We start from the raw sequence: 71,668 nt of genomic DNA on the forward strand, positions 1-71,668 counted from the left end.
TCTCTTGTATTATAATGTTTTGTCTCATCTTAAAAACAAAACAAATAAATTATGGCCCTGATGGGATCGAATTATCTTGGAGCCTGATATTTCATTCGAGTTCACATTAGGGGCCGTGCCTTAGGCCTATATCCGGCCTTATCCCTAAACTCTTTTGCCATTTTTTACTATTTAAAATGTTTCAAATAGCTGATCTATAAGCTCACAACGCTTCGATGTAGATCGGCTGTTTGAAGTATTTCAAACTATCTTTCAAAATAGTAAAAGAAAAAAAGGGAAGGAAGTTTAGGGATCACAAGGGTTAGGCATGGATGGACAAAAATCTGGTTGTTTATTGTTCTTGCTATACGGAAATGGCCTGTTTTAATAGGCTAGATATCCTGCACAGTCCAATTACGACAGGAACAGAGCTCCGTGCATTGGACATCTTGTGTTTTGTTTGGGAAATTGGGCCTATGTGATTCTGTAACTTCACAACGTGGTCAAATGGTTTGCTTGTTCCCACTGTCACATCCTCACGACGAAAGGTGTGCAATTTAGTTGATTTGATACAGAACAGCCCTCTGCTGAAAACGTTCCAATAAACAACAATGCAGGAATTTAATGTGCGCTGTTTAATTGGGTTAATTATAGCCTAATAGGTGTGGGAGGAAGGTTTACAGCTCGTTCTCACGGCAACAGGGTGTTGCAGACGTTCTGTTCTCACTTGTTACCTGTTAGAATTGATACATTGTTTAAACTAGGCACACTGCTTCCCACGCGCACTGGACAATAAAGTGTTCTCACTTGTTAAGGCCCCTTCAAGGTGTCCTGTTAGAATTGATACCTTTAAAGGCACACTGCTTCCCACGCGCATTGGACAGTAAAATGCATGTTAGTTCATTCCATTAGGCTAACTATTTTCTTTCCAATTCTTGAATGCCGTGGCACGGCTTCAGTAGGCCTATTTTACCGCGCATAAAGTAACAGCCTAAAATAATGTAGCCTATAGGCTAATTGATTTTGCACAATGAAACGGGTGCGCATAGCCTAGTTTCCAGTTTCCACAAAAACAAATACACGTTTCCAATGCTGTTTCTGTTTGACTGCAGCCATCCCATATAGGCCTTTATTCCGTAACATTTATGTCTAATACATTCAGAAAACAGAAGAGTCAAGACTATAGTATTATAAGGCCAAACATTGAATAGCTATTGCTCAAAACAGCTTTGATCCTTCCTCTGCCCCCATATGTTAAGCCTGAACATAAAGAACACACACAGGTGTTAACACCAGCACCCATAGGTGTTGATGGCGCACGAGCCACTGCTCAACAGTGAAGAGGCTCGTGTCACGTTGACACCTTTCAGACGCGTGCCAAGACAGTGCGGCTATTACGCATGCCTTTAACGCGTTTAATTACACTATATCCACTACGCCTACTCATTTAAGACACACGTAGAGTAGACCTACGATTCATAGGAGGATACTGTATGCTTCGGTCAAAATTGTATAGGCTACTTACTTGAGTAAATGTACTTAGTTAGCCTATCACATTTTACAGTTGTCCTAAAGCAAATATAGCCACTACTGGACTATTTTGTAGGTTATTGCCAGTATTCAAAATCTTTCACGCGAATAAGCCATAGACAGTTAACGAAATATTTCTTAAACTGGGGGGTTTGAAAGGTTTCTTATTAATATAGTTATAGCCAGGTATCAACGCATATCTAACACCTCTGCGCTAATTTATGTGTGAAAGAAAATAGCTCAACAACAGAGTGTGGGCGACCGCCGACAAACGTTTCCCCAGACACAATCATTTGGCAGTAGGCGCCGCACGGCCGGTGGGAAAGTTCCCTTCCATTTTAATTACTCAACAGTAAAGTTAGAAATGTAAGTATCTAACACACAATAAAGATCATTTGGCCTGCTCGCTCCCGCCATATAACACAGAACGTCTCACCTCACCTATATAGCCTGCTACCATAATACCAATAGAAGCCAGTCTGTGTGCAGCCTTTTCATAGATTGAACTTGTGAAGTGATATTTATTTTCCCCAATTCGGAACAGTATAATGTTAGGCCTATTAGCCTATACCATTATGATTACCAATGATCTTATCACATAGTTTGAAAAGAAAACATGAACTGACCTAATATGCTACTGCAGAATTAGTTTGGTGAAAGACACCATTCACAGTTCAGAGGTATGTTGTTGAGTTGGAATACCAATATGAAATGCTTTGTGCTGGCAGTGTGGAGAGGGAGCTGGGGAGGCAACAAAACCATTTTTAAGCCGGTTGGATGGTGGGCGCACGCACGCACGCAGGCACGCACGCACACACACACACACACACACACACACACACACACACACACACACACACACACACACACACACACACACACACACACACACACAGGTTCTGTGAATTGATAGATGTTTGTGTCATACCAAATCCCCCCAGACCTATGTTAAGAACTGAACATCCAGACTGTTTAATTTCTTGTTATACAATATTGTATTGTATTTATCAGAATGGTTCATCCACAACAATGAACAATATTTTCTGTACAACGTGCATGAGTTGTATAAACTTATATAAAAAACCTATAAACCTATATAAAAAACACAATACAATATGCTGATTATATACCTGTATGTACATTTGGTACCAAAAGATTCACACCATGGGCCCAACCAAAAGTAAATGACCCTGTGATATAATCACGAGGGAAACCGAACAGTTATTCATTTAAGGACTTCCGGCTCCTATAGGGCTGTTTGTGTAGAGTCAGCGGCGTTGTTCAGTCTCTCAGATCTGGGTTTCTGCTCAGAATTAGCGGCCATTGGCTCAGTTCTGACGGCATAGTCACTGTTATCTACAGGTGGTTGGCGCTCTGACTGAGTGGGAGGAGCCTCTGTGGGAGGGCTAACGACAGCTCTTTCTATAGACTCATTAGTAGCTTTATCCGTCACAATAACGTAAGTGGGATCAGGCTGATGGCCGCTGGAGCGACGCTGCAACGCATGCTGTGTGCAGGAGAAGGAGCGCTGCCGGGGAGCCGGCTGGGGAGACAGGAAGTGAGGTGTCGCTGCCCTTAGGACTTCCTGCGGCCTCTCCCGGTCCTCGTCCTCCGAGGTCACTTCCTGTAAGGTGCTTATTGGTCTGGGCGAACGACCCATGATCCTTGGGGGGACCAACGCTGTTGCTGATTGGTTGAGCGGTGGCGGACGCCAGTTCTGAGGGGAGGGGTACTGCTGACCCTGGGCCCTGCCCATTGACCAGTCGCTGAAAAGACAAAATACATATGTTTTTTTTTTACGTACATTGGCTGGAATATTGGTAAGTCTATGACTTTCTAAAATGTGCAAATTAAACCCTCTGAATCACTCATGGTGAACTTTCTCATCATAATTTGAATGTTAACGCTTCTGGTTCTGGGCCCAGACCTTGAACAATGGTGCATATCATCATTGGCAACCTGTATCTCTATATTTCAAAATGTATATGTTTTTCTGGTAAATACATGCCCTACTTCGGGGAAAATCCCGTTTGGCCGGTGTATCGATAGGGCGGTGTAGCGACGGCGAAGTGGACTAACAGGGGCAAATGTACGAACGGGCTCTCCTACCGTAATGATGAGCAATACAATGGTTATATTTCACAGTTATTGTCCACGACATTGCAAGCGGCGCGAAGGCCAGCGGACCTTGGTCCTGCTCTTCGCGCCCGAGCGCCGCAGCCAGCCGTGCGAGTTACGAAGCCGTGGTGAATGCAATCGTTATATTTATGCACAAGGCCTGGGCAAGCGCACGATAAACGTATGAATGGGATGAAGATCGCTTGCTTTACAGTCTGTTGGAAAGGACCGCCCTATCGCTATACACCGGCCAAACGGGACTAGCCCCTACTTCGTTGTACAAGAACGTCACGCAAAAGTAGGAAAAAGATATGCAAGCTCATCGTGGCTTGACTTGTTGTGAGCTTGTAGTTGTAGATGTTTAGCTATAGTTTTATAAAATGTTTAAAAGTTAAGTGTGTGGATACGTCTGTGGTTTTTATAAATATTGAACCAATGAAAAGTATTAACAAGAGCTTGAGTCTAAATCCACCTAAACACAGGTTATTTGCTCCATTTCCTGAAAGGTTTCCACCCACGTCAGCGATGATATCCTGGAGGACATCGAAGGGCTCACTCACCTCTGTGGCGGTGGGGTCATGTCTCGGTGGCCTATGACCCCAGAGAAGGAGGCGCTCCTCCCAGGCAGACCCTGTGATCCCACCCACGAAGAGTACATCAGGGCACGCTCCTCCCACAGCATGTCGTTGGCCGGCTCCACGGGAACGGGCCCTCGCTGGGCTCTGTGGGCCAGCAGCAGCTCCAGGACCTGGTGGTGCATGCTCTCACGGGCCACGTCCAGGGGGCGACGCCCCCTGCGGTCGTGGAGGTCCACGTCGGCACCGTTGAGCAGGAGCAGCCTGGCGGTGTCGTAGCAGCCATGCAGGGCGGAGAGGAACAGGGGAGTCTCGCCCTAAGAGAAGTGGGATCATAACCATAACTTATCCATATGACCATCAAAATGTTCAATGTCGTCGTTGTCGGGTGGAAACCTTGTACGTCCAACACGGTTCGTTTTGTAGTTATCATTTTAAAAACGATCTAAACTAGTGAAAATAGCAGATCTATAAGCACACATGTGTGCTTGTAGATTGGCTATTTTCACTAGTTTTGTGCGACAGACTTGTATGATGAAGCAGGGCTTTACTTTACAAAAAAACGTACACATTTGAAACTTGGAGATACAAGGTTTCTGCTTGACTCTGACGATATTATCTCTATTTGTTGCAAGCCTTCTGTGCATCTCTGAAATGTCAGCAGAGTTGTGATGAAAAGTTTCACACAGTGATGTCACTGGCGTAAAATCCACAGGTGTGTGAGAACTACAACCTATTTTAAAAAAAAATTTATCCCACAATTTTGCAACCCATTTTTCACCCAGTGCCAATTGCCTATGTAATCCTGCCTGGGCTCTGCTCTCCCTCTGCCGCGCCTAACCTATTGCGATCTTGACTTAACAAAGGCGTGATAGTGTCCCTTTAAGCATCCTATGAGTGTTTACATCTTTAGCATTGAAAGCACCAAATGAATTTGAACACTCTACATATTTTTTTTTTTAATATTTTTTATCCCACGGTTTTTGCAACCCATTTTTCTCACCTGGTGACTACCTAACCTGTAGTCCTGGTTTCCGCTCTCCCCCTGCTGCGCGAGGGGACATTGGGGAGCACCCGGCTGGCTAGGGGGAGGTAGTATAGAAACCAGGACTGCTGCATGTTTTTGTGTGAGGGGCTATGCCCAAGGAGACACGGGGAGAACATGCAAACTCACCACAGAAAGGCCCTATCGCCAACCCCACCTAGGGTGTGGGTGCTGATGACGCGAGTGGAGGAACACGCCCCCAGCGCCCACACCTTCCCCCGGCGGGAATCGAACCCAGGACCTTCTAGCTGTGAGGCGAAGTGCTAACCACTGCACCACCGTGCCCCCTGGAACACTCTACATTTACTGTGTAATAGATCATCGATTTACTGTGTATACAAAGGAAGTAATGAATTGCATTATGCTATAAAAAAAAACTAAAGCAGATGCAACCATTGAGTCACATATCTAAAATGTATTGTCCTGCCATAATCCTGTCATAGAAAAACCAACATTAATATAATCATACCTTGTTGTCTTGCAGGTCCACAGACGACCCGTAGCGAATGAGTGTTCGTGTCAGGGAGAGGTGGTTTACTGAGCATGCCCAGTGCAGAGCGGACCTCCCTGGGACAGAGAGAGTGCATTCAGAGTGTGGGGGTGAGGGGGAGGGAGGTAGGGAGGTAGTCAGCCAGTAAACAAACATTACATAACAGAGTCAAAGCCCAGGGGTGAAGAGAGTCAAAGCCCAGGGGTGAATAGAGGGGAGAAAGGAGAGATTTGCTTCAGTCTGAGAGAGAAACAGAAAGAGATGAGAGGAAATGAAGGAGAATATAATAAAAAAACTAAAAACAAATCAAGACAGATAGATGATGTGAGGAAGAGAGAGGTAGCAAGAGGGTAAAACGTCATCAGTGACGAAGATAGTAAGTCAGAGAAAGAACATAAATAAATAAATATGAAGATTGCGAGAGCCCGAAGAAACAACAAGGTTAATGTGTCCATGGACACTAGAACACATTAACTTTGCTCTGAGTCAGAGGGGGGTAGCAGGGGGGCTGGAGAGAGAGACAGAGAGAGAGAGAGAAGAGAGGAGAGGGAGAAGACAGGGAAGAATTGGGGAAATGATCAGAATAGGAGAGAAGGGACACAAAAAGGGACGTGAGAGACATGGGGTAAGTTACACCGGTTTACTCAGCCCCTCTGTGTGCAGGACAAAGTTAATAGGATGATAATAAAGCATTACACCATGACATTGGTTATAAACCACAGAACAAGTGGTTCCCAAACTATTTAGCTGGAGACCCAAAAGAGAAATTAGACACTGCCCGGGACCCAAACTAGTGAAAACAACAGATCTACAAGCTCACAACGTGTCACTTCGCGCCGTTTGTAGATCGGCTATTTTTACTACTTCTTATTAACATTTGTTTTCTAATTTAGAGCATTTCTTAGATGTTTCTTTTGTTTATTAATGAAATTCCTTAGGAAAACCATTGCATTTATTTTTCTGATTCACGAAAATCATAGCTTTTTGAGGAATGATTTTTGAAAATATTTTGAAATAATAATAATCCAAACTAAAGTAATCGACCCATAAAAAATGTGTCTTAGTAAGTAGTACACAGTTGAGCTGCAGTACCCTCTGGTGGACAAATTTGTGGAGTGACTGTCCCTGTCTGTCAACATGCTCAAATATGGAGATGAGACAGACAGAAAGTTCATAGTTTCACACTGGTTGGTTTGTAGCTGCTCAACTAAAAATAATGACAATACTTGCAATGTTAGAGACACAGGTTCTTCATTCCATTTAGCATACAATAAACGTGATCAATGTTTCTATCATTTATCATTATCATCTACAATTCATAATGTTTCTAGTTATTCAGTCGCATTACTTTAAGACAGGGGTCTTCAACGTTTTCAGGCCAAGGACCCCTTAGCTGAGAGGAAGATAAAGCAGGGACCCCCTACTACTTATTGTATGACATTTGTTGCAGATTTTCATCGACTTGTTTGACAGCACTGTCATCAGTCTAAGTTGGATTTGTGGTAATGTGTTTTTCAGACATTTAACCGCTTAAATCGTTGACCGTTTACTTAGTAAATTTGACCTTTCACTCTGTATAGTCTGCTCTTTTTTACCTCTACACCAAAGTTATTTGCCACAAATAGCCCATCTACCAACGTCTCGCGCTGCGAGGCGTTGAGAGCTTGTAGATCTGCTATTTTTGGCTAAAGTTCTCCTCAGAATATAGGGATGCGAGGGTTCAAGTTGTTAATTTAAAAGAATGATACTATCACACAAAGATTTGGCAGCCCCCCTGTTGTAACTCTGAGGACCCCCTAGGGGTCCCGGACCCCCTGTTGACGACCCCTGCTTTAAGATCATTGAATCATTGAGACAGCGAGGTTGTACTGTACCAGTGTGGTCTGTGTTGTTGACTGGCACTCCTGCTCGTAGCAGCTCCAGCACCACTCTGTCCAGCCCGCTACGGACTGCTCGGATCAGAACCACCGACCCGTCAGGGCCGCACCACTGCACCGGGGCCGTCTGTCAACCAAGCACAGCGATAATTAAATCCATGGTTACACTAAATGCATGCACGTCTATCAAAGTAACACTGTCACGTCACATCAAAATTACCGTATTTCATTTGTTCACATAGTGCGGGAAAGAAAGACCACACGGTGAAATCCAGTAAAAACTTAAATTGACTCTGGATTTTAGGTAAAAGAAAAAGGGTACTTCAAAAAATGTAAACTGTCGAGGTATGGGGCTAGATCTTGTGTGTGTTTATTTGCGTGCGACTGTGCTACACCAGGATAGTCACATACAAAATTGAACAACAATTGGCCCATGGTCATGTACACGGATGGGAAGCCAGGAGGGATTGGTGTTCTCTGTCACTGCACTAGCGACTCCTACGGGTTTGTTGGGGCGCCTGTTCAGCAGGAGTGGAACAGGAAGGGATAGCATGTTCCTCTGCACGCGTTTAGCCCTCCCAGTGGAACTCCTCACTGTCAGGTGAAAAGAAGCGGCTGGTGACTCCATGGGGCCTTTTCCACCGGCAAAGAACCGGTTCTGGTTCTTTCTCCCGTCTATGGGATGAACCAGAGGTGAGCTTTTCCACCGAGAACCGGAGTTGTTTCCGAACCGTAAAAGTTGGTTCCGAACGGTAACCACAACATTCTTGGTTCCTCTGGTTCAATCATGGTTCAATCTGGTGGAAACGCAAGCCGGTTCAAAAGAATGAACCAAGGTTCCAAGAAAGTTGAACCGGCACTGGTTCTGGAACCGGTTCTTTGCCAGTGGAAAAAGCCCCCATGTGTATCGCAGGAGACACCCGGTTGTCTACTCTACACCCTCCCCTAGACCAAATATTAGGGGTTGGCAGGGACTATATATATACAGGGGGGGGGGGGGGGGGGGGGGCTAAATAGAGGAGAAAAATGAAAAGGCAAGTTGATAAAAGTGTTAGGCACCTTCACTACAGAGAAGGAGACACAAGTGAAATAAGTTGTGGTTCCTTTGCAAGAAGAGGATGATACCTGCTGTGGAGGACTGAGAAGAGGAGGAGGGACAGCGCTCCTCTCCCATCCTCTTGGTGGAGCTGAGGAAGAACAAAAGTCAGTTAACTCTTACAGTACATTTATATTTGAGTAATATAAGGGTAACATGTCCTTGGTTCGATATCCCTTTGGTCCGACCACATGAACCTAACCTTAACCCTAACCTCAGTTAAACTAACGCTGGTGAATGCTAACCTGGTGAGTAGCTAACCTGCCGATGCTGGTGAATGCTAACCTGGTGAGTAGCGAACCTGCTGACACTGGTGAATGCTAACCTGGTGAATTTTAACCTGTTCGGACCAATGGTAGTTCGAACCATGGGGCAGTCCCCAATTTAAGATGGATCTATTATAAGCCAAGGCAAGTTATAGATATTAATACCAAAAATCCAGGCTTTGTTTATAAAATGACAGACCTGATTGGACAGCTGCTTAATCTTCCCTTGGGACAATACGGCAGCTGGCCAATCAATACAAGCACGCCACTGCGTGCTGAACTGTCATTACATGGGTATCACCCAACAACACAGAAAACCCTGGGGCGTTTCCTTACGTTGTATGGACCTGTGGGGCTGCGAGTGGCCAGATCGGAAGTGCTTCTGATCCTGGATCCTGTGGTCACGGATGGACGCATCCTCCTGACGTCTGGAGCATCGAGCATTGATGTCCTCCATTGAACTCTGCGTGAAGTCTGTGTCACTTCCTATGTCCAGGTCCCTCTTCAGAGGTCTAAAATTGGTGCAAGGTCAAGTCAAAATAGAAGCAGTTGTTAAAAGGGTAGTTTGTCAATGGTTAGGGTTTAGTTTAGCTTAGTTTATTTGATCACTCACATTTATACAAGTCATACATCCACATAGTCATTGTTACAGGTGAAGCTTATGGATGCCTATCCTACATATTCATGGAGTAAAATACATTGATTAGTTATTGCGACCGTAAGGTCGCAGTTTAGTATCAAAACCTCCACCGGCTGTCCGTCACGTCACACGTCACACCTTTGCCCTGCTCATATCTCCGCATCAGTATGACATCACACTGCTGACATCAGTATGACATCTGATGTCAGCAGTGTGATGTGTACACAAACCTTTGTGTACGTTGCTGTGGCAACAGTCTGTTGTTGCTGGTCTGTTAGTGTACGTTAGCAACCACCTTAGCAACCATGGTTTTACCCTAGCAACCAACTGTTTACCATAGCAACCATGTTTTTTTACACTAGCAACCAACTGTTTACCATAGCAACCATTTTTTTTACCCTAGCAACCAACTGTTTACCATAGCAACCATGTTTGTTTTACCTTAGCAACCAACTGTTTACCATAGCAACCATGTTTTTTACCCTAGCAACCAACTGTTTACCCTAGCAACCAGCTGTTTACCATAGCAACCATGTTTTTTACCCTAGCAACCAACTGTTTAACATATGGAGTTATATGTTGTTCGTGTCCAAATATGGGGCTTGTGAGGTCAGACAATGCCGGTCTTGTATAAGGGTCATTTGTGTACGGTGTGATGTCATACTGATGTCAGCAGTGTGTGGAGATAAGCGACCAACGGTCGCTTATCTCCCGATTAGGGAGTCTTACTGGTTTAGTGTATATAACAGTCGTAAGTGAATCACATTAACCCTGGCGTCTCTATTTTTGGCATGATAGGACACAATTGTTCTATTCATTGTACAACAAAGTATCTCAAGGGCCGGAAATGTGTTGATTAATTTGCATCACTAGACTGTCTCTGGGAAAAGCTTAAGCTACTCAGAAAGTTTTTTCTGAAGGAAGGACTGAGTGTCTCAATGTCGACATGAGTAGGTACTACTTGTATTCAGCTGCAGCTACTACTGTAGGTGTGAATATCTGAAACTGTATGAATATGAAAGTCTGCTGAAAACGTCCTTTCCCGGTAAAAAACAAACAAATGTACAATAAAAATAAAAATAGTAACAATCAGAGGGAGCTTTTTTTTTAAGGAAGAACTAACTACAACTCAATAGTTGAAACCATTATAGGCCTGGCTGTGAGTGAGGCATATATCCGTCCCTAATGACATCATTGTTTTAATAGACTAAACATCCTCTCATGTCCTGCAAACAATGGAGGGCTGTTGCAGTATTCAGACATTGGGTACTAATGGAGAAGTGAAGCATATGCCATCTCATCACGGTGGAAACATTGACAGCAGAAGGATACAGAGTTACTGCACCTTCCTATCCGACAAAATAAACCAAAAAGCCACGAGGAAGTTTAAAATAAATTGTCAAATGTGAAAATGGGGGCCATGTGCGCAACAATGATAACGCTCCAATCCTTCCTTTTCTTGTAACTCTTCAAATGTTCTAATTTAGGCGACAACCGATTGTGTTGGAAAAAGTTTCACAACCAACATAACTGTCAAACCTAAAGCTTTACCCACCGCATCCGCATGGCATCCTCCCCCAGCGGCTCCCTGCGTCTCTTCTTCTCCGCCTCCTTGGCTTTCTTCTTTTTCCTCAGGCCATTCCTGTCTTTCTCCCTCCCGCTGCGGACCCGGTGGTCTCGATGGGGCACGTGCTGCGCCCAGGCCTTGCCGCCGCCCTCGCTGTCGGTGACGGTGGACCTGTGTCTCACCCGGTCTCCCCCCTCCTCCCGCTCCGCCCGCTGCCGCCTCACCCTCCTCGCCACCAGGAACACCACCAGGGCCAGGACCAGCGCCAGACCGATCGACACGGCGATCACACCCCACAGCCACGCCGGGGTTGCCTCTGTGGGAACAGGGTTACAAATGTGCCATCAATGGAATATTCATGGCAATCGAATGCTGATTGTACAATACACTTTCACAACGTCCCATTACTCTATATCAGTGTTTCTCAAACTTCAGATTTCAAGGTCTTCCCTTAACTCTGACAAGTGTACAAATGGAACCAAATGAACCTGTTACGGTTCATTTGGTTCCATTTGTACACTGTCAGAGTTACACATTTGTATGGGTCGATTTAGACCCCCTTGAAGGAACCACTTTGAGAACCACTGATAATATATAAGCTGTGAGTCAGTATGTAAATGTCTGCACATTTACATTTTAAATGGATATTTCACCCCCAAAATGACTTTTTCTATCGATTATTCATCCCATGGAGACTTGACTTCATGGATTTTAGTTTTTGTTTTGTTTATGTCACATTCCTAAGCCAATAATTTGAGGGGACTCTTTGAGTCTCTATAGCGAACAAAGCAGGCTCTTGTTGTCTCCATATAGGGAACCACTGCTGGTCATCAAATTATTGTTCTTAGGAAAGCTCTGAAAGTCTGAAAAAACCTGATCACCAAGAACTGAACAAAACCTTAACACTGAGGGCTGAAGTGCATTGAGTAATGTTTGGGTTGGACGGAATTCAACAATTGTGTGTGTGACTGCGCAAGAGTATGGGCTTGTTAATCCACCTATGTGTGCACAAGTACACACACACACACACACACACACACACACACACACACACACACACACACACACACACACACACACACACACACACGCACATGCACGCACGTCGCACGCACACAGGACACCCTTTGTAATGACAGGACATGTTGGCCTACCTTTGGTTTCCTGTTCCACGTTTTCCTCTTCTCTCCCTCCTATTTCCTCCCTCATACCTCTCACAGCAACGATGGCCTTAAGCTCTGTGAAGGAGGGGAACGACGCAGGCTTCAGTGACATCACAGCTCGCAGGAAGCTGGCCGCCTCGTTAGCATGGGGGAAACACGTAGTGGGAAGACGGGAGCACGGCCTGTTGTCCACTTGAAGAAAAAGGAGGGAACTAAAAAAAACAGTATAGTTAGCATTTGTATTGATGGATGGGTGGTACGCAGGCACGTGCACATACCGGTATAGACATGAAAGGGGGCTTGAGCCCCTGCCCTTTTATCCGTCTGTAAAAAGTGCCCTCTCCAGACCATGAATGCAGTTTTCACTATGGTGAAAGAAATACAAATGCCCTCTTTTCATGCCATACCGGTACATGAAGGCAGCATTCAAGAGAATTGCCTGGTTCAAACTCTCCTGAACTTGAATGCATCATCTTATGTTGAAATAATTGCCCTCTCTGTGTAGAAATCCATGCCGTTATGCCATATCTCCAGTATTGCCTTTTTTATGCTTAGTTTTGTGTGGTATCAAGTACTGAAAATAGCCGACCTCCAAGCTCACAACAACTCGACATGTCGCCCGCCCCAAACAGTCGATCTACAAGGTCACAATGTGTCGCGGAGGCCATGCACTTTGAGCTAGTAGATCTGCTATTTTCCATGTGTGACACCGTCGTACAATGGAACATAAATTAGCCACGATTTATTTATCGCGCTTTTTTGTTCGATCTGTGTACAGTATTGCAGTATATATTTTGGTCGTAGTACATGCCTGCTGAAAAGATAATTTTCCCGGTGACACAGACACACACAGTACGAACTCATTCGAACACTCACCCGTTTGAGTCAGTTGAGGACGCCAAGAGGTCGGTGAGCTGCTGGGAATTAAAGGTGAACACGTCCCTGTTGACGGCGAGGGGGGCGGTGCCTCGTAACTTGAGAGGACTCTGGAGGAGGACACTGACGGCCCACAACAGGGAGCTATTGGTGAAGGTGCCACGCTGCAGGGGCACAGCGGTGTGAAGGACCAGGGTGCCTTTAGCCCACACAGTATGCTGGTGCCTGAAGCAGTCACTGCCATCCCAGCCACAGGGAGCACTGTCACAGCCCTGTTCACAGTGGGAGTTGGCGTAGTGATCACGACAATACTGAATATGGCCTGGACTGAAGATGGGAGCCAGGGGAGGGAGGAGGGGGATACAGAGATGTAGAGAAAGAGAGATAGAATGTGTGTAAAAAGTGTGTACAGTAGCGTTTGTTATCATATGACCTGGCTGAGAGTGTTAGATCAGTGGTTCTCAAATGTTTTTATTTCAAGGACCCCCATAACTGTCACAGACCTTAGCTAACCCTAACCCTACCCTTACAGGGTATATTTGGACGGGCCTGGACTACACTTTGAGAACCACTGTATTAGATAATAACTGGATAATAAAGGTGGGGAGCTTTACTTGCAGTGGCCTCTGTCCTTCAGGCAGTCAAAACCATCTCTTAGACACTCTGGGTCCATGCACTCCCTGTCGCAGGACCCGTCGCCGAACTTGCCCTTGCATTGTCTGGTGGTTGGACACTGCCCCCACGGGTCATTTGGTGCAGCTGTGGAATCAATTACATAATCAAAGTACTGGCAATAATAAAGCTGAAGTTACAAATAAAATCCAAATGGTCTTTTGTATGAATATGTGTGTATGGGTGGGTAAAAACGACACAGCACCGCAGACCACTGTAATGATGACTTGACCATGCAATGCTTTAATCTTCAACATTTTTAAATTTTAAATTTTCAAAAATGGCTGATCACAATGCATCACGGTGTCATGCATTGTGACCATGTAGATCTGCATTGCGGTGGGAGGGGTGTTTGCCTAAACTACGTACGCCAGGGTTAAAGCGGTTTAAAAGGAAGTTTGATTTTTAAATCTGACCCATATTTTCAAACTGCATATTGTTTGAGAGTGTTGTCCAGCAATTCATAACAATGAAAGCCAATCCGTTCAAAGGTGGGTGCTAACATGGGCCGTTATGGGAACAGGAAATGGGCCTGACACAAACAGGAAGTTTCTAGATGAGGCGAATAGCAACAGGAAATGGAGTGGGCCGGGTTGATAAAGGTCGAAGGTTATCACCGTGGTGATGTGGAATGTGATGGAATAGGACAATGGGGCTTGGCAGGTGTGTACAAGACCATTAAATCATAACGGAGCCTATGAACAATAGAGCTGAAATTAGATGTGTTTAATAGATATTCAAAAGAAAAGCTTACCTTGCTGCAGGCCATGTCATTACATCTACAGTAATCAAGTAACAGAGCCAAGAACAAAGAGGCCAGATGGATTTTCCCAAATCAATGTCAGCTTTTAGAAATGCAGCCTATCTTTTTTACTGTTATAATTTGCTGAGTGTCTGTCAATAATCAGTTTAACCTGACGAAAGGAGGTCCAACTTGTATTCCTCACAATAATTCAAATAGCTGGCCTGCTACACTTTTAACAGTTAACATGTGCTGTGGGAGTGTAGATAGCTCACCTTGACGAATCCTGCTCAGGCCAAGCAGAACAAGTGTCCTTAAAACCAACATCTTTAGCATCCTGGCCACCTGGAGCTCTCTTCTCTCCTCCAAGCAGTGTCTGTGGTCCAGTACAGGTCTTGGGTTCAACTAAACCTTGGCTCCTCAATCCAAATACGTTGCCGTAATCACTCTGGATTCCCTGTGGTTCTGCGAACTGGCAGGACTTGTGTGTGTCGCTGTTCACAATGGAACTGTGTGAACAGTCTTTGCTGACTGTACCCCCATCCCACCTTCTAATACAACCACCCCGCCCACTGTTCACTCAATTCTTTTTCAGAAGCCCCTGCGGATATCTGGACAACTTCCTGCCACTGTGTACAGAAGAATAGCAGTGGGCCACTTGCCTGTGTGTGTGTGTGTGTGTGTGTGTGTGTGTGTGTGCGCCCAAGAGCATGTGTGTGTGCTGGTTGCTGTGCCTTGTTTAGACTCCACGTCACAGACAAGTGTGCGGTTGATTAGATCAAACACACTATTATTACAACGCAGAAGGTCGTTATAGTTAAGAGAACAGAGTGTGGTTTGAATTTGACCAAATGACCTTTATTAAGATTCCCAAATCTTCTCTTAAATGTCAAATCAAGATAAACATATTTTGGTATGATTTAACAACGAATCATGTTATTTATTTTTCTCATAAACTGAAAATGAAGGCCGAGGAACAATTATTACACCAAGTTAAATTATATAAGGAACGATCTGACAAATAATTGCACTTAATTCAATCCACAAAACAAAATAGCCTTTTGATTACTTATAACATTAGATTGTTTCAAATATTGTTGACTTGTTCCAGGCAGCAATGTATTTTGGTTAACCACAACCAATGCTTAAAAACCTACCAATGACAATCCAATTTAAGATGGTTGATTTGGCAAAACATTTGACCCCAAACAGAACATTACATCAATTCACATATAGTAGGTTCTACCATGCATTTTCACAACAATTAACACATTAATATTACAAATGATGCATTCTTGGCACACAACACAATGTATAACTCAATGTGTAACCATGAAACGTCTGCTCTTAACCATCCCCATGGGGACAGCGGCGTCATGCCCTTGAAACTGAGGGTCCGTGGTTGTTTTTGTTTTAGGGGGGAGTTGGTACTATCATTTTCTTTTTTAATAATAGTAATTATGTCGTTGCTACCTACTATAGTAGTTAGCTATCCCTCAATCCAGTAGCTTACAGTAGAAGGCTAGTGACTGCAAAGCATCCCACTTACAGTAATATTAGTAGAAGAGAGGTTATATATGTATATATATATTTTTTTACCAACACTATCAAAGGTTATAGTTAGCAAACCAGTGAATTCCATTTGATATTTCCAGGTCAAGATGCAAGGAAAATATCTGTATCTGCTAAAAAATACATCAAGGCAGAAGTGCTGCGGTTAAGGGAAGTTACATCACGCAGTGCAGGTCTGTTTACATCCCCCAGACAAACAAACCTAAAGATTGTAGCTATTAACTCGCTCTTAATAGGAGTAACTTTATCAGAATCCATGTTTTTGTTTGGATATTGTTTATTACGAGCGCAACCGAAGGGTCGGGAGAAGTAGAACTGTTTTTTTCCCCAGCAGGGAATACTTTCGAAAAAAACAACAACATCCAGGAAAATACTCACGGCGGAAGTCGCACCGTTCTATGCAATCTCTGCCTCATATTGTAACCAGGCTTTTCTTTACGCAGACGAGTAAGCCTGGCAACGCGAGGCTATGTCGGCAGTCTCATATGTACACGTCCTGATTCCAATGCACTGTTTGAAAATATAACTAACACCTATGGTTTTGTGAATGAGTTAGCATTGCGAATATAGTGTTTGTATGTGAATTTATGCCAACTTAAAATGTTTGGTTGAAGCAGACAAGATTAAGCTTTTTTTTTTTTACATGGCTGCAGAAGCTAGTGAATAATAATAGTTATAATAACAACAACAGCACAAATAAGTGACATTAAAATCTCGAAATATATATACAGTATTTTACCCTAATATAAAGTTGGAGGTTACAGAGCTATTTAGTGAAGTTTTAAAATAATCCACCGAAAGCCTTTGAATATAATATGTCAAACGCCATGCAGATATGAGCAGAAAATTGCAATCATTTTCTTTCTTATTTTTCTGGGGAAAGACCTACATGCCTCCCGCTCCAATTGTGCCCACTCAGAATTAGGGATGGGACGATATGAAATTTTCATATCACGATTATTGTGACAAAAGAAATCGCGATTTACGATATTATCGCAATAATCAAAATCCATTATCCTTGGGCAGAACATTTGCCAAAAAATAGCAGATCTACAAGCTCACAACACGTCGCGTTGTGAGCTTGTAGATCTGCAATTTTTTTGATAGAAAGTGAAAAAAGACTCAAGTACGTATATTATAAGTACCTTTTACCAATTATAGAGGGTTTAACTGGATGCAGCTCGGCAAATAAAAGGTGAATTGATCCCAGTGCATGACAGAGGACGATATCATGATAAATCTCCACGATGCGATTATCGTGAGTGTTTTTTATCATGATAAACGATAATATCGCTTATGGTCCCATCCCTACTCAGAACTGTGGCGTGCATGATGACGCCCCTGCTATTGGACTACAGCTTTCTGTGGATGAGGCCCTCCTGCGGCTTCACTCTCCATGCAGTATTCTTCCCAAAGCTCATTGAACAAGTTCCCTGCAGAGTTATAAGTAGAGCAACTCTGATCCTTCTTGGGATCACACAGGCCCAAATCCATCCTTTTAAACACGACGCAAAACACCTGTCGGGAGAGAGGTTTTGTTTGTTTCTCTATGCAGTGGGTTTGGTAGTGTCGGTACACATCGGCCATGTTGGAGAACACCGGCTCCAGATACAGCTTGCTGATAGAGGAGCTGCCGGGGTACGAGGGCACCTTCGGTAAACTCTCGAGGAACGCCTTCAGGACCGAGTGCTCCGAAGCTTTTGGGGATTTCCTCGGCAACAGTTTCTTCTCCTTTGCCAAGGTTTCAGCTGAGGCTGACTCCTGGTTTGTTGGGCTTTGAGCCCAGTTCAGCACAGACCACTCCCCGACCCCAAAAGTAGAGAGGAACATCTTTTTGCAAACTTGTTTTCTGTCACCCCCAATTTCCAAGTGATAGCGCAGTGACACTGTCCTTCTCGATTGTGTCCACGGTGCACGTGTTCTCTCCACTATATCACGGTCGACGAGTCCTGCGATATGGACTTTTCTTTCGGTCCAGTTCATGCCGTTCCAGAATTTGTCAAAGATTTCCTTCCTCGTGTCGTCGCTGACGTCGTTACAGAAGCGGCTTGATGCTCTCTTGCATGCGTTGGAGGTGCACGTTTGTCCCATTTTCCTCGGCTCCTTAGTCACAGGGCTGCCATCTTTTTTTCTTTTAGTGACATACGATTTGCCCTGCATTCTGAGTTGCTTCTGTTTGTTTTGCTTCCATTGCAGTGGTCTGGCGACTCTGGATTTCTTTTTGTTGGCAGGCCCTGCCCCTTCCTGCTCCGGCTCCAATGACCCCATTGGTTCCAATGGTAAGCTTTCGTCGTGGTCAGAGGAATTGTCGTGTTCTACAATGAGAGGTCAAAGTCATCAATACTGTGAAACACTACCATTTTCATCACTGGCAGGCAGAAACCTTGTGTCAAGTTTCAAATGTGTATGTGTTTTGGTAAATTAAAGCCTACTTCATCATAGAAAAGTAGTGAAAATATAAGATCTACAAGCACACGACGCCTTGCGATGCGAGGCGTTGTGTGCTTGCCTTGTAGATTGGCTATTTTCACTATTTTAAATAGCTTTTAAAATAATTTTAAAAAGGAAGGTTTTGGACATACAAGGTTTCCACCCGACTATATTTACTATAGCCTAATATATACAGAAATATTGTTGAAAATGGTTGATAGTGTGGCCAATATCATATATTATTATTCTTATATCACCATGAGTAAGAGTATGAATACTGACTATGTAAAATATACAGTTTTATTCATATCATGATGGAAAGAAAATCTCCATACTGTTTTTTCATGAACTAAATAAGCATACATTGTGTATATGCTAATTATTAACTTACCTTCCTGGATTCCTTGGCCAGTAGTTGTGGCTACAGCTGAACCAATCTCTTTTGGTGTGCTCTGGGGTGGCGTTGTGGTCTGGTCCTGCTTCTTTTTTATCACCTTCCTTTTCGGGGCCTCTGTCTTTTTGTTAAAATACTTCTTTTGGGCCCAGCTTTGCACAGACCACTCTCCAACGCCCAAGGTAGACAGGAACATGTGCTTACAAACTTGTTTTCTCTTGCCATTGAGTCTCAAATGATAGCGCATTGAGACTGATCTCCGCGAATTTTCTTTTGCTGCCCGCGACCTCTCCACCGAGACCCGGTCAACTAATCCTGCGATAAATATCTTCCTCTGGGTCCAGTTCATGCCCTGCCAGAAGCCCTCAAACATCTTCTCTCTGACGTCTTCCTTAAAGTCATGGCAAAATCGGTTGGAGGCTCTCTTGCATGCATTTGAGCCGCATGGTGCTCCTATTGTCCTCGATTGTTTTGTCACACATTGACCGTCTTTTTTTCGTTTGCTTACATACGCTTTGCCCTCCATCCTCAGTTGTTTCTGCTGGTTTTGCTTCCACTTAGATGGTTCAGCCACTCTGGGTTTGGAGGTTTTCACTTTGGATTTGGCTTTGGATCTCTTCCTGGCAGGTCCTGCCTTCTCTAAACCAGTGCTCCCACTGTTGGCCTGCATATTAAGGCGTGCTGTAAAATAGCAGAATTGTTTAGCAGCAAGTAATTTAGGACAGTCAAATAACCGCCTATTTAGGTCATGTAGTTAAACAAATTCAATAAATGTCAAAGATTTTTCAAAATTAGGGAAAACAGCTATTTTTGCTATTTGTCATATGACGTATATAAGGGATTAACTGGTGATACCTGTGGGCATACAGTATCTCTTGACATTCAGATAATGTCGGAGGTAAATTGATGGCCATACATGCTTGCATTGAATTATTCTCGTATCTTCCTAATTTTAGCATCAACATAAAGTCGGAGATCCATGCCATTCCCATGTGGATCCCGAGATCCATATAATTAGATTTTGATGTATAATTAGATTTTGATACAAAATGTACTGAAACATTTCAAATAATGTGTGGACTCAAACATAAACATTAGAACCTATAGACCAAGAAGGTCTGAGTCTATAGCAAAGTAATGTTCAACGAGGACAACACCTCAGACATCTCTCTCACTTACCATTATCAAGGATGAAAGGAACAGAGTTCTGTCCTGGGCAGACTGGACACTGGCCCATCATCATTTGGTCTGTAATTACAGAGTGACAATGTATTCTGGAAGCGGCATCTTTCTCCAAATGAAAATTCCTGCTTCCATCAGTGAGGTGTAAGTGCCCTGGGGGGGGAAAAACACATAGCACCTGGTTATGATTTGTACGTCGCTCACGTGTGTCACTGAAAAGCACTACAAAACACATGATGAATACTGACCCTGTTGGATGTGGTGGTGCATTCCAGCAGTATCGGTGATTGTAGGTCTATGCATATGAGGGTTATTGGGATTTTTTGGAAGGAGACCAATATCCTCCATTGAAGAAAAGGCTGTAAAAGAGAATAGTTTCTTTAAGCCTACTGCTTCCGACTGCACAAGACAACGTATTCGATGAAGGCTTACAGATTTCAACATATTAATTCATATTATCAAACACCACTGCAGTGTATCCTAATCCAGATGGGATTATGCGTAGCGTTAGTGGTACCATTATCCGTTCTGTCCTGAAGATTTAAGTTTAAAAAAATAAAGTGGCATCATAATAACTCTAGTTGGGGTCATACGTACAGTATAAGCTTACACAATGTTATACGGTTGAAACAGTGTATGAGTTTATTCTCTATCTAACCAACAACTGCAACCAGCGTTATGAAGTGTTACTTCCCACTGGTAACTGCCATGCCTGAGCATGTACTTCCTCATTTTCCCCATCAACATTTTACCTTTATGTAATACAAATCCTTAATGAACTGACACACTCAGACAGAGTTATATTTCAAATAATTTATGGACTCAATAAATAAACATTTTGAACCAGAAGACCAAGCAGGTTCATACAGTAAATCAGGGGTCTTCAACAGGGGTCCTCAGAGTTACTACAGGGGGTCCTCCAAATCTTTGTGTGATAGAAACTTTTTTCTCCTTTTTTAGAGAACTTTAGCCGAAAATATATTTTTGGCAAAGAGGTTTTGTGTTCAAGCGGTTAAATATATGAGAACACAAATTTACTGTCAAACAATGAAACTATGGGATCTATGAATTGGTAAGTGGGGGTCCCTACTTCATCTCTCTCTGAACTAAGGGGTCCTTGGCCTGAAAACATGGAAGACCCCTGCAGTAAATGGTGTGAAGACCTGCAACAACTCTATCACTTACCATTATCAAGGATGCCAGAGTTCTGTGGTGCGCACTGAGCATTGTGGGCGGCATTGTGGGCGGCATTGTGGGCAATCATCAGTGCCTGTGGGTCTGTAATCACAGAGTGACCATGTATTCTGGAAGTGGCATCTTTCTCCAAATGGAAATGCCTACTTGCATCAGTGAGGTGTAAGTGCCCTGGAAAAACAACGCATGGCACCTGGTTATGATTTATAAATCACTGATGGGGGGAAAACATTACAAAACACGCATGAATACTACTGACCCTGTTGGATGTGGTGCATTCCAGCTGTCTCTGTGATTGTAGATCTATGTAGAGGGGGAGCATTGTTGGTGGCCTTTGGATGGAGACCAATATCCCCCAGTGCAGCAAAGGCTATAAAGAGAAATAACAGCTTATATCAGCCTTCTTCTTCATGATGTACAGTATGCCTATATATTTCAAAAGTTATACAGTTGAAAGATCTTGTAGAACCGCCGGTTCCATCCAGACCGAAGCATAAGTTTCCCTCACTGTCAATTATGGATTAACGCATGATATGCAAATTGAGCACATGCCTAGGGCCATGGAGATAATGACCTTCAGACGTATTATTGTAGAAAATGTTGGAGTGAATGGGTTTGGGATCCGGAACCAGTGGAACTGGAGGAATCGGATCCAACATTGAGGAACCGGAATCAGTTCCATCACATCTGGAACTGTTTCCGGTTTATCACACTGTCAGAGCTGGTATTTGGACTTCACGTCTGCTATTCATTACAATACTGGTGGTTCTCAAACTTTTTAATTTCAAGGACAACCATAACTCTGAGAGTGTACAAGTGGACCCTTTTGGGTCCATTTGGTCCCATCTGTACATTCCAGAGTTACAGACCTGTAAGGGTCCATTTGAAACTCCCTATAGGAATCATTAAAAGGGAAACAGTACACGAGATCAGATCCCAACCCTAAATGTAATACATATTGAAATAACTATTGCATTATTTTGAAAATATAGTATCATGAAATAGTTTGAATGCTTTGTAAATTAATTCACGCAATGATGTACGTCTAGAGCGTAGGCACTAGGCAGGTCAAATGTCAATTTCTTTACCTTTTGTCTATATTCAAATTGTATTACACATTTTTTGGCAATTCATTATTTTTACATTTTATATATTTGCATACATTAGTTGCCCGTTTTCTTATTCATTTGTTTGTTTATTATCCATTAGGTGTTCTTACCATTTATTTTACATCCCTCCTTTATTTTTGACAGTGCTATTATTTATACTTTAAACATATGAAATACCGAGATATATTCTTCAACAGATCCACCTTTAATCCACGGTGAGGCCTTTAGGAGGGCCATTCAACTGCAGCAGCTGAATGGAATGTTTGGATTGGGGTCTGGTGCAACGCACAGGTTCTGAACCTGGTGAGAGCAGGAGAGGACCTGGTAAGACGTAGGAGGAGCCCGGCCAGGAGTCAACCCATAGAGCCTAGTTCTTCCACGCGCCAGAATGGCTCCCCAATCCTGGCAGAGTAGTTCCGGTGCTGCACATTGAGTGACCCTGTCTTTCCCTAATAGGACTGATCGTGGATAGCTACTGGGACGTAAGTCGGGACTTGATCAACCCCGGCTGGGTCACCTGGGCGAGGGTGTATGATGTTGCGAGACCCGAAACACCCGTCGACCCCAGGCTACATCACTGATGATACGTCCCAGCTGCATCCTTGTGATGTTTTTTACACTATTAGTTCTATTTATAGTGGCTCATAGGAATAGACTATGTGACAACCAGGAATAGTTTGGTGACCACCGGAGACTCGGTTGACGGCCGGAATTTAGACGGCACCCGGGAGCAGGTTGGGTTAGCGCCCCAGCCTGTGTCTTCCGTGAGGAAGAAGCCCAACAAATCCACGGTGAGGCCTTTAGGAGGGCCATTCAACTGCAGCAGCTGAATGGAATGTTTGGATTGGGGTCTGGTGCAACGCACAGGTTCTGAACCTGGTGAGAGCAGGAGAGGACCTGGTAAGACGTAGGAGGAGCCCGGCCAGGAGTCAACCCATAGAGCCTAGTTCTTCCACGCGCCAGAATGGCTCCCCAATCCTGGCAGAGTAGTTCCGGTGCTGCACATTGAGTGACCCTGTCTTTCCCTAATAGGACTGATCGTGGATAGCTACTGGGACGTAAGTCGGGACTTGATCAACCCCGGCTGGGTCACCTGGGCGAGGGTGTATGATGTTGCGAGACCCGAAACACCCGTCGACCCCAGGCTACATCACTGATGATACGTCCCAGCTGCATCCTTGTGATGTTTTTTACACTATTCCCTCTTTGGTAATAATAGAGAAAGTGTGTGTGCTATAGGCAACACACTATTGTTCTTGGGTTAGGGTTAGGGTTTTTGCCAGCAAAGTGAAACTGCTTTTCGTTAACCTTTGCACAACAGAACAGTGAAACTTTTTGTCATGCTTCACATGGCATCACAATATATAATATTAGAAATGATAAGGCAGAATTCAGTTCCCAGGGGATTCCTCATGACATGCGTCAGTGCAACCACACCTTTCTAGTGTGGCATGACTGGCATCATTGCCACTTATTGCCAGATCTGTATATGCTCAGTGTGTCACTCGTGGGTACAGCTTGGGCCTAGAGATCTGTTGGGTTCTAAGTGGTTAATTACTATAGGAGCTAGGTTACTATAGCTCCTATATCGGTTACTATAGATGAATTACTATAGGAGATATAGCTATAGAGTGTGGCTCTCCCCACTGGTTGAGAATTTAAACACACCCATTGCATAGGGATGGGCATTTTGACCTTTTTGGGTAAATGTTTAACCTTTCAACAGTGGGCCGTGGTTAACCGCCTATGACGCCATAAAAACAAATAAAGTTGCAGTCCTATGTGTGGGCAGTTCAAATACAGCCTAAAACATTGTAACATACATTAGGTCTATATCTCATACATAAGGTTATTTATCTTTTTTACAAATGTTTTTTCTTTATACGATATTGTAAAATATTGAATGAGGAACAATTATAGATTATATTTATAGATGTATTCCATTGATATTCTGTTTAATATTTTATTTATTTATTATTTTATTTTATTTCCTTTAACGGTTAGTGACACACATTCCAATTAAATGGTTAACCGTTTAACGGTCTCATCCCTAATCGGTGACCTGTATAGGTGAAACATTGTCCTCAACATGCACTTAGCGGGTCTGAAAAACGTTAACTCATAACAGAAAATCAAACCTCGGTTCGAAGTGGAGCGGTGAATTTGAGCAGCTGTACCCTATGTGAGTGAGTGAGTGAGTGTAAACTGTGCCTGTGAGTGAGTGGTGAGTGTGCCTGGCCTGCACAAAACAGCGCCCCTCCTTTAACTAGTGTTTTGTGTGTGGCCACTCAAGGTATTGCCAGGCTACGGACACGGCCAGCCAGCCACCCAGCCACCCACCCAGCCAGCCACAGACATACCCACGGACATACCTGTTCATTGGGAGTGCTTTCACCGCTCCAAAAACCTAAAGATGCCACTGCAGTACATATTTCATAATTGTTCACCAAAACGTGTGGAAGGTTTTCACCTATTCATTCTGCCTATTAATTATTCAGATATGAAATCGTTTTATGAGGTGTTGTTCCCAGTTCCCACTTTCAGCTGCCATATCTGAGCATGGCATGCCTTTTCCCACAATTTTGTTTTCACGTAAAACTAATTATTGATGAATGTTATATTTCAAAGTTATATTTCAAACAAATGTGTGAACTAAATCATAAACATTTGGGCCAGTAGACCAAGTAGGTTCTTAGTTAAGTTCAGTGAGGACAAGAGAGCCCTCCAACAACTCTATCACTTACCATTATCAATGGTTAATGGAACATTATGTGATTGGCACTGGGCAAGCATCAGTGCCTGTTGGTCTGTAATTACAGAGTGATGACATTGTTTTCTGCCATCTTTATCCAAATGAAAATTCCTGCTTCCATCGGTGAGGTGTAAGTGCCCTGGAAAAAACAACAACACATCATGGCACCTGGTTATGATTTGTAAATTATAATACATGTCATGGAAAAGTGTCACAAAACACATGATGGATACTGACCGTGTTGGATGTGGTGGTGCATTCCAGCTGAATCCATGATTGAAGGTCTATGCATATTGGGGGGATGAGGATCATTGTTGTTGGCTTTTGGATGACCGAAATCGTCCATTGCAGCAAAGGCTATAAAACAAGAAATAACAACGTATTTAAGCCTACTGCTTCTAGCATAGTGGTTCTCAACCAGTGGTCCTTGAGGGAGTTCCAGGTGGTCCCCAGCTAAATGATGGAGATTTGGTAACCAAATGGACCCTTATATAGATCTTTAATTCTTGAGAGCACTTTAAATTATGGTTGAACATCTGCATTACTTCACAGGTCTACACAATTACAGAATGTAGAATTCTTATTTTTGAATGATCTGTTCTCTCTTATGGTACCAACATCAATACAGCATGGAATTGTGGACAAAATACTCGAAGTTTTGGGTCTGAGAGGCTAAAATCTCATCAAACGGTGGTCCGTGGCTCAAATGCAGAATAAAAAAAGCACCTTGACGTGAAAAGGGTTGAAAACCACTGTTCAATCCGAGCCAAGCACTCACGATTCACAGATTTTAAATGTATGCAGGCCTATAATTCATATTTTCTAACAGCACTGCATCCGAATCCAGATGTGATTATGTGGAACAGTCACGCGCGTAACCACTGTATGCAACAAAAAAAAATCAGGCCTAGGCTACATTATGCGTTCTGCATGGGCCCGAAGCTTTCGAGAACCATAAAACAAAAATAAGGGAATAGAAACAACAATGTAACAACAACGTTGTTACGTTAAGCTACGCAGTTGTGTGCGAACGAAGACGGATTCAATCTCGTTAACTGTCGATGTTTTAGAGCTGACGTGCCAAACATAATGCCTCTCGTCGCGTTGGGCGTATATGCTTACACAATGTTATACAGTTGAAAACGTCTCGTAGACCCGTCGGTTCCATCCAGATCGAGGCTTCTCCACAAAACAACGTTTCCCCCACACACTGTCACTTCACTCCATTGTCACGCCCGACCAGACAGTCGCGGTGCTCTTCAGTCCCCGAAATGCTGCCCCCGTCGATGAGTGATTGTCGTCTTATTTTACCCCAAAATAAAATACCTGGAACTAACGGTATGAATTTGTTGCTTCTTCCCAAAAGGCAGCTGCCATGTCTGGGCATGCGCACTGCGCCGTTGAGGTGGAAAATAACAATGTGTTCCACGTATTAATACAGGCTGATCGTGGCTTACATTTGGCTTTATTACAGCGGTGGCCTTTTAAACCGGCGGGGACACAGCTGCATTTGATGTCCACAGTCTTTACACTCAAATCGTGTCAGAACGATCATTGTATTATCATAGGCCAAGGAAACCGTCAGTTCCTGGTTTTCTGGCTTTGTACAAAATGTCGTCTGCAGCATAGATATAAAGATACGCACAATTCATACGTTTTTGTATGAATTGAGTAAAAAGGGACACCAGTGCAAACACGCCTAACTAACCGCTTTCTTGTGGTCTTTATCTTTTATAGTCGACCTTGTATCAGAGAACTGTGCTGTCCCGTATCCTTTCCTATGCAAACTTCGAATAAAGTGTTCAATCGATCAATCAAAACGACAAATTAAGAATATAATCGGAATTGGGACAGGAGTGCTTTGTCTAATGTGGAAAAGTATGCACGGTGTGCAGAATGAGTCACGGCCACGCGGTGGCGGCATTGCACGCGAAAATGCATTTATTTTCAATCTGAAGTTTGTTGTTTTAAATCATCATTTTTAAACATTACTTATTTGTCGCCGTTTTGTAACGGTTAAAACCTATAGTTTAGGGTCTGGGTTGTTGGGGCAGTCCAACCGCGGTCGACATAATTCGGTCAGGAGTCCATGACTCCATGGCACCCATGGCCATGTCCCTTGTCCCCGCAGACCGTGCATGAACACTGGGGGATTTCCATTGCTGGCTTCTTAAAAATCATACACTTTCACTTTCACTTTTTCCCCCACCCACAGTCGTATAGCAGCAAAAGAGTGCACCGACCGATCGGATGGTTAAATGAACAGAATTAATCTAGATACTATTTGAATTAGTCTGGAGTAAAAACAACATCAACAACAACAAGAGTTAGAAGAAGGCGTCTCTCTGGACGGTCCGTCATTCACGCAAACAACACTGGATGTGAAAAGGAACTCGGTACGTTCCCGTTTCGTATGGAAAAATCTTTAAACTTAGCTTTTTTGTAACTTAATTTAACATATCGCTACATTATTGCTATCATTTTTCTTTACAAGAAAGCCTTTCGGCGACCATGGCAGCCTGGGCTCGTGTGGCGCTGCTGTTCCTTATCTAGAGACATGATATGAGCGCCTGACCGAAATTTGGTTTGTTTTAGGCTAAACACAAAACCGAGGTACATTTTCTTTCAATAATGTTGCAGCTACAAGGTTGTATTTTCGGTTTCGGTTGCACTTAAAAGTAGTAACTTGCAAATGACAGCTATTAATGTACATAGAAGCAGAATAGGCTGTATTTACGACTACACTTACCAGAACCCCTTCGTTCAGTTCGTTGTGGACGCTGAGCATGCGCATTACGCGGATATACAGTCAAATACAAGTTCTTTGGCTGCTATGGAGTGGTTGTGTAGCATTGTCTGCTGAGAAAAACCTATGTGACAGGTAAAACAGTCATTATTTATCTACGGTTTCACAATGTTGAGGTAATAATACAATAAAACAATAATAAAAACGAAACCAGAAAATGTAAATTATTTTCAATAACGGAAATGAATCCAAAAAATTAAAAATACCATTTGCCTAGCACAAAACAAAAGTGAAAGTTACATTAGCCCCTTTAAACCTGTGTGTTTTGAGATATGAGCCTTACAACTCTGAACTGTATTGTATTCCAGTGTAATAACTAAGCTTTTGTATGAATTGAGTACAAAAGAGACCCCAATGTAAACAAGGCTAAAAGCTTTCTTGTGGTCTTTATCCTTTTAGTTGACCTTGTATCAGTGAACTGTACTGTCCTGTACCCTTTCCTATGCAAACTTCTAATAAAGTATTCATTCAATCAATAAATCAATCCTGCCCTGCTGTATCGATTTAGATCACGGATTGTTTTGTGGATGCATGCATTCTAATTCACACCTTTGTACTTACATTACAGAACCTGTATGGCATGGTGGGGAAAATGAGCTGTTTGTTTTATCCACTTTTGCTGTGCCTGGATGCGTGTGTGGTGCTCACAATCGGCGCAGCCCAGTCTTCCCCTCACCTCATCCATCATCCCTTCATCACTTTGTGGGGTGGAGGGCTGGCCAGGGCTGGCCTTCTGCTCTCCCTCATCTTCACCTACCCCGGGAGCCCACCATGGATAAATGGCTTCGAGGGGCTCCAGAGCGTCGGGGTCCTGTGTTTCCTCTGTCCAGTCTACGTCAGCCTTCTCTGGGTGCTGGGTCAGTCCACCTTGGACCAGTTGTGGGGGTGGTACTCCTGGGAAAGGGTGTGTAGTAGTTATTGTGTAATTATACACGTATAATACTTATAATTATATTAACACGGACACACACACACACACACACACACACACACACACACACACACACACACACACACACACACACACGCACACACACACAGAGGCTAAGATGAGTATCTTATCCAGAGCTACAGTATACTTCATTACTTTCAATAGCACTTCACTATCATAAAATGCTTGCTGATGCATATTTCTTGAACTTAACTGAACATAAATGATAAAAGTAAGTATTAGGCCTAATGCTAAAATAAACAAAAATGTCAGTTATCTTCAATAACTGAATTGAAAAGTAGGGATGCCCCGATCAGGGTTTTTGGAGCGGTGAAAGCGCTCCCAATAGACAGGTATGTCCGTGGGTATGTGGGTGGCTGGGTGGCTGGGTGGCTGGCTGGCTGGCTGGCTGGCCGTGTCCGTCCGTAGCCTGGCAATACCTTGAGTGGCCACACACAACACACTAGTTAAAGGAGGGGCGCTGTTTTGTGCAGGCCAGGCACACTCACCACTCACTCACAGGCACAGTTTACACTCACTCACTCACTCACTCACTCACATAGGGTACAGCTGCTCAAATTCACCGCTCCACTTTGAACCGAGGTTCGATTTTTTTGCTCCAGATCCGATACAGATCAAATATTATTGCTTCCGATTCGATCCCGATCTTTCCCGATCCGATCTTTTGGCAAGGCATTAAGAAAAAAAAACCTATTCATTCTATCACTTGTGCAGCACTGAATCAACAAATTAAAAACAAAACTTATGAGTAGTGTATAGTGATATAGGCCTACTAGTGCAGTGTTTCTCAATCATTGTGCAGCGGACCTTTGGTGTGGCCTTTGAAATTTGGCAGTGAAGTCACGATTTAAGGACTTTTAAAACCTGTTTAATACCTCAAAAAATAAAATAAAATAGACCATTACAGCATCAAAAATAATCAACAAACTATATAAAAACTGGTAAAACATTGGCCATTTTTAAAGTTGAAACAAAATAAGTTAAGAACCAATTAACCAGTCTGCTTGAAAAGTATGCAGTAGCAGCTAGTTGACAGTGCAGAGAGACATAATTGCCTTCCTTTGATCCATTAACAAGGGGCCAATTACTACTTATTGGCATCAGCTGCCAGCTGGACACAGAGTCTGACACAATCACCTTCCCTCTGCAGTGCTCTGTCTGTCTCATTTCTCCAAAAGCCCTTGAATATGATTGAAAATTATTAAGGATTACTGTGATTATGGTAAGCTTACATTTCATATCGCATTCACCTTACCTGTAACTTTCAGTACTCCCAGAAAATATTTTTTTGAAAAAAAAAAAAAAAATTCGGCACGTGATCGGATCGGCCGCTGATCGGATCGGCCGCCGATCCGATCACGTGATCGGGCAACACTATTGAAAAGTGTAACCCCTCATGTGTTGTTGTTTTACAGCTATTACAGAACTATGTCATAACCGTAGTGGCTTGGCTCTACTGGAGTGGTTACATCTCGCCTCTTCTCACGAAGATGACCCGTGAGAAACCAAAGGAGACCAGTGGGGCCTCCCTGAAGAGACTGATGGGATACATGCTGCCCTACTCCAATCGCTTTGTTGTTGTGCTTATTCTGGTTGCTCTCTCCTCCTGGGGTACGTGGATCTTCACCTTGGCCTACTCAAAAGTTAATAGTTGATTATTGTTGTGTTAATTGCAATGAATAATTATTTGGTTAGTTGAGTAAACTGAAAGATGAATGATTTATTAGCCAAGGTCTAGCAGAAACATCTGTGCTTGCCCGATCAACCGTGAACGTGAGGAACAGTGCAGACAGTTTTCTTTGCAAGAGATACAGAAGTAGTAATTCAAGCATCAGGTTTTCATAACTAGGAGTTGGTTACTTATCGTTTGTACATCACATGGTATTATGTGTAACTCTTGTTTGCTTGTCACATGAGAGGTCAGAGGACATGGGCAGCAGGATGAGGTTCAGTGTTACAGGATGATGTATCTACAGTGTTAAGAAGAACACTAAAGGACATAGGACAAAGACTGGCTGGGATCAAACCTGTGCATTCTAATTACAAAGCGGTCTAACGCTATAGTCTGTTTCTCCAAATATACAGTATGTCTACTTGAAATGTCTGCACTTTGTCCTCAGGCGAGATGGCTATCCCTCAGTATACTGGCCGTATGGCTGACTGGATCATGAATGAAGAGACTCCTGATGCTTTCACTTCAGCCATTACGGTTATGGCACTGATGACTGTTGCAAGGTAAGCTTTGTGTATGTTGTTGAACCACAAAGACTGCAAAAAGCATTGCTCCCATGACACTAACAGTTTGTTCAAACTTGCTTGTATTGTTTGAGTGGCTTTAGATTATGATTTATTTGGTAGACAAGACGTCTTCATCTCAAGGTTGCTCATTTCATAACTGTTGAAAACACTTGATTTACTATGTATCTATATTTCTTATTACAATAGACTAGCTATAATAGTATATGTTATGGTAGTTACAGTATTTCTAGTAGAAGTACTATTTCATGCTGATCTATTCTACAAGCTCAAGTTGGAAAAAAATATTGAAAGGTTTTGTGTCTCCATTCACTTTTTGCTATCTCCTCCAGTGCTGTGTTTGAGTTTGCGTGCGACCTCATGTATAACATTACCATGAGCCGCATCCATACTTCAGTCCAGGGTATAGTCTTCCAGTCTGTGCTGAAACAGGAGATTGCTTTCTTTGATGCCAGTAATTCAGGCAAGTCAACTTCCCAATACTTTGCATACATAGGGCTAGCCTGGAAACCTAAAATAATAGCAGTTATATTAGTCTGGCCATGCCAGGCTAACATAGGGCTGGCTTCATGGACAGGGTTTGTCAAAACAAAAAATAAACTAAAAAAGTCTTTGAAAGCCTTAAACGTTTATTTAATAAACTGACCATATATTTCAAGTGCTTTATCAGTCCCATATCATTTATCTTTAAACTTAAACTCTATGGTGCTAATACTGTATTTGCTTACTGTTCTAGGTGAAATTGTGTCACGTATTACCAATGACACCAACAAAATGAGTGAATCCTTGAGCGAGGACCTGAGTCTTTTGATGTGGTATTTTGCTCGTGTCAGTTTTGTATTTTTTTACATGGTCTGTCAGTCGTGGAAGCTATCTCTTTTGACTTGCATGGGACTTCCCATCATCTGGGTCATCCCAAAGTTCTCTGGAAGATTCCACCAGGTGAAGTTGTCTCCCCAGTACTCCTCATTCTACCTATATTCCTGTTGATTGAGCTTCATATACATTTTCAGTTGTTTTCACAGTATATCTGAAGGCTGTATAGTGAGCCACACCTCTTTGTTTGGCTTTGTTCACAAACTGCACACATATTAACGTGCTATCGATAGCTAAAGATTGGACAGTGAGGCCAAGACATGATTAGACTCTATTTCTTGTTCATGTACGAACCTTTTTATTTTCAAGTATAATCGTCCATATTTGTAAATACGATATTGCTAAATAATTTCAGTTAGTCAATTAATACTTTTTGTCCATTCTTCAGAAACTTTCAGCAGAGGTTCAAGAATCACTAGCTAAAGCCAACCAAGTGGCCACTGAAGTCTTTTCCAGCATTAAGACAGTGAGGAGCTTTGCCAACGAGGATGGTGAGACAGAGAGGTACCGCAAGCAGCTAGACGATACTTTTGAACTCAATAAAAAGGAAGCAGCAGCCTATGCATGCTCCACCTGGGCCAATAGTGTGAGTATTAAGCTGATATTCTTTTGTTTTAGCCTGTTAAGAGTTTGACAGATGGATGGTTCAGATTGTCATACAAGGCAGAGAGAAAAAATAAATAATACTTTTTGACTCAAATACTTTCTACTGATTATCTTGACTTTTGGACAGTCATTATATTGTTCTTTGTGACAAACCCCACCCATGTTGTATGCTAAGCAGATCGAAACAAGCATTTAAAATTACGTAAGACGCCAAAGAACATTATTTTTTTTTGTCCTCCTAGATGTCCGGTTTGGGCCTGAAGGTCTTTATTCTGTATTATGGAGGTCTGCTGGTGACCAGAGGGACTGTGAGCAGTGGTGCCCTGGTGTCCTTCATCCTTTATGAGCTACAATTTGCCTCTGCTGTGGAGGTGAGACCATTGCCAAAACATTATGGAAAACGTACACATCCCAGTCTGGATATTAAGGGTTTCATTTATCCAAAACATGATGTCCAGATGTTGACAATTAAGAAAGACCACAGGCAACAAATGCAGAGTTGTGTATTAATGCTGCAGCATTAGAAGTACATTAATTTATTATTTGGTACTTTTTGTGGTAATTGTTAGTCATTTCTCCATCTCCGGTGTGGAGATACACAGCTCACAACTCTGATGCTCCAATATTTATTTCGATAATAACAGACACATTTGAATTCCCAGTGGGATCTGCCATAGTCAAAATAAGTCAGGCAAGAGTTGCAAGATGTCTTTGTTATTTGAAAAAGATAACTCATCATTTACCATGAATCTGCATACAGTATGTGTGCTCCCTAATCTGCATCCTCTCTTCTAGTCTGTCATGCGTTGTTATCCGGAGGTGAAAAAGGCAATCGGTGCATCTGAGAAGATCTTTGAGTATTTGGATCGAAAGCCCCAAGTGCCCCCGGAAGGTACTTTGGAGCCTGAACATCTGAATGGACATGTTCAGTTCAAAAATGTCACATTTGCCTATGCTGGCAAAAAAGACCCAATACTAAAGGTATACAAGTAAACAGAAATTAGTATATTGAATGTTATCATATCCTGTCATATTATACACTCTCATACCATAGCGTATTGATATTTGTACAGTGACATGACTTTGTGTTGCCATTTAAATTTGCAATAATGTCAACAAGACAAATTCGTATATGCTTATTGCAAGTGATCACTTACGATGAAAAATATCCATCTACATTCTTCTCATTCTCATTCATCTAACTTCTACTACAGGATGTTTGCCTGGAGATGAAGCCAGGCCAGATCACTGCTCTTGTTGGGCTTAATAGTTCAGGGAAGACCACATGTTTGAGGCTGCTGGAACGGTTCTATCAGCCCCAAACTGGAGAGATCCTACTGGATGGAAAGCCATTGCAGTGCTACAAGGACCAGTACCTCCGCGATAAGGTGGCCAATCAAGAACAGCAATACTCAAATGTCTAATTGCATTTACAGTACATTTCAGAAACCTGATTCCAAAATTACATATCCACCATTTCACAACACACTAACTATTGAGAAAATGATTTCAAACATTTCATCATATTTTTTATTATGTGTCTCTTTACCAATATAAACAACATGTAAAATAGATAATAAAAGGGAAATGTGGGTTAGGCTCACAGCAGGTACGGTATGTGATTCAGGTCAACAGGTGATCATGTTTTGTTCCAGATGCTGTTGCATTCAACACCAACACCTCCACAATGTTCAACTGTGAATGTGGTCATTCAAAAAGCGTCTTTTAAAAAAAATACATCATTTATTTTTTCTTCGTACCCCACCCCAAGGACTGTGCCAATACGGTCTCCATTAACTTTTACTCAAATATATCCATAGTATAATACTGTATATTAAAGAATAGTAAATAACAAAAAATGAGCGGTGCTGATGATGATGATAGACTCACATGATGTTTAGAAATTAAACCATTGAGATTCACCATATTGCGGACATGTAACCAATTTGGAAGATGTGCAGGAAAATATTCTGCATGTAGCAAGATGTTGGTATGAGAACATGTCATAAACTGCAAACAATAATTTGACAGGCAGGCAGCCATTCAATTTTCCTTGTTTTGTTCCTGTTTTTAGATCGCTGTGGTGAGCCAGGAATGTGTGCTGTTTGCACGTTCCGTGAAAGAGAACATCGTGTATGGTTACGAGGATGCCTCTGATGAGAAGATGCGCTCGGCCGCTAAGTTGTCTAGTGCCCATGAGTTCATCTCTCAACTGCCAAATGGATATGATACAGGTCTGGCCTGGCAACTCTAGTTAGGAGAAAAAAACTAAACAAAAGCCCTTTTCCTATTACCAATACAATAGCAATACCTTTTAAGTGACATGCATGCATGTGTTGTATACCGGTACGTCCCTACAGTTAGTTGTGGTCCATAAGTCACAAGGAGGCTGTATGTTAACATATCATTTTGATTTATAGATGCGGGACAGAAGGGAGGCCAGGTCTCAGGAGGCCAGAAGCAGCGTATTGCCATTGCCAGAGCTTTAATCAGACAGCCTAAGATCCTGATACTGGACAATGCCACCAGTGACCTGGACACAGAGACTGAACATAAAGTAAGAAAACCCTGTTATTTATTACCACTAGCCATATGAATTTAACACTCGCATGACTGAGCCTGATTTTGAAATTTTGAGGTGGAATGGGTTTGCTCAAGAAACTCTCAGAAATGTGCCCTTTCTTGACTTTTCCTTAACATACAAGCCAAGTCTTGTTTTCTTTTTTCTACCAGTTGAGACGTTTTGTAAATATGAAATAAATATTTTTGAGTGTTTCCTGAGCAATCTTAATTCCATTTCCAAATCTCAAAAAAGGTCAAAACGACCTGTTCAGTCATGCATGTGTTTTAAAGGTAGGGTGACCAGATCCAAACTGTTCATTTGAGGGACAGAAGTACCACTTGTGTGGAACAATGTGGGACGAGCGGGCGGGGGGTTAAAAGCAAATTATTAATTAAGTTGCTAATAAATGCTTTGATGTCATATTCGACCATAGGCCTAATACTGTCAATTAATTTGTTATTTACCCCCCTATAGGGTATATTTCTCATGTTATTGAGAAGCTTAAAAACATATCTTGCAGGGAAAAGGACAATGAAAGAGATTTACCTTACAATGGAATACTCTGCCCTATAATGTATTCCAGTAGTCCAGTGTGGCCCAGTCTAGCTTGCTGTGAGATCACGTTAAGAGCAACAATCAGCGCACCTACTGTATATCAACACCTGCCAGTCACAATGTGGGACAGAGTCTCAATTTGGGGGACGCCTGAAAAGTCATGGAAATGTGGGACTGTCCCTCGCAAAGGGGGACATCTGGTCACCCTATTTAAAGGTGTATTACTTACTCTATTGTTTCTTTTTTTGTATTATTCTTCAATATTTAACGTTAATTCCCTATTTTACTGAACAGGTTCATGAAGCCTTGTTGAATGACAACAACCAGTGGTCTGTGCTGTTGATATCTCACAAAATGAGTGTGGTACAGAAGGCCAATAATATAATTGTCCTGGATAATGGCATGGTAATGGAGGAGGGGAGTCACGACGAGCTTATGGAGAAAAATGGCTTCTATGCTGATATGGTGCGGAAGCAAAATATAAGCTCTCGGTTTACAGAGGAAGAGGGGGCAAATGAAGCACACTGACACTACCATGATGCCCTCAATGAATGTGGTACTTGAATTTGAAAGAATGTCATCTGTTGGTTTACCAGAGTTCATGCCGCTCACGCTGATATTGCACTTTGTAAGCCGCTCTGGATAAAAGTGTCTGCTGAATGTCTAAAGTAAATTGTCTAAAGAATCAAGGAGAAACACAATACCAATGTTATCAACAGGCCTATTGCTGTCCCATTCTACTTTCTCGGGATAAATAAACCTTGAAATTGCCTGTGAAAAAGAAACATACTCTAAAACTTCCAAGCTTAACTAACTGGTCACACATTTTCAATTAGGTCTATATAAGGTTTTGTAAAGATGACATTTGTGTCATAGTTGTATTTATTTTTCAACATATATTTTAATCTACTTTTTCTACTTTTTTATGTCAACAATACACTGAAATTACCAATTCATGCTTTCACCATTTACTCTGTTTTTAGCTGTTTCTTTAATTCATTTATGTAAATAAATATTACTGATCCAGCAAGTTTGCTTTTGACCAAATATTTTCCATGACAATAAAGACATTAATTCAAGAATATTCTTACTTTATTCCCTGCTATCACTCTTTAATATTGACAAGGGTGTGTGTAGCACAATTTGTGCACTTTGGCATTAGCTGGGCCCTCTTGGCTGAGAATTATTTTCCACTCTGTTTTGGTGCCCGGATTTCCCAGGTGCCTGCTTTGTTTTGGTTACACGGTTTTCCCAGTGCCCAGATTTACCTAGTGCTGCCCACAATGTTTTGGTGCCCACTTTGTTGGAAGTGGCAAGTTCAGTAATTTCGTTGTTAGGTTCACACTATTCACAATTTGCGAATCCATTCACTACATGTTTAGGGCAGTGGTGCTGACATTTTCTGTTGTCTTGAGAGATTACGCTATATCAGTGGTTCTCAAAGTGGGGTCCGGGGACCCCCGGGTCCTTGAGGGAGTTCCAGGGTTTCCCCAGCTAAATCATAGATAGGAACCAAATGGACCCTTAAAGGTCTGTAACTCGGAGTTAAATTAACATTGATAACAGGGTCTCAGAGATAGAAAAATGCCATTAAATGGGGGTCAGTAGCGTAATGCATGTCAAATTGGGTGTCCTTGAAATTAAATTGGTTGATAAATCACTGCTAGAGCCATACAAATCATCTCTTATGGGGGGTCCCCCTGGTCCCTGGCATATCTTTTCAAATGGGGGTCTGCGGGCTAATAAATGTCAATTTGGGGGTCCTTGACATGAAAAAGTTTGAGAACCACTATAGGCTGTCCTACAAATCACAGCCGAGAAGTGGTATTGAGTCTACTATCAACGACAGACCACCTTTGTTTGGTGTTTGGTGTGGGTGGGACTGGGGGAGTGGGACTGTCACCGAAAAAGTACAGGATGTTCCGACGAGGAGACTTTGGGCGTGACAGATGACCGCCTCTGGCCAATGGCGTCGACGGACAGCCACGCACGTGACAGGAAACACGGTCCTGCCACGTGGTAGGTTTATAAAGCGTCAGGCGGAAGCGTTTAGGCGCCATTTCATCGCAGAGTCGCTCTGCTCTGTTCTCCTCCGCCAGTGACATCAAAAACCAACAGTAGGACATTATTAAAAACACAATAACAACCCGGACCCGCCGGTCACCCATCCGCCCCCGATGGAAGCGGCCATTAACCCGCATCGTGACAGGTACCAAGCCGGATAAATAATGTGTCTTGAAGCCCTCTGTGTGATCCGCAGTGATTGGAACAGCCTTTATTTATTTTTTTGCAATGAATATGAATAGTGCAGTGGTTTTCAACCAGTGGTCCGGGGACCACCAGTGGTCCTTGAGGGTAGTCTCAGACGTGGTCCCCTGTTAAATGATGGAGAGTTAGTAACCAAATGGACCCTTATTTTAACTCTTGGGTATTGTTAAACATCTGCATTACTGAATAAATTAGAGAATGTAGCAGAAATGTTATTTTGAGCAACGTTTGCCTCAGTATCTCTCCTGTGCTACCACATCAAAACAGCATGGAATTGTGGACTGAATCTTCACAAAATATGCTACGTTTTGGGTCTGAGAGGCGTAAATCTCATCAAATGGTGGTCCGTGGCTCAAATGCTGAATAAATAACGAGCCTTGATATGAAAAAGGTTGAAAACCACTGCGTTAGAGCGTTAACGCTAGCTTGCAGAGGCGTTTGTCTTCATGACAGACATACTTGAAGGCTGCCGCAGTCAAACGTCACATGCGTCAACATTGGGTTAATATTGTTTTGTTGGGTTTTGTTTTTAGCATGACATGTTGGCAGCAGCTTCAGCTTGCTATGCCTCCCCGAGTCACCCCGGGCAACAAGGCAAATAAGGACGGCTGTCATCTCTCTCCTGTTTACCCGGCACTGCCAGTGCCAAACCGGCTTATTCATTGCATGGATGATGATGTGCTAAATGCTACGTGGATATCTGCTGTGTGTTGAAACAGCAAATATTAATGCCTTCTTGCAGATGTTTTCAGATGCTATGGTTACGTTAGCTAAATATGCAGGATAGCAACTTGCATTATAGACGAACGTTATTGTATTGCCTAAAAATATTGCAGCAGCGTGTTGTTTTTATTGGTTAGCTTTCGGATGTGATTTACATTTTAGCTTTGAGCTTGTCTCCTTTGGTGGGGTAAACGGTTGCGACCAAAAGTCATGCTTGGGACCGGGACGAATCTAAATTATGAATGTGATGAAGGGATTGCAATGCAGTCTGTCTATGACAAACGTTAGACTTGGGCTTTTTGTTAAGCAAATGGTCATTTTCGTAGAATAAGCGTTCTCCTCTGTCAGTGTTTACAAACACGATGAAGGCGGGGCGTTGAAACCACGCGATGGCCAGCTGATGGGATTGTATTGCGAGGTGTCAAAGGAGCTTGCGTTGCGTGGGTGGGTACTGGACATATTATGGTCTTCATTAGCCTTGGGTCAAGATTATTATAGATGTATTATAGTCTGACTTTAACTTTAGTATCGATTGTTGATATGCAAATGTAAAAATCGATAAAACATCTATGATAGTCTTGATCCAAGGCTAGGTATTCATCATGAAGCTTGGGTTTTATAACCAGGGTTTATAAGACAGGCACTGCTCTAATGTGATTGTTAATATAACACATCATTATCTGTAGTTGAACTCATCAGTTTGTAGTAGGCCTATCCATTCATGATTCAGGGGTTGGCATACAGCAATGCTCACTGACACTAGCATGGACCACAGCCTTAATGAACCAAAGTGTACTGTTGATAGAAAGATGATGAAGAATATAATGATGGATAAAGGGTAGACTAATGCCGCATTCACACTACAGATATATAGTTGAACGCTTTGCTTGGTAATTCAATGTAATCTCAATGGAAACCAGCTTTAAAGATGCAGCACACACAAAGAACAAAACTTTGAAAGCTTTAAAGCTGGTTTCCATTGAGATTACATTGAATTACCAAGCAAAACGTTCAACTATATATCTGTAGTGTGAATGAGGCATAAGACGAGAGCATGAGCCCATATTTTGTCTCCAAGCACCAACAAAAACAATGCCCATGCTTACCAATTAATATTGTATATTGAATACTGTACACTGTGTGCCCTGCGGGTGCTAAATCTGGCTGATGCAGAGTTTTGTCTCCATTTTTGTGTCAGTGGGACAGATTTGTGTCCTGGGGCTCGGGGTGAGATGTAGCTAAATTCTATTAAATCTGGACCATGTGCAGTAATGAAAGGGAAGGGAGGACATGATGGTGGGATTGAAACAAAATGGTAATTCTATTCCCTTTCCCAGACACAGCCTGAGAAAACTGTAGCTGTGACGCTCAAACTAGAGTCTGCAGTGTGTGTTTTACATCTGTTATTTGTGATGCCGTTATCAACGCATAACAAAAAATAAGGAATCTACCAGCTGACAAGGTTGAGAACCTCTGAAAATGAAGAGTACTGCAGTATAGACTCCCACTTGAATCTGTACAAAGTTAGACAGCCCTGCAGTCAGTGTAGAATTGAATAGTAATTACTGATGGTGTTATCACTTTCAGTGCCATGTGTCCATCTACAATAAGAGCAAACAAAGGACTGTTATTATTATTATTGTCAGTGGAAGAAACGAAAGAAACCAATTATTACCCAGTTCCAAGTTCTTTCTCAAATCTTTACATTTCATTCATCTATTTTTAGCAGCAGGTTTAAACATGCAATATGGACAAGATATAGAAACTCAATAACTGCCACTGTATTGCTATGTTTATCTTTTACCATGCACATGAAACTGATCTCATACCTGCTGCTACAGTGTTTGTTGTTTTTATACCGTATGCGCTCTCTTTCATTTCTTTAACAATGTCTCTTTAACCGCGCATATAATTCTGCTGCTTTTGTTTGCTTTCCACCTGGGCAAAGAAGTATTTCTGTCTTCCATAGTGCCATTTCTATCTCTATTATTTTTTTAAACGTTGTATATTGTTCTGTTTCTATTCTTTGTCCTTATTCTCAATGTTTCCTGTAACTGCAGTGTTGAGAGCTTGCACTTTTCTCCTTTCTTTTTTTTTCACCCATATAGAATGTAGAATTATTTTTATTTTGAGTGACGTTTTGCCTGTCATCTCTCCTATTGGTACCACAGCTATACAGCATGGAATTGTGGACAAAATCTGTATCCAACGATAACAAAACATTCTAAGGTTTGGGCCCTAAGAGGCTAAATCTCATCAGATGGTGGTCCGTGGCTCAAATGCAGAATAAATAATTGACCTCACCTGTGACGATTATGACAATAAGTACGATGATTCAATACGGAGCTCAGTACTACTAGTACATTCAAGTTTAGAATTTGACTAACAAGGAACCATTGGGGCTGCCGTGACTGTGCCAAAAGTAGCAGCCAATTGATAGAATCCTGGTTGCCTAGGCGATGGAGTAGGCACTAGGCAGAGGGATATTTCCATTGAACATTACAGTACAGTTACCGTGTATCGCCTCTGTCAGGAAGAAACCTTGTACAGTTATTCAAAACTGTTACTTGTTAATACTTTTCATTGGGTCAATATTTAAAAAAAAAAAAGAAAATGTGTCACACTGGGTCGGGAGTCTCAGGATGGGTCCCTTAATTTTTTGTTTCCTACATTATGTTTTTAATTATTATTTCAAAACCTTTTCAAAAATGCAATGATTTTTCTAAATAATTGTAATCACAAATAAATAAAAAAAATGTAAGAAATTCCATAAATTCCTGGTTCCTGTGCGAATGTGTACCAGTAATTTCTCCTTTGGGTCACTGGTTAAAAAGTTTGGGAACCACTGTCTTACCTCATCCTAAAATCCTGTACGTGTGCTCTCCTTCTCCATCTCTCCCCTTCCAGCTCACTGGTAGGGCTGTCCAGTAGCGGGATGGAGCATCATGGTGGGTCTGGGAAGCGCATCCGCAAGCCCTCCTTGCTGTATGAGGACTTTGAGAGCCCTCCACTGCCCGGCACAATGCCTCAGGGACCCCCGGCCGTACCACAGCCTCCAGTGAGGGATCCCAGTCGGCAGAACCGCATGACTAACCAGCTGCAATACCTTCAGAAGGCCCTGATGAAGTCCCTGTGGAGGCACCACTTTGCCTGGCCCTTTCACGAGCCAGTAGATGCCTACAGGCTAAGCCTGCCTGTAAGTATTATTCTATTTAACTCATCTGGTGCCGATCCCGAACTAGTTCGGCTTTATTTCAATCCAATACAATCTTTTTTTTATTAATTCACTTACCCCGAGCTGCTTGTAGAGTCGTGGGTGGTCCTGGCTCGCTAGCCGCTAGCCAGCTAGCCGTTCTACTCTGTCCGACGATATATTCCATTAAAAATGGTTTAAAATACATTTTTGAGCTCCCCAATGTTCACCCGATGTTCGGCGCCGCTTCCGATGAGTACACGAGTGTGCCGATCCCGAAGTAGTTCGGCTTTATTTAATTAAATGAATAAAATGATAAGAGGCCTTCTGAAGCCTGGCCTGAATTTTCTAGCTACTAGCCGAAAGCTAGCAACCTCCCGGCCGGCCGTAATTTGCTAACGCAATCGCCAATCTCCGCCTAATCCAATGAAAGACCGCATCTTTAAAGGCTTATATCTCTTTTTTGTGTTTTAGGGAAGCGGCGCGAGGTTTATTTACGGTGAAATCGCCCAAAAATGATCTTTTAGATGACAAAATGGGAATAGCCATTCTGTTAGCATCTTCATCCGGGACATTTCCATGCCGTGCATGAACGTGAGCACGTCAGGTCCTGGAAGGTGAAGTCCTGGAAGCTAAAGCGCTCGCCTATGAGAGATGCGCTGGCATTCTTTGGCCCCTAGAGGGCGCTGGCACTCAAAGAGTTAAAGGTAACCATGAAATTTCACTTTTCCTATTTTAAAACCTTTTTTTGGGGTCCCACTAGCACCTTATATCCTCACAAAGTCCCATTTCTGACCGTTGTGTCTTTCTCTGGTTTTGGGAAGGCGGAGGTTAAAAGCATCCCACGGGTTCTCAAAACAGGCTGTCCAGATTTGCTGCCGTCGATGACGTCATCGACGGATGTTTTTGACGATTTTTTTTCCCCATTATTATTATTATTTTTTATTTTTTTTTCAAAAATATATACCGGTATGTATTTTTTCAAAAAAATATATATATATATATTTTTTTCAAAAAGATTTTTTTTTGGGGGGGGGGGGGGGCGCAGTTCAGGCCAGAGGTGGTACTGCAGCTGAAAATGCTCCGAGAGCCATTCAAAAATGAGAGGCTCTCTATTCAGGAGTGGTAATTTAGCCTCAAACCTTTTGAAAAACGTTTTTGGGACATAAACAATATGACATAAATACTTTTTAAATGCATGGTGTATCACCTTTAAAAGCCCATTACTTGCTTCTAAGCTTCCCTGTCCACCTACTCCTCTCATCTGTTTCCACTGTAGATATTCTTCTGCTAAGTAACATTTGAACAATTAAAGGGAGCCTCAACACACTCCCTAACCATTCAGCTATGCCGCCCCTAAAAATCACACCTGAACTGAGCGGTGGAAGCTGTGCACCGCTGGGTGAGTGGAACTGGGGTTGAGGTATATGGGTAAAATACATGCATTGCAAGGTTGCTCAACTGTGTGTGTGTGTGTGTGTGTGTGTGTGTGTGTGTGGAAATGCGACCTGCTGACCCCCCCCCCCCCCCCCCCCGCTGTGTGTGTGCGTGTGTGTTAGGGTTACTTGCACACCGATAACCCTGTTAAATAAAAAGAAAACGCATCCGCTGCTCTGCCCTGCCCCGAGGAGCGCGGTAGAGATGTGACGTTCGCCAACGATTCCGCTCTTTTGAACAGCTCTTTTAAATGAACGATGGGATTCGGTTCTCAATCGCGGGAGGCTGGGAGCTATTCCTTGTGTGGGAGTGTCGAGAACAGATCCAGAATCAACGGATCATCCACGGGGCGAGGCACAGCCCATCAGACTGCATGATGTCTCGTCCCCACTCGCAGGGCACGTTCCAGGAGACTAGTTGTGGCTTTATAATGTTACAGCGCGCAGTAGGCAGAAAAACAACGATTAGCCAAACAAGAAAAACACTAACAGTGTTGTTGCTTTTTTACAAAGCTGAATTTTTAATATGGTCGGATGGTTGTTGTTGTTGTAGCTTGAGGTAGCATTGGCTGCTACTGGGTGCTCACAAGACGACAAGACACGCAATGGTGGTTGAAACGGTGTTACCGATAACTGCGGTGTTGACACGGACTATATCTTCGGTGTTAAAAATCTCATACCATTGCAACCCTAGTGTGTGTGTGTGTGTGTGTGTGTGACAGAGGGGTTGTGTGTGTGTCTGTGTATGTGTGTGTGTTGCTCACCCCGGTGTGTGTGTGTGTGTGCGCGCGCGTGTGTGTGTGTGTATTGCAGTTGATGCTCAGGCTAGACTCAACAGCACCCTCTCTGGTCACCCTGTGGTACTCAGGCTACATACGGACTCAGGCTACATGCATGGACGGATGGACGCACGCACGCACGCATACCCACACACACAGCCACGTATAGGAGCGGTCTACCACCGCTCAAAAATATGACAAATACATGCATATTGGGTCTAAACCTGGGTACATTCTGGCCAACTTGTTTCTGGATAGATGCCTATGCAATACTTGAAACTGTAGCAGACCATATCTGATACACAGTGAATGAATGCACAAATTTCACTGCTGACTGCCAAGTGACTCCTGCTGTAGTAGTTCCCAATTCCTCTTCCCACCTTCCTTTCACCTGCTCCAGAGAGGGGGAGGCAGCTCTTTGAATGTTTCCATACAAGGTAGACACTGAAAGAAAATCGATATGAGCTGAGGGGCAAATTCAGTTTTGAGGTAAAAACAGCTAGAACAAATATAAAAAAAAGATGTGCTTCGGTTATGGCAAAAGAATTATGGATAAATTGTGATAACAACCTAAAAACATGCAGTTCTATCTTCATGTTTAAGAAATCCTTTAAAATTAAAACAGTAAATCAATACAAAACTCTATTATGAATTGGAAATCTATATTTTAGTAAATGAATTCTAACTTTATGTTATCGTTATGTTTTTTTGTATATTGTTTGTTTTTATGCAACACTGCTAGATGTTGATATAAGTAGTTTATAATTAGATTTGTAAAAAGGGTAGGCACTATAAGCTAAGGCTTCTTGCTTACACCTTTTCGGTCCAAATTTTGTTTTTTTTCTTTATTTTAATCTGTTTTGTTTTAATGTTTTTTACATTGTACATACTTTGTACTTTAAGACCGAAATAAAATCATTCATTCATTCATTCATTCATTCATTCATTCACCTCCACCAAGTGGTTGTATAATCAGACATTCATCTATATCAGGCATTTACTTATTAGTCCCTTAGACAGATAAGCAACCATGATTTTGTAGAAATCGTGTACCTTTTTTGGAGAGTTTACTGTGTCAATGAGTGGTAATCATGGAATTCTTCAGTGGCCTGTATTCTTTAAAGGAGTAGTTCACCCCCAAAATGACTTTTTTTCTATTGATTACTCAGGCCATGGAGAGTAGAGTTCAATAATATTTTTTGTTTTTTGTCACATTCCTAAGACAAAATTTTGATTCGAGTAAATTTACCCCCATTGATTCCGGATGGTGACCCGTTTCGAAACGGGTCACCATCCGGAATCAATGGGGGTAAATTTATTGTTATCACGTTTTTGTCTTAGGAATGTGACAAAAACCAAAAAAAATCACACCCGTGTGAACTGAGCGGTGGTTTACCCACCAACCCCCCCCCCCCCCCCCCCCAGGCTAGTCTCAACAGCACCCTCTTACCCACCAACCCCTCCCCCCTTCCCCCCTGTGTGTGTGTGTGTGTGTGTGTGCGTGTGTGTGTGTGCCTGGCCTGGCCTGGCCTGAAAACAGCGCCCCTCCCTTAACATGTGTGGTCATAAAAGGTACTACACCACAGGCTTGAGGCTACATACAGACCCACCCACCCACATACATACATACATACATACATACATACATACATACATACCTACACACACGGCCACGCTATGGAGACGGTGTGACCACCGCTCAAAATATTATTGAACTCTACTCTCCATGGCCTGAGTAATCAGTAGAAAAAAAGTCATTTTGGGGGTGAACTACTCCTTTAAATTCAAGTTGGCTTAGATTTCTGTCCTACTGGATCTTGCTGACACTAAATTTGTAGGCCGGTGCAAAAAATCGATTTACTATATTATCTTGATGTTAATGCCGGCGATTCAATTAATCGATTTTCAAAGTTCAGAATCGATTTTCCAGATTTTATTTATTTATTAAAAATAAAATAACCTGAAGGTGAAATAACCACTTTCAGTCAGAGTAAGTACAGGTCCTAAAGGAACAGTTTTAGGTCATGAGGATGTCATGTTATGGCTAAAGCTAGCACTAGGGCTGTAATCTAGCCCTGTTTTAGGGATTCGAACTTCGGGGGGATTTTCCTAACGGACCATCGAACCTTTGATGGTTCGTTCGATTGAATAAAAACCGAACAATCGGGCCATCGAACCATCGAACGTATGTACCTTTAACCAGCTAAAACAGTGTAGGAAATGTTTTAAATGCGCTGTTTTATCCATTGAAAACACGTGGATGCGTGGCCGCATTAACTCCTAGGCTAACACTTGGAAAATCCAACCCAATCGGAGAAAATGTTGCACAGTTTGTTGACGAACAGGCTCAATGTATAGCGGAGTTGCACGGATGATGATTAGACTTGGTGACTGCGTCGGAGCGCGTTGCGTTCGGGCTGAACTGGTCTCGATGTAACAACCCCAGAAATCGCATTATAGATCCTTTAGGGGTTTGCAATGAAATCCATGTTTGCTCATGCTTAGGAGAAAGGCTGTTTAATCTTTGGGTGCATGGAATGTGTGTTCGCTGTTCAGAGCACACACATGTCTGTCTCTGCCCAGCTCAGCTGCTCTCACTATACTGTCATCAAGCGTGTGTCAGCGAGGCTGGTTCGCGGCCCCAAACAGGAGCGGAATTGGAGCGGAGGACGGTCCTTGATCGCTCCAAGCTATTCTGGTGCATTTTATAACTACTATAACGGTCACCATTAACTGTTAGTGTTTACCGGTAGGCCTAACTTATTTCATATTTGCTATCTCTACTACTGTGATATTCTGAATAGGCCTATCACATTCTGATCATTATTTTTCGTGTAGAAAAAAGAAGAGAAAAAAAACAAAAAAAAACTGAACCCATTAATTTCGAACTTCGATTGCCAACGTAACGAACGAACGTTCGAATCCCCGAAGGTTCGCTTGCAGCCCTAGCTAGCACAGTGCTGTAGGCCTGCAGCACAGCGATTTTTTCTTTTCTTTTTATGACTGTTGTGTTCTGTGTTTTCTGGCATCTTGACCAGGAACATGTTGTTGTAATGTTGTACCACTGGCACTTTGGCTGAAATAAATGTCAGAAAGATTGACTGACTCGAATCGGGAAAAAGTGAATCGTCACAGGCCTATAAATTTGGGTGTGTGTTTGTGGGATGGTGCGCGTTTGTGTAATTTAGTTGCCTTGTTTATAAAATGTCTATATTATGCCCCTCATCTTCTCATCCATTATTTTCCAACTCCCTCCTATTGTCTGCTCAGGATTATCATAAGATCATCAAACAGCCCATGGACATGGGGACCATCAAGAAGCGCTTGGACAACAACTACTACCGCAGCGCTAGTGAGTGCATGCAGGACTTCAACACCATGTTCACCAACTGCTACATCTACAATAAGGTAGGCTTATGCCATGAGTTGATCCCAACCTTTTCTGGAACAGGGCCCACTTGAAAATCTCAAAAGCATTCAGAAGGGTGGGCTGCATGCATTTCCAGAGTATGTTTATTTTGTATGATCAATCAGTTGATTGTGTTCCGGCTTGGTGGCTTGAAAAAACACACAGGGTCTATTCCCTACAAAGAGCCTATTCTGAGCTTTTATAAAAACCTTGAGGACACTTGGAATATTTGTTGTCTTATTGCCATTGCACTGATATGCATTTATGGCTCTTCCAGCCTACAGATGATATTGTGCTGATGGCCCAGTCTCTTGAGAAGATCTTCCTCCAGAAGGTAGCTCAGATGCCCCAGGAAGAGCTAGAGCTACCTCCTCCGGCCCCACGGAACAAAGCTGGGCGGGGCAAAGGGCGCAAGTCTAATGGTGAGCCTGTGAAAATGTTTTATGCTAATTTCAGCAAAGAGACAGACATTGAATGTTGCTTTTTGCAACAGGAATGAAATGCTTAAAGAATTATTGCTTTTGGTTGAGAATACAAGTCTGTTATGTCTGTTGCGCATTGTCTGTTAGCCTAATTGTATTTCTCCAATAAATCCTATCTCTCAGCATCGAGGGCTCATCAGGTCCCAGCAGTGTCCCAGTCGGCATACTCCCCTTCCTCCTCGGACACGGGAGAATCCATGCTGGCCAACTCACCCCAAACTGTACTGACCAAAAGCCTGCCCCCTGCCAACATCTTGGTGATGCCTCCCACACAGCCAACTACCAAGGTACCAGGCACAAACCCAGCTCTACGTGTTGGTTTTCATTCTATAACTTAATGGCCCTCATTTATAAATGGAGTGTAAAAAGCAGCGTATCCCCCCCAATATTGGCGTAGGGGAACGTTGAAGTGGCATTTACAAAATTATCCTAAACAGACAAACCTGGCGTAAATTTGATCCCAGCGTTGCCGGCTGAATTTAAATAACCCGCCCTTAAATATTCTTGAAACGCACCAATTTTCCGGGTCGGGTCTGGTATGGTTGGGTCTATCACAGCGTAATAGTAATAAAATAATAAAATAATATATTTTCTTTTTTCATTGAGCCTGAGGCCCTACCCGGCCCTACTAATTAGCATACATTTTAGGCCCTACCCTACCCTAAATGTCGGTCGGGTTCGGGTATGGTCGTGTTCAGGCAGAATTTGAGAACTCTACCTCACGGTCCACGAAAAGAAGCAGCGCCACGCCGCTCCCGACTCCGCAAAATGCTCTCGCGTAAGCGCTTGTATCCTTGAGCCGGATCCGCAATCTTATCTGAATGACGGTTAAAGAATCCTACACCACCTCAGAACTTGACGTGAGATCTGATCCTACCCTACGCCAACGTCAAAGTCACGATGTGATGATAAATGCCTACACTTGCCTAAATTTCTGCGTACGCCAAAAACTTGATCTGCACCATGTTGATAAATGAGGGCCTATGTGTCCAAATGTGTGCTACTGCACTTATGGGGGTTTTCTTTATTTTTTAACAGTATGACACCTTTAACATCTAAAGACCGTTTACCGATCTGGTGTTGTAATAGAACAAATGTTTAACATCCAACCCTTAAATTCTCTGCAGAAGAAAGGTGTAAAGCGGAAGGCAGACACCACCACTCCCTCTACCATGGGCATGTCCGTGGGCATGTCCGTGGGCATGTCTGTGGGCATGTCCGGTGGCGCCCGCATGGTAGGCTTGGGGAAGGGGGGCCACGGGGGCAAGGTCCACGACTCCTCACCACTCACCCTCTCCTCCTTGGGTGGCATGAGCATGGAAACCCCCCCTGGCATGGGCCTGGTCAGGGGCCCTGCGGGTCCCGTCCTGCTCCAGCCCATGATGGCTGGCTCTGGACGTAGAGTGGGCAGTGGACGGCCAATAAAACCCCCCAAAAAGGACTTGCCAGATTCTGTACAGCTGCAGCCGTCGCGTAGGGGCAAACTGAGCCCACAGTTAAGGTACTGCAGTGGGCTGCTGAAGGACCTGTTGTCAAAAAAGCATGCTGGATACGCCTGGCCTTTCTACAAGCCTGTGGATGCAACGGCACTGGGACTTCATGACTACCACGATATCATCAAGTGCCCTATGGACCTCAGCAGCATCAAGGTAACATCTGGTGGGAACGTGAATCATAGAAAACCCTATATGTATAGGGTGACTGACCATATTTTCAGCCACTCAAACCGGGACGCAAAACACTGTTGCCTAAAACTGGGACCCTCAAAGCCATGCGCACGTTACCGCGCACGCGCGTGCCCATTCTCTAACGTTCGTGCACGCGCACACACGCACCGCAGGGTTGCAAACAGGCAGTGAGTGATTGACAAACAGCCTCAGCGTTGAATTCAGACACGCAATGAATTTGTTCCTTTTTTCTGATTGGTTAGGTGAGCATGTTTTCATAAAAAGAACATGATAAATGTCTATATGCAACCACTGAAAACAGCTACTATTATTTTAATTCTGGCGAAAACCGGGACAATTTTGCAGTGAATGTTGAAAACCGGGACATATTAGTGTTTTAGAGATATTTGTCGGGACACCGGGACACGCAGCTTGAAAACGTGACTGTCCCGGGTAAAACGGGACGTCTGGTCACCCTATATATGTAATGAATACTGGCTCAAAGTTATGTTAATTCAGATCCTCAGCAAACCTTACACTTATAGTTCTAGGTGTGGACAGTCCTTTAACCACTTAAAAAACCCTCACCAAATTGCTGAAAATAGTCAACTTAAAAGCTCACAACATGTCCCGTTTTGAGCTTGTAGATCTGCTGGTTTCACCAGATGTTTGCCCCCAGATTAGGGATGCTAGGGTTCATGTGGTTCATCTGTCTAAAGTGTGCTGCTGTTGAGTTCTAACTATTGTTCCTCTCTCTGTCTGGCTGTAATCAGAGGAAGATGGACTGTCGAGAGTACAGGGACGCACAGCAGTTCGCCGGTGACATTAGACTCATGTTTTCCAACTGTTACAAATACAACCCACCTGACCATGATGTTGTGGGCATGGCACGGAAGCTGCAGGTTAGATCAGCCATCATAGACATGCATCAGCTTAAGTTTATTTATTTATTTATTTTCCTAATGTGACATCATTTTTTTACTTCACTGTTTCAGTGATAACTTGAGTTAAACTGATGTTTGTACGTGCATCCTCTACCGTTGTTTACCAAACCTCTGTGTATAATATCATGATGTATAAAAGAGGAATGAGGAATGTATTTATCTTCTCTTTGTCCTTTGTCCTGATTTTACATGTCGTTCATTACCTCCATCTCCTTCGCTTGGTCCTCTAGGACGTATTCGAATTCCGCTTTGCGAAAATGCCAGACGAGCCCCACATGGATCACCCAGCCTTGTCTAGGGCTCACCCCTCATCCTCCTCCTCATCCTCGTCCTCCTCATCCTCCTCCTCTTCCTCCTCCTCTGAGAGCGAGCCCAGCAGTGAAAGTGAGGGGAGCGAGAGCAGCCCCAGCTCGGATAGCGAGGAGGAGCGAGCTCATCGTCTGGCCGAACTGCAGGACCAGGTCTGCACACAGGTAGGTCCTCCTGCACTCGTTGTACCTGTTGTTAGAGTAGCCAGTGCTTTACCCACGGCCACCGGCCTACTCTATAACAATGTCAGGTTAAGAACGATGCAAGTTGTGAATACATGCTGCATCAGTTTATGCAATACCCATTGAACTTGTTCTCAGAGGAACCAGTGTGGTACCTACTAGCATATCCGAGATTGGCAAAATATGGAAATGGAGAGATCCCTGATGGCATTGTACACGCTACCACTTATATTTGATGCTTGGCCAATCCGTGAAGCCGTTTGACTACACGCCAAGTTTGTAGTCAATCGGTCAGACAGTGCCTTAATTATGCCCTGGACAGTCGCAGAGAGATTTTGTGCATTTGCAGATATGAATAGATAACATGAGGGCACTGTTGATTGCTAAAGCCTTCTGGTTTAGTTGTGGCATTTGCTTTCAAATTTAACATTATTTTCCCTTCGTTTCCCTCCTCACAGCTCCGAGCTGTGCATGAGCAGCTGGCTGCGCTCTCTCAGCCCATCGTCAAGCCCAAGAAGAAGAAGGAGAAGAAAGACAAGAAGGAGAAGAAGAAAAAGAAGAAGCCGGAGAAGCGCAGCCGAGTGGCCCGAGTTAGAGCCGTGGAAGAGGAGTGGAAGTTGCCAACAGCCAAGCCGACGAAGAGCAAGTCTGCCCGAGGAGGAGGAGGCAGTACGCAGGGCAAGAAAGGCCCCAGCAAGAAGAGCAACAAGAATAGCAAGTGAGTAACTAGTAACTATCGTAAAGAAAATGTATACAGTATGTCTGATTGTTAACTCTTTTAGTGCCACCCGTTCACCACTAGAGGGCGCCCCAGGTGCCATAGAAAATCCCATAGAGATATGCTGGTATATGCAGAAGCCCTGCAGCCATGACTTGCCTGAACACTTTCCTTTGTGCATGTACAGGAAGAGGATGAAGTTAGCTTGAAGTTAGCTATTGGCTACCAAGCATTTTAGAAGCCTTATTTTCGTGAACTTAGCCATGATTAAACCTTGCACACCTCATGCATGGGAAAAAAACAGAGAAGAATGAGCTCTAAAAAATCCAATGCAATCCTGGATTGCATTGGAGTGGATTTGTGCAGTTTGTTCACAGCTTTCAAACAAAAAAATCCGATTGGAAATCCGTTCAGGCATTCTTGAGATAATCGCCATTATGTTTTACATGTTATGTAAACAAACATGGCTGCCCTGTATGTTAGATGGGGTTGTATGGGGGTGGAACATGCAAAATCGCGATTGAAATCATGTTCACTAGATTTGATGGGGTCCAAAAAAAAAAATGTCAATTTTTTTTTTTCAAAAACATTTTTTTTTTTTTTTTTCAAAAACCGAACATGTTCGGTTTTGGCATATGTAATACGTTTTAAAAAACCGAACATGTTCGGTTTTGGCACTGGATGAGTTAAGCAGAGATGCAGCTAACAACAATGTAAGTTACATTAGAGCAGTGGTTTTCAACCCTTTTCATACCAAGGCCCATTATTTATTCAGTATTTGAGCCACAGACCACCATTTGATGAGATTTAGCCTCTCAGACCCAAAACTTTGAATATGTTGTTATTGTTAGATAAGATTTTGTCCACAATTCCATGCTGTTGATGTGGGATAGGAGAGATAACAGGCAAATGTTGATCAAAATAAAATAAAAGTCGACATTCTCTAATTGTGTAGACGGGTCCATTTTGTTTCATTTTACACTCTCAAGAGGTAAAGATCTATAAGGATCGATTTGGTTACCAACTTGCCATCATTTAGCTGGGGACCACCTGGAACCCCCTCAAGGACCACACTGGTTGAAAACCATTAGAGGTTCAAACAAGGGGTTTCATTTATATCTGCACAGTTACACATTTATGAGTAACCACGTAAACCTCACCTCATATGTTGTTGAGCAGAGTCCCTCAGGGCTCTGTTTTCGCTCTACATTATGATTGCTAAAAATAGCAGATCTATAAGCTTACAACGCATTGCGGAGCATTGTAAGCTTGTAGCATTACAAGGAAAGCTATTCAATGTTACCTCTATTGTTGTAGGTCTAACGCTCTATTCACAGCCATAACACAGCAAGCACTTATCTGTTTATGAAATGCTGAAACGTTGTTGGTTACATTTGACTCCATTTTGACTCCAGTGATCATGATGTCACTCTATGAATTTAAACTGAAACCCTTATTTATCATTTGTTAGCTGCTTTAGGTGGCTATGACAGTGTTGTTTGTGTTTTGGAAATATGAATCCTATTGATATGACAGCCATGGCCTTGCCAGGTCGGAGATTGCCTGTGAAATACCTCATTGGAAATGTAGAACTACAAGACTGAGCCTTTTCTGTCAAGCTGCATTTCTTTTCATTGTTGATGGTTACCAGAATCTACTGTAACAATATTTATGATTCATCCCAGTTTCCGGTTTGGAACTTAATTTGATGAGGTGAATCTACTGAAACAATATTTATAAGAGTATAACAAATATTAATAGCATTAGAAGATATGGTTTTGTTCAAATATTGACACCGTATGATAATGGTATTCGCACTCGTATGTTACATTATTCAACATGTTCTCCCTTACTCTGTCCATCAACATCAAGATTCTTTCTCGTCCTGACCACACGTCTTCCTTTTCTCCGAGCCAGGCCCACGAAGAAGGCGTTCTTTGCCCCGCCGCCCCCCACCATGCTGCCCCACTACGACTCTGAGGAAGAGGAGGAGATCGTGCCCATGTCGTACGACGAGAAGCGCCAGCTGAGCCTGGACATCAACAAGCTGCCGGGAGAGAAGCTGGGCCGCGTGGTTCACATCATCCAGGCCAGGGAGCCCTCGCTGAGGGACACCAACCCAGAGGAGATCGAGATCGACTTTGAGACCCTCAAGCCGTCCACTCTGAAGGAGCTGGAGCGCTATGTCATGACCTGTCTGAGGAAGAAGCCCCGCAAGCCTTATGGTGAGCCAGAGAACTGTAAGCCTAACCACTTAATAAGCCATATATAGATATGAGAGAGAGTAAGAGTGAGAGCACCATTTGATGAGATTTAGCCTCTCAGGCCGAAGAATATTTTCTTATTGTTGTATAAGATTTTGGCCATAATTCCTCCATGCTGTTGGTACCATAGGAGAGATAACAGATATAGATAGATAATGTTGACCAAAATAACAATTCTTCTACGTTCTCTATTTGTCTACACTTCTTGTAAATGAAGTAATGCAGATGTTTAACAATAATTTAACTCTTGAGAGCGTAAAATGAAACCAATGGAATTTGGTTTCATTCTACACTCTCGACAGTTAAGAAAGATCTATAAGGGTCCATTTGGTTACCAACTCTCCATCATTTAGCTGGGGACCAACTGAAACCCTCTCAAGGACCACTGGTTGAAAACCCACGTTCACCGCTTTTTGCTGAATGTTCACCAATTATGACATGCCCAAAATAGGGACGCTAGGGTTCATGTGGTAAAAGTTGCATGCACGTTCACTTGAAAATGGGTGTTTTCTTCTTTTTTTTTCTCGATCGCTCGGCCAAATATAAGTTAAGCCTTAGAGACTGCCACTGGCTCAGAAGGACAACCAGTCCTGAGCAGATCCTCTTTTTATACTATATATATACTTTTTTTTCCTTTAGCTTGTGTGTAAATGTAGGGACAGAGCTCTGATGTGGAAAACCCCAAGTTCCCTAAGAACCATGCTGTGCTTTATTCTTCTGCTCCACAGCAAAAAGAACAGGCGGTGGCAAGTCAAAAGAGGAGCTGACACTTGAGAAGAGGATGGAGCTGGAGAGGAGGCTGCAGGATGTCAGTGGACAGCTGAACTCTGCCAAGAAACCCCCCAAACCCAAAGGTGAGCTCACACAACGCTAGCCTGGCGTTGCTCATACTAATTCCTCACTGCGTATCGGATATTAGTCTGGACTCGCGGGCAGAATTTTCATTTCCAAGGGGTGGGTTAAATGGCTCTGGACACGATTGGTTAGACCAGACCAATGCTGGGCCCTGATTGGTTCCCCCAACTTTTTGGGGAGAGGAAATGGACTCACAATTGAGCGGGGCCAGACCCATATTTGCCAAGGGCAATTTTTCTTTGCCCAGGTGGATTGGTCTGGTTCCAGGCCAACACAACACATCATATGGTTGTTGTCATTATGTTCATTATGTTCTCAGTTCTCACCACCTTGCGAATTCAGCTCCAGTGTTTATTCTAGTTTACATTAAGGTCTATGCAATTATTTTATCTTCTGCTATAGCATGAGGCTCCACTGCTTGTCCCACATTTCACATTAGTGAAGTGGTATCTATCTAGAGATTGCCACGGCCAATGTTGGTTCATGACATGAATTGGTTTATCTCGCCAAAAATAGCTGACCTCTAAGAGCTGACAAATCGTCATGGATGCATGGCATTGTGAGTTTGTAGGTCTGCAATTTTTGGAGCATGACACGTCAGACATCATACAATGGAGTATAATAAATCGCCCTTAAGATGGCCCAATTTCCTTCTACTTGGTGGGCTGTGGACAGAAATCAGAAACCTTCCAATCACCTTCCAAGTTAATAATAGAAACTACAGCTAAAACTAGTTTGAAATCTGGTTTAAAATGACCACACCTTAGTACTGATGATAGGACACAGAGCGAATAGCAGAAATGGTGGTATCTTGTACTGGGCATTTGAACTTAGGTTTAAAATGGGTGAAGTGGTCCTAAAAGGACCATTTCATTTAGTGCCACACCCCGAGTTGCCCGAGTTGTTCCCGACGTCCGCACATGCCACGCCCCGAGTTGGCAGCCATTTTGAAAAAGAAATTTGGACCTCCTTCTAACCACTGGGCATGATCGCGATCGCAAAATTGCATGTTTAACCCCCATACCAACCCCATCTTTCAAACATGGCAGCCATGTTTGTTTATATATATATGAAGAATACATAATGGCTGATATCTCATGAATGCCTGAATGGATTTCCAAGTGGATTCTTTTGTTTGAAAGCTGTGAAGTGAACAGCGTGCACACACATGGTGCATGGATGTGCAACGCGTGCTCTATGAATTATATGGAAGTCTATGGAGACTTGTGGCATCCTGGAACTTCAAAGAGATTTTAAGGTGGCAACCATTGTGTTAATATTATAAAAACATTCCAACCATGTTTCGGGATGGGACGATGAGAATTTCAGATCATGATTATTGTGACCAAAGAAATCGCGATTTACGATATTATCGCGATAATCAAAATATCCTCAACATCCATTATCCTGGGGCGGAACATTTGCCAAAAAATAGCAGATCTACAAGCTCACAACGTGTCGCAACGTGTAGTGAGCTTGTAAATCGGATAATTCTCTACCAAAGAGATTTGGTAGAGAGTGAAAAGATTGTATCAAGTACATATCTTATAGTACGTTTTACCAATGGAGGGTTTAAATGGTACTGGATATGCAGCTCGGCAAATAAAAGGTGAATTGATCCCAGTGCATGACGGAGGACGATTTCACAATGAATTAAATCTCCACAATACGATTATCGAGTGTTTTTTATCACGATAAACGATAATATCGCTTATTGTCCCATGTCCCTAACCATGTCTCCTCATAACTCTGTTTGCCCTCAGTGGAGAAGCCTAGCGGCGTGGACCCTCACGTCCAACCCTCGCGGCTCAGCGGAAGCAGCTCCAGCTCTGACTCTTCATCCTCTTCCTCCTCCTCTTCCTCGGACACCAGTGACTCAGACTCGGGTTGAGAACCTCGACGCTGGCAACGAGTGGACAAACTAAAACAGGCCCTCTGTAGACCTCAGGGACATGGGCTGGCCCAGGACACACAGTGCACCCTGAAACCGTAGTGAGGCCATGTGAGCAGTGAGCACCCCTGTCGTACACCACAGCGTGAACGCTCCCAAGAGAGCTGCTAAAGAAGACAGTAAGGTTTATTTTGGGGGAAGTGAATAAAATCACAGAAGGTTACTATGGATGATCATAGAATCCAAAACACTAAAATGCCTTGGTTTTCCCTCCCTCCCCCCCTGTGTAAATATTTGTACACATTTATCTATATTTCTTTTATAAAGAATTTGAGGTATCTCTTTACGTTTCAGTGGCCCCATTTCAGTGGAAAAATATCGTAGGTACATGGTAATGCTGTGCAAATCCTTAGCAACACGATGTCACTATAAATCGTTATTTTTGTACTCTTTGTAGTTACATTGCTTTGTTACACAACTAAAATATTATAATTTGCACAGTATTGTGTACTTGAGTTTTCTTTTCTTTTTCTTTTACAATCAATGCACATTGCGAAATAGGGCCATTGTATAGTAAAGTGTTAACTTAATTTCATGTTGGTTCCCTAAAAAGGGAGACAAAGTTTTGATGGAAAGACCAATGCCCTAGCTTCAGTCTTAAAGATGTAGATAGTTAACAGTTTCAACTATGTTGTGGAAGAATGTCATGTAAGCAAATTGGTATTAACCCCTCTGGTGACCAAAGTTTCCCAATTGCTTATGTCCATTTACAATAGCAAAATTGCTATCAATCAGCAAAGAAAAGCAAGGCTTAAGGGTGTTTTTGGTGTTTGACACATCAGTCAAAATCTGTAATTTAATTGGAGCTAGGGTTGTTTTGCTCTGTTGCATTTGCATCCATTATTCTAGGCTTATTGTCAGACCTGCTTTACATAGAACTACAGTATATGCTGCAATTTGGTATAACGCTTGCACTTTGTTTTTCCATTATTCATGTATTAGTTTGTTTTGTTGAAGAAAAGCTCTTGCTGTATAAGCCTACACGGGTTAGGCTACCATAAAAGATTGTTACTGTAGTTTGATGATTGGGATATTGAAAGACCATCGCTGGTGCTTTACAAAGTTTTTTTCAATGAACGGATGGGTATTTGTTTATAGTTCATCCTGCTTGCTTGGCCTAGTATGTTGTCGGGTATTGGAATTGCAATTGTGAAGAATGGATCTATCGATTCATCTAAATTTACATGTATTATTCAAATACATTTTTGGGGGACATGTGGCCCTTAAACATCCACCAGACATATTGAGAGTGCATGGTCTTAAAATACACTAAACTAAACACTACATTAGCTATTTTGGTCATTACTTGAAGTTCCTTTGTTGCATTGTTATTAAACTTTGTTGTAAATCTCATACCAAACAGTATCTTAGATGTCTGGCAATGTCTCTCTGTGAATTGAACATTAAGAGTCTGAATGTGTCAAGTAGGTTAACGTAAGCTATTTATACAGACTGGGTGTTTAAAATAGTCTGGTTTCTTGGGAATTTGAACTTTTCGTTTTCACTTCCTTGAAACAAGCTACAATGTTCACACAGAAATATAGGAGTTGAAGCTGCACAGACTTGTGTATTGTCTTCATTTTTCCTGTTTGTTTACCTTTTTTTGATATGTAGTATCATTTCATGTTTGGAGATCCATATTAATGCTGTCAGTTGAGAACATTTCATGAATATTGCTAGCCATTTGCTAGCCTCTGGTCAGTTGGATTGCAGACTTACAGAAACATATTATTGTACCTTTCATTTCACTGTATATATTAAACCTGTCTCCTGTTCAAACACTTTTTATATCTGTGATGATGCAAAAAGTGTATATTATCTTGTGTAATAGAGATATGTTTCTGTTTGATTTTATACTGAGCTAGATGGTTTCTGAATCATGTCAAATTAGGAATCTGCTCTAAATCATATTTTCTTCTTACTGATTACTAATGTATTGGACTATGACTTCAGACAAACCTTTAGTTAAGCATAGTGGCAAAGTAAACAGTAACCTTTATTTGTATTTCCAGGCCAAGAATTCATTGAGTTTAGCAAAGAATCAATGTACCCCTGATAGTCCAAACATGTTGCAGTCATGACGGTTGTACAGTAGGTGGCAGCAGGTCGTCATGTAGGAACAGGTGAGATGATACATCTTGTCATGTATAGAGACTAGAGAGGTACATAAGAGTAAAACTTATTTCTGTTCAGCAGCTTCTATCAGACAATGAAGCAGCATAGGTAATAACATAACGGTAAAATAAGAAACGAGTGCAAATAAGAACAACAGCATATGAGCTTGTTATGGAGAAGGTGTGAGTGCTTGGAGGCCCCTCGCACGGTGTCCTGTTTGGAAGGCAATACATCAGAACATGGCATAATAGTGGACAATATCCCTTCAATCAGTGACAGTAGGGAAGAATATACTTACAAAGCAACAACTTACAGAGTATCATGAGATTTTTATTTCATTTAATCTTTTACACATTTCTTTGTTTTTTTTGGTAGGTAAACAAGATAACCACAGATTAATGTTAATGTTACATGCCTGCTTTTTTTCCTAAAGAGCATGAGATTTTAACATGATTGCTACAGTATTTAAATTTGAAACCACTAGAATAAGTGTCATACTGTGCCCAAAAATAACATACAAAAATCTTGAGATTTTCCTAAATTGGGGGGGGGGGGGTGTAATTCAATGTACTGTATTCCTCTATTTCTATAATCCACAGGCAAACACTTGCTGCATTTGTTGACCGAAGATGGCGAATACAATGTGGAGTTCGATCGAAATCAGCTCTTCTATGTTGACACAAAAGGCTGCTAGAGTTTGCTTGGACCCCTGGCCCCAGACCTCCTCTTGAGACGTAGCGTTGGCACCAGTGCGTATAATGTCCCCTGCATTATTATAGGAGAGAAAATCCCTCAAGAATATTTTGTTAACAATTTAGTTTAATAGCAGGCTTAAATGATCTAAATATATGACTTCAAAACTGCACTGGAAAGGTTTCTTTCAAGGTGCTTTACATAATATTAACTAGTGAAATAGGTTTTCAGCAAGTGCATTGATAGGATGAAAAGAAAGGTCAAACCACCCATCATACTGGTCAAAACAGGTCCTATGACAACAGGTATAATGGAGTTTGCATTAAAAAGAGTGGGGCATTCATTCACTATTTACATCGTTCCCGAGTAGGCCGGTCCTCGACTAGATGCTCTAAATTAAACATTAAAGATTATACACTTTTTATTTATAAACAAAATGTAAAATAATGAAATAATATATCTTTTTTAAATGAACTTCTTTATTATTATTTGTTAATTACTTCTTAAAATATATTTTAAACATAACCTTTTTGTGATTTTTGAATTTTGGCTTAACTATTTCCATCAGTTTTCTTTTACATTTAAACTAACACTTTTTGAAGTTTTACAGAAAGACACTTAAGTTCACTCCTCATCAGAGTGCAGTCTTGCACTCTAAAAACACATATATAAGAGAACGTATATCACACATCAGCTTTTCAATGTGTACTGTATAGTGCTGTATACTTTTTATAGAGTTATCTAAAGAGTACAAAGTAAGTTAAATTCCTGAACCAATTAATGTTCCACCGAGGCCCTGCATACATGCATGCTTCTTAATCTTTTCTTTTGGTTTCGTTATGCTGGCATACTAAAGGAGTGAAATAGTTTTCTGGACTTTGAAATCAAACCTATATTTGTTATCAATATGACATACTGTTCTAGTGTGTTTTAGCAGATTGATGGCAGACATTGAACGTTTCACTTTCAGTATTGTGTCACACAAACAAACACACACACACACACACACCCACACACACACACACACACACACCTGAAAATCTTTGACTGATAAAAATGAGGCAATTAAAAAAAAAGTTCTATTCACCTTCTCAAGAGTCATGGCCTCTGGAAGTCTTCTGACTGCAATTAAACTCATACACAATATGGACATGGACTGTAAACCTTTAAACTCATTTTGGAGGTAAATTAATCTTGTTCCTCCCTGGTTTATAACGAGGATAAATAACCTGATAAGTGTGGGATACGGGTTGGTGCTTCGTGGACACACAGTCATAGAAATAATAACCTACAGTATACTAATAGGCAAAACATGCAGAACTTAAGTATCAACTATTTGCACTTGCTGTTGAAAACTTCACAGAGTAATGAGAGTAAACCGGGTGGGCGTTAGGAGGGTGTAGCTCTACCCCCTTTCACTTTTAAATGACCCTTGTATTACTAGGCAACAAAAAAAAAGGTTTCTGATAACATTTTAGGTGAAAAACAGGCCATGCAGTTGCTTTGTATTGAGTCATTTCCTACTTACAATAGTTTAAAAGTTTGTTAACGGTATTTTTGCTCGATGTCACTGTAAATTAAGGTAAACTCAGTGCCTTTCAAGCATACATAAAGATTGAATGAATGAGTATTTGGGAGTTAATGCTACTGATGTCTTTGACCTCAAGCGCTCCATTGTGGCACAATTATACTAGCAATGATGCTATATAGTAACCATCAGGTGTTATTCCTCTTTGCTGTTATCTTCCTTCTCTCTGTGGTGCAGAATGGACTTTGCTTTTCTTTTACTTTGGTTTCATGATCCTCTCCCAGCATTTACAAGAAATGGTCCCACTTCTTCTCTGACTCCCCCCATCAAGGACTTGAGGGCTGTAATCTATAAAATGGCAGGTAGACACCAGAGTCGTGTCAGTGAGCCGGTCCTGGTTGATGAAGCTTCATAGCCTGTCTTCCTCTGTCTCTTCAGACCTACATTAGAATTTAAATATTGAAGCAGGTAAGAGACCACTTGTAATTTAGTGATGGGAAAGCATGAACCTCTTTAATTGAGGGTAATACCAGAATGCATTAAATTGTCAGCAGCTGATGGTATTGAACTTGTTTTTTCTTTATTTGTAAAAAGAAAACAAAAAACATTGCCAATCATTAGACAAGTTTGCTGACTAAGCTACTCTCACATCTGTAACTGTAAATAACTATTTATATGCAGATTTGATGTATACCTTGTGCTGTTCTATTGTAAGTCACTTTAGGATTATTAATGTGGACATACAAGATGTGTGAAGGACATTCCTGCTATCTTGAAAAGGACATGACTTGTCAGTTGTCACCTCCATTAGACCCTCTGAAATATATCATATACGTATACTGTGTACTTCACTAATCTACAGTGTTGGACAAAACAGTAGCTTTCTTACAACTACTAAAATAAAATAAGACTATGTGGACTGCTATCTCATTCAAATTCGCACTGTTAAGTTGCTAAATTGGGCAGAGGATGTCAAATTCAATTTCTTACTTATTGTTACGATGATACTAATCTTCCTCTCTCTCTCTCTCTCTCTGTCTCTCTCTCTCTCTCTCTCTCTTTCTCTCTCTTACACAGAGTAAACAACTATTTCAAGACAGACATGAGTTCAAGTCGTATGTATCTTTTCTTTCTTTTCTTTTTGAGCGGTGGTGTTGAGCAGGACACACACACACACACACACACACACACACACACACACACACACACACACACACACACACACACACACACACACACAGCCCCCCCCCCCACTAGCCCTTTAGAGAGTTGGATTTGATAATTTTAAAGTATTTGTACTTGAGTATTTCCAATAGTTTTACTTCTACTACATACAGTATACCTCAACCCCTGCATGTACCTCAAGGTGCGCAGGCCTCCACCGCTCAGTTCACACAGGTGTGATTTTTTCCTTTTATTTTGCAAGACAAGCAAGGAGAAAATGTTTAATTCAATCGCCATAACTGTGTAATTTAATTCCACCAGGGAAAACGCGTGAGGAGCGGCAAGAGGAGGAAAATGAAAAGGGGAAATCTGTTATAACTGCTGCTTATACTACAGTCGGGTTCATTGGAGGAGCTATTCTAGGAGGACCGGTTGGAGCGGCTGCAGGTGCAGCTGGCCTTGGAGCAGTTGGGAAAACTGTTTCTGACGCAGCCTACAAAGTCTTTCCTCCTAAATAACCAGTCACCTTTATTTAACTAACAACTGACAATGCTTCAATGAGTGACGAAAATTACCACCTTTTCTTACACCATTTTTGTTCATCTCGCATTAAATTGATGTGTAAGACTTTTGTGTGATGAGTTATGTATATATATCCCACCCATATATATATGGAAATAGTGCCAAAGAGAGGGGAGAGAGCTAGCTGCAGGGTGGAACGCAGCAGGAGAAATTCATACTTTTGATGGTGTTGCGCCATGAATGTAACAGATTTTCCAAGTTAAAAATAAGCAGAAATTTGAAGTGTAAATTAAGCTTTTATGAGGATAGGAAGGAGATGTCCCTACTGTAGGCCTTCTCCACAATTGTTCGCTCTACTCCGACATTATATCAGAATATTTATGATTCCAGGAGCACCACTCAAATCACACCTAGTGTGAAGTGAGTGGTGCTATTTATTTAATTTCGTCAAACGTCCCGCTAGCCGTTCTGCAAAGCTTGGCCAATGGGACTCTGAGTGTACACCAAACTTGGAGCCATTTGTGCAAAGATGTAGGCCATATGTAAGCCACGCTTCAGTCTACTTTACGGCCCGGATGTTGGGAAACTGAATGATAAAAACATGTATGTGATCGTAAATGCATGAAAACAATGAATAATCGTATGGTCACACTATGACTGAAACGTGAAGATAGTGCTGAGGGCTTGCTGGTGCCGTCTCAAGGCATATATTAACTACTAATATTAATTATAAAATTGCTAAAAAATGCAGAAGAGGAGGCTGTCACTGTCGTCTTGTTGTTCACATACCTCAGGACTGGATGCCAAGTTCCTGAATAGAGAAATAGGAATCAGCTCCCTTGTAATTGGCTTGACTGCTGCTGTTGCTGGGGCAACTTACTATTGTTGGAAACAAAGGTATTTTGACAGTATTTCAACCATGTGAAATATTCTGTTTTATATTCTGTAATACTTTGGTTGATGTTGTGTTGTGAGACTGAGATAGAGAGCAGTGATTTTATCTGTAGTCAATTAGGGTTTGTTATGCATGAGGAAAATGAATAGCTCATTGTGTTTGAAATCCAACAATCTTTTTTCATCTCATGTCATGTTTCAGGCATGGCTTTAGTCCACTGCACAATTTATGCTACGATTTTTTGTTGCACTGTCTCTGAATGTATTCTCCATTCACCCAATCCGCTTTCCCCCTATGGAATCACTTTAAAAACAGATGCTTGAAATATCCATGACGCACAAATGCAATGAAACAGGCTTGGAATATACGCTGAGTGGCCACTTTAATAGGTACAACCATGATTCATGCAAACAATCTACTCCTCCAAACAGAGTGATGTATCATGGCTACAACTCATAAGTGTACTGTAGGCAGAAAGTACTAAGAGGTTCAGTAACCAACATCAGAATGAACAGATGACGTGATCTTGGTGACTTTGAACGTTGTTCAGTGTGATTGTTAGTGCTAGACGGGGTCGTTCCAGCATCTCGGAAAGAGCTACACTCCTGAACAGCAGCTGGTTCTCATCTTGGGGTCCAGGGACCCCCATGTGTCTTTGAGAAGGGCCCCAGCTAAATGATTGATTGTTATGAACCAACTTGACCCTTTCGGGTCTATACACAAGTTAAATTAACGGTGGATTTTAATGTGTAGATTGGGGTCCCAAAGATAAAACAGAAAGTGAAACTGAAACAAAACAAACTATGATATTTCTTAATCATTTCATCCAAAAGGTTTATAGTAATATGATTATTGACATACAAATAATGCTGTCTGTCAAGTTATAATATAACATAAGAGGATTAAATGACAGCAATTGTAAACCTGACTTATAGTCCAAATTATTAATTGAGTATGTGACTTACTCCAGACTTACAGTAGGCCTACAATAGGCCATTATTCTACTGCAGTGGGAACAACATTGTTCCCTAAGGATATGGGCGATTTTACCAGAGGTGGCCAGTGTCATGAAGACCTCCAAAAATGATGTAGGCCATTATTTTAGCAGGCCGTCCTTGAAATTAAAAAGATTCAGTCTTCCCTCTTCATGAGATGTGACTGGTGACACCTGCCTGCTACTCCATAGGTGTTGTGTACCTAATACAATGGCCACAGATTATGCAACCAGCAGGGACTATAGGGACTACCTACTGTAAACTTTCCCCAGAAAGAGATCTTTTTGCAATACTACACCTACTGCCACCAAAACAGAAGTACAACTATTTAATTCTCACTCGATACAGTATTTATCCCACAGCATTTGCAAATTATTTGACAACTGACAAGAGGGGCCATAATTGACGTTTTACAGTATCCACTTTGTTACTACTAGCCTTTTCCTTACCTATCAATATGTGCTTGTATTCATGTCATGAACATTGGGAAAAAGACATGGTAATAAGGGACAGGTTGTTTTTTAAAGAGGGGGGGGGGGATCAATTACCCTCCCCAAGCATCAAAATAAAAAGATTGACCCTCCCCTAACATAACATGACATTTACCACAGTAAAATGATTCCTAAAACCTAAGCTTATTCCTAACCTTAAAGTGAGAAAATAAAATGAAAGGTTAAATTGGAATTTGGCTACCCTAAGTGAGATTCGAACCAGCAAACTAGCAGGAACATCAGCCATTCATCCTGGACAATCACACAAATCTCTCTCTCTCTTAATTTGTGAGTTCACTTCCTGAACTGCACTCCTCCCTTGGATTTGAACATGGAAACTCACCGCTGAGGGTCTGATCAGCAACCTCAGCGGTGAGTTTACATGTTCAAGTCTAAGGCCTCCTACAAAACATCACCATTGGTGCCTATCTGTAGTTACAGCATCCATGTGACTACAATGTCTGCTGGACAGTTGTTCTGGCAGCCATTCATCCTGGACAATCACACAAATCTCTCTCTCTCTCTCTCACTCTCTCTCTCTCTCTCTCTCTCTCTCTCTCTCTCTCTCTCTCTCTCTCTCTAACATGCTGGCCTGGTAAATGTATGTCACTCAGAATACTCTTTCTTTCTTTTCAAATCTTTTTATTATATTTTCACATAGAATAGCCCAGAGGCAGGTAGACAATCTCAATAAAAAAGCATCATCACATGTAGATATCTGAGTACATCATTATAAGAGAGACCAAAACCCGACCCCTATCCCCCCTCCCCCCACCCTCAATCCCCAGGACGGTTGCACACCAGATTCGATAAAACAAGAAATAAGATAAAAATTAGTACAGAAAAAAGAGAGAAAATAAGAAAAAAGCGGAATAGATATTCAGAACTTGCTACGTGTTGGGTTGGTCAGAGCAGGTAAGCGCCACACTACGCCATTTGGATATTACGGTAGAACGTCATAAAAGGGCTCCAAGTCTTATAGAATTTCTTTTCAGAGCCAGCAATTGAGAACCTCAGCATCTCCAGCTCCAGACAGGACATCACAGTGCAAAGCCACTGATTAAGCCCAGGCGGGACAGCATCTTTCCATTTAAGCAGAATGGCACGTCTAGCAATCAATAACGTGAAGTCAACCATACGACTCTCTGTCCGTGTTAGGGGAAGACCCTCAGTTCCGACTGTACCGAACAGAGCCAACAGGGGGTCCGGGTCTAGATCACGGTCTAAAATGTTGGACAGTGTGTCGAATACGCCACTCCAGAACGACTGTAGCCGTGGGCACGACCAATATTGGTGTATGAGCGTGGCTTCACCGTTACATTTGTCACATCTAGAGCTCACGTCAGGGTACATGCTTGCAAGTTTGGCTTTAGAGATGTGGGCTCTATGAACTATTTTGAACTGTATTAGACAGTGGCGGGCACAGAGGGAGGATTTATGTATAGAGGAAAGAATTGAATCCCACTTTTCTTCCGATAAAGCGAGCCCCAGATCCCGTTCCCACTCAGCTCTTATCTTGTCCAATGGCGCGGATTTCAGATTGGAGATGGTGTCATATAGGATTGATATAGCGCCTTTTGTCGTCGGATCGAAAGATAAAAAGGTGTCTATGGGATTGGTATCGGGTTCTTCAGGGAAGTCGGGTATTACAGATTCCACATAATGTCTAACTTGGAAGAACCTAAAAAGGTCCGATCTAGGCAGGCCGTATTTTCTTGTCAATTGTTCGAAAGAGGCAAAACCCCTGTCTATAAACAGGTTCTTGAAATTTCTGATGCCTTTTCCACGCCAATTCCGAAAGGTTATATCATTTAATGACGGAACAAAAAAGTGGTTGGAGGCTACGGGGGTTAACAAGGAGAAATTTCCATAGTTATAGGTTCTCCTGAACTGAGTCCATATTCTCAGTGTGTGACGCACAACCGGATTAACTATCAGTTCAGGCAATGGCCGGCCCAACGGTGCACCGAGAAGGGCTGGGAGCGATAGTTCCCCACACGACTCTAGTTCTAAGTTAGTCCACTCTGGACGGTCACGGCAAAAGCAGTAATGGTTCCAAAAGGTTAGACAGCGTATATTGGCAGCCCAATAGTAATGACGGAAGTCAGGAAGTCCCATGCCCCCTTCTCTCTTCGCCCTTTTAAGTAAAGCCCTGCTCACACGTGGTTTCTTGTTCTGCCAAATGTGTGACGAGATAATTGAGTCTAGAGATGTAAAAAAAGACTTTGGAATGAACACCGGTACACATTGAAAGAGATATGTAAATTTGGGGAGAATGTTCATTTTGATTGAGTTAATGCGACCTGCCAGAGACATTGTAAGGGGTGACCACTGCTGTATGTTTTAACTTGGCTTACAAGAGAGACGAAATTCTGCTGGAAAAGGTCTTTGAACTTACGTGTAATTATTGCTCCTAGATAAGTGAATTGAGTTCTCTCTACTTTGAGGGGGATAAGAGTGTAATCTAGGTTGGATGCAGCCTCGTTTGATGGAAATAGTATACTTTTAGTTAGGTTAATCTTATAGCCTGAGACACGGCCAAATTGATCCAGCAGGGACATAACTGTCGGGAGGGATGTCAGCGGGTCTGAAATATACAATAGAAGGTCATCCGCGTATAGGGACACCTTGTATGCTCTCTCTCCCCTCCGAACGCCCTTGATATCAGCATTACCGCGCAAGGAAATCGCCAGTGGCTCAATGGCTAGGTCAAATAAGAACGGGCTCAGCGGGCAACCCTGACGGGTCCCGCGGCCCAGGCCAAAGCTACGGGAGAATATGCCATTAGTCTGTACGGTTGCAGTGGGGGAAGCGTACAGTAATTTAATCCATGCAATGAACGTCGGACCGAATCCAAATTTTTCTAAGACCGCGAACAAATACTTGAATTCGACGCGATCGAACGCCTTCTCGGCATCCAGCGACGCGACACATTCTGGCCCCTCCCCCGAGGGAGAGTGCAAAATATTGAGAAGGCGTCTCACATTAAAGAATGAATAGCGATCTTTGATGAAACCGGTCTGGTCTGGTGATATTATTTGAGGGAGAAGCTTCTCTAGTCTGTGTGATAGCACCTTCGCTAGGACCTTAGCATCTATGTTCAACAGTGAAATTGGTCTGTATGACGCGCACTCTACAGGGTCTTTCCCTTTTTTAGCAATTAATGTTATACACGCCTCACTCAGAGAGGGGGGGAGCGCGCCCCGTTCAAGGGACTCAGCGAGAACGGCCGCCAGCTGTGGGGATAAAAGCGCGGAGAACTTCTTAAAAAATTCAGCCGGGAGCCCGTCTGGTCCCGGCGACTTCCCGGACTGCATTGATGCTATGGCTCGAGCCACCTCTGCCGATGTTATGGGCGTCTCCAGGTTTTCCATTTGGTCTTGGGAAATAGTTGGAATATCTAATGGATCAAGGAATGCCGACACCGCTACGTCATCTCCGTCTGTCTGGGAAGTGTATAGTGTAGAATAAAAGTTCTTAAAGGCGTCGTTAATCAAAGTTGAATCTGAGGTGACTTCTCCGTTCGCAGTCCTGATGTTTGTTATGATTTGCTTAGCCCTCCTCGCTTTTAGTTGGTTAGCCAGTATCTTACCGGTCTTTTCACCCTGCTCGTAGAATGTACTCTTAGTTTTTAACAGTAGATTTTGTGCTTGATGAGTAGCGAGAATATCAAATCTTGATTTGAGTTCTACTCGTCTATTGTAAAGTTCTGGGGTTTGCTGAAGCGCGTACTGTCCGTCAACGGCCGCAATATCAGCGATGAGCTTAGAGCGTTCTCTTTCAGATTGTACTTTTTTCCTGGCTGAGAAAGATATAATTTGCCCTCTCAGGTATGCTTTAAGCGCGTCCCACACCATGAGTCCGGAGGTCTGTGGATTAGTATTGGTTTCAAAATAGAATTTAATTTCCTGCTCAATAAATTTCACAAAGTCATCGTCTGAAAGCAAGGTGGAGTTAAAACGCCAACGTCTAACTGGGCGCGGGACCCCAGGGAGCGATAATGACATCACCAGAGGAGCGTGGTCAGAAATGACAATACTGTGATACGCGCAGGAGTGAACTTGGGGCATCAGACGTCTATCCATTAACAAATAGTCAATTCTGGAGTACATGCGATGCACATGGCTAAAGAAGGAGTACTTCCTCCCTGTGGGGTTAAGATCTCTCCAAACATCTGAAATACCGCATTCTGTGAGGAAAGATTTGATATACGTGACAGATCTATTCACTGTTCCGGGTCTAGCGGAAGAGCGGTCCAGGACTTGGTCCAAACACCGGTTAAGATCTGTTCCTAGGATTAAGTAATGCGTGTCTAGATCAGAGAGGTGAGAGAACAATCTAACGAAAAACCCAACATCTTCAACATTGGGCGCGTATACGTTGGCCAATACCACATTCATGTGAAATAGCTTGCCTGTGACAATGACATATCTACCGTTTTTATCAGCTGTAATTTTGGTTGATTCGAATGGCACATTATTTGATATAAGGATGGATACTCCCCTTGCCTTGGCCTCGAAAGTAGAATGGAAATGCTGCCCCGCCCAGCTCGCCAGGAGTCTGGAACTGTCAGATGAACGCATATGAGTCTCCTGTAGGAATATAACATCTGCGTTGAATTGTTTAAGATGAGTAAATACTTTTTTCCTTTTAACCGGATGGTTCAGCCCTTTGACGTTCCAGGTCACCACATTAAGGTTTCTAGCCATTATGTATAAAAAGAGAAGACAAGAAAAAAATAGGTGACCATGTACAGGCACCGCGTGGCGCGCCTGCCCAACCACCACGAACGCAACAGTAACATTAGGTATCCCGCAAAACTATCTGTAGTAGAAGACAACCGTCCCTTCCCCCCCCACGTTCCCCAAGGCCTTCCCGGAGAGAAAAGCATGAAATTGAAAATTGGAAGAAATATGTGAAAAGGCCACAACCCAGATAGCGACTGTGGAAAACAGCCGCAAGCTCTTCTAAGCTTGTATAACCTAGCTATTGCTTCCCTATTCACTACCGCTCAGGCCGTACTCCCACAAAATTAAATTGCCTCTAAAGGAGAGAAGATGAAAGAAAAAGAAAGGAAGAGGTGAAAGGGATCAGATAAATAGAATAAATAAAATTATTATAAAAATGAAAAATAAAAGATAATCCAACATATGCACCCTACTATACTGTCTCGTAGGGCCGGAGCGCAGGTACCATGACCCAAAGTCAGCAGGTCCACTGAGTGAAAAGTGGACATATAGATGATGTCATATCAGTTACAAATTCTGTTAATAAGGTGTTTATTTTGTCCCTCAATGTTATAAAGTCAATTCACTGTCTGAGATGTAAAGGTAAACTTAGGTGTCAAGCAAAACTTGGCTATTGCACTCCGGCCCCACAAGGCAGCTCACATAGATATGAAATGTAAAACATAGATACGAATAAACAACTAATACTGAGCAAGATATCAATGTTCATGGACATATTCCAAGTGCCCCTACAGTAATTGGCACCTGACAGTGGGTTGCATGCTCGTGCGTACGCACACCCAAACACACACACACACACACACACACACACACACACACACACACACACACACACACACACACACACACACACACACACACACACACACAGCCTGCACAGGGGGTAAACAGTCCTCATTTCACAGTAAGGGGATACGTGTAGAGGAAGTTATATGTGGCCAGATAGCGGGAACAAACAGGCAATGATAACCCCTGCACAGGCATAAATGCATGCATACACACAAACAAGCACACATATACACGCACGCACACACGCACGAACACACAAAAAAAAAAGAAGAAATGAGGGGGGGGAGAAGAGAGAAAAAAAAAAAAAAAAGGACATATATATATGTACATATATATACACACACATACATGTGCATACACACACGCACACACACATACCATAATAAGATAAAATAAGCATCTAGTTAGAGGCAGAATGTTACAAAGGAAGGTGATCATTGGATTCCAATATTGAAAATATAAAAACAAAGGTATATATATACATATAGAAAAGTGATAAAAAAAACTAAAACAGAATAAGCTATGTAATCCCTAAAAGAAAAGGCTCTATGTGGCAATATATCTATCCAAGGGTGGAAAAACGAATGTCCATGAGTCAGTTTGTAGGCTAAAGTAAAATCTGCCAGTCTAGAGAGGCTGCTGTTAAACCAAAAAAAGAAAAAGTT

The 71,668-nt window shown here is 42.4% G+C and overlaps 4 protein-coding genes across 6 annotated transcripts; 2 read left to right on the forward strand and 2 right to left on the reverse strand.

The window, feature by feature from the left end:
• Nucleotides 1-2,459: 2,459 nt before the first annotated feature.
• notchl (notch receptor, like) lies at nt 2,460-11,263 on the reverse strand. The gene is made up of 7 exons (XM_080749502.1): nt 11,172-11,263; nt 9,313-9,488; nt 8,740-8,801; nt 7,612-7,741; nt 5,717-5,814; nt 4,188-4,519; nt 2,460-3,275 (listed from the first exon to the last, which is right to left on the reverse strand). Exons 1-7 carry the CDS (start codon nt 11,180-11,182, stop codon nt 2,756-2,758), a joined length of 1,329 nt encoding a protein of 442 aa, XP_080605628.1. The 5' UTR covers nt 11,183-11,263; the 3' UTR covers nt 2,460-2,755.
• Nucleotides 11,264-15,487: 4,224 nt separating this feature from the next.
• Nucleotides 15,488-28,044, reverse strand: LOC308294231 (uncharacterized protein). The gene is made up of 9 exons (XM_080736958.1): nt 28,019-28,044; nt 25,507-25,626; nt 25,262-25,408; nt 21,668-21,778; nt 21,400-21,579; nt 20,463-20,573; nt 20,212-20,367; nt 19,030-19,713; nt 15,488-18,523 (listed from the first exon to the last, which is right to left on the reverse strand). The coding sequence occupies exons 2-9, from the start codon at nt 25,613-25,615 to the stop codon at nt 17,553-17,555; spliced, it is 2,469 nt and encodes an 822-aa protein (XP_080593084.1). The 5' UTR covers nt 25,616-25,626; nt 28,019-28,044; the 3' UTR covers nt 15,488-17,552.
• tap1 (transporter 1, ATP-binding cassette, sub-family B (MDR/TAP)) lies at nt 27,437-36,907 on the forward strand. 2 transcript variants are annotated; one of them, XM_080736969.1, is made up of 13 exons: nt 27,437-27,665; nt 28,644-28,979; nt 30,443-30,638; nt 31,148-31,262; nt 31,616-31,746; nt 32,020-32,225; nt 32,548-32,745; nt 33,008-33,136; nt 33,561-33,746; nt 33,980-34,153; nt 34,840-34,999; nt 35,186-35,322; nt 36,178-36,907. In XM_080736969.1, the coding sequence occupies exons 2-13, from the start codon at nt 28,656-28,658 to the stop codon at nt 36,409-36,411; spliced, it is 2,190 nt and encodes a 729-aa protein (XP_080593095.1). In that variant the 5' UTR covers nt 27,437-27,665; nt 28,644-28,655; the 3' UTR covers nt 36,412-36,907. The 2 variants fall into 2 exon arrangements, with proteins under 2 accessions (XP_080593095.1, XP_080593096.1); XM_080736970.1 differs by lacking the exon at nt 27,437-27,665 and adding an exon at nt 28,108-28,150.
• A 1,044-nt stretch (nt 36,908-37,951) lies between these two features.
• Nucleotides 37,952-58,794, forward strand: brd2b (bromodomain containing 2b). 2 transcript variants are annotated; one of them, XM_080748504.1, is made up of 12 exons: nt 37,952-38,092; nt 41,782-42,070; nt 47,553-47,690; nt 47,969-48,113; nt 48,297-48,460; nt 49,301-49,822; nt 50,614-50,742; nt 51,015-51,257; nt 51,734-51,993; nt 53,911-54,233; nt 54,986-55,111; nt 56,876-58,794. In XM_080748504.1, exons 1-12 carry the CDS (start codon nt 38,061-38,063, stop codon nt 57,001-57,003), a joined length of 2,499 nt encoding a protein of 832 aa, XP_080604630.1. In that variant the 5' UTR covers nt 37,952-38,060; the 3' UTR covers nt 57,004-58,794. The 2 variants fall into 2 exon arrangements, with proteins under 2 accessions (XP_080604630.1, XP_080604631.1); XM_080748505.1 differs by having other exon boundaries at nt 53,911-54,218.
• Nucleotides 58,795-71,668: the final 12,874 nt, after the last annotated feature.

Source organism: Nannobrachium achirus (assembly GCF_963921795.1).
Source record: "Nannobrachium achirus genome assembly, chromosome: 2".
In the NCBI taxonomy this organism is placed as follows: Eukaryota; Metazoa; Chordata; class Actinopteri; order Myctophiformes; family Myctophidae; genus Nannobrachium; species Nannobrachium achirus.

Excerpts from the sequence above, each read along its gene's own strand:
- notchl (XM_080749502.1), bottom strand. Across the intron at positions 8,802-9,312 it reads GCCCCACAGGTCCATACAAC|CTCCACCAAGAGGATGGGAG; the intron begins GTAAGGAAACGC and ends GTTCTTCCTCAG. Across the intron at positions 3,276-4,187 it reads ATGACCCCACCGCCACAGAG|CGACTGGTCAATGGGCAGGG; the intron begins GTGAGTGAGCCC and ends TTGTCTTTTCAG.
- LOC308294231 (XM_080736958.1), bottom strand. The coding sequence starts at position 25,615 with ATGGACGATTTCGGTCATCCAAAAGCCAACAACAATGATCCTCATCCC. Across the intron at positions 21,779-25,261 it reads TCCATTAACCATTGATAATG|CCTTTGCTGCACTGGGGGAT; the intron begins GTAAGTGATAGA and ends TTCTCTTTATAG. Across the intron at positions 19,714-20,211 it reads TCCTTTCATCCTTGATAATG|CACGCCTTAATATGCAGGCC; the intron begins GTAAGTGAGAGA and ends GCTATTTTACAG.
- tap1 (XM_080736969.1), top strand. The coding sequence starts at position 28,656 with ATGGTGGGGAAAATGAGCTGTTTGTTTTATCCACTTTTGCTGTGCCTG. Across the intron at positions 28,980-30,442 it reads GGTGGTACTCCTGGGAAAGG|CTATTACAGAACTATGTCAT; the intron begins GTGTGTAGTAGT and ends GTTGTTTTACAG. Across the intron at positions 32,746-33,007 it reads GCTCCACCTGGGCCAATAGT|ATGTCCGGTTTGGGCCTGAA; the intron begins GTGAGTATTAAG and ends TTGTCCTCCTAG.
- brd2b (XM_080748504.1), top strand. The coding sequence starts at position 38,061 with ATGGAAGCGGCCATTAACCCGCATCGTGACAG. Across the intron at positions 50,743-51,014 it reads GCATGGCACGGAAGCTGCAG|GACGTATTCGAATTCCGCTT; the intron begins GTTAGATCAGCC and ends TTGGTCCTCTAG. Across the intron at positions 54,234-54,985 it reads TTATGGTGAGCCAGAGAACT|CAAAAAGAACAGGCGGTGGC; the intron begins GTAAGCCTAACC and ends TCTGCTCCACAG.